This window comes from Rhinolophus sinicus, chromosome 2 (genome assembly GCF_057876585.1).
Source record: "Rhinolophus sinicus isolate RSI-liver-muscle chromosome 2, RSI-T2T, whole genome shotgun sequence".
Classification (NCBI taxonomy): Eukaryota; Metazoa; Chordata; class Mammalia; order Chiroptera; family Rhinolophidae; genus Rhinolophus; species Rhinolophus sinicus.
In genome coordinates this window covers 12,518,825-12,584,022 of record NC_142502.1, presented here as the reverse complement: position 1 = coordinate 12,584,022, position 65,198 = coordinate 12,518,825, and the positions used below count along the sequence as shown (strand labels likewise).

Genomic DNA, 65,198 nt, shown 5'->3' with positions numbered 1-65,198 from the left:
TTTTCTGAAATGATTTTTGTTGTTTTTATTGTTATAGTTTGATGTTCTTCCCTCCTTCCTCCTTTATTATATATTTTTTAAGCCAAAGTTCACCTGTTCAATAGATCTCACCTTGATATACCTTCCTCATGCATACCTCCTCTAGCTATCATAATACGTTGTAGGATTTCCTAAGTCATCTTACCTTGTAATCACTTATTCAAAGCATGTAGTTTACATTGGTTTTGAGAGCTGAGGCAGTGTTTGGCCTTTAAAATCTGTATTCCTAATGAAATAAGAAATGGAATGAAGATTACATTTCCTCTAAGGTTAGAAGCAACTGGTAACAGTTTTACATTGAATTTGTCCACTAAATACATGTGATTTTCATTTTATTTATTCACTCATTCTTTACAAAAAGATATTTTGAAATGTAAACCGTAAATGAAACACAGTGAGATGGTATTAAAAATTCAAGGGTATTCTGATCTATTTGGCCTCTATTTGAATGCCTCAAAGATGGAGCACATGGAAAAATTTTGAAATGAGAGGGCGGGGAAAGTATTTCACAGTTACTGTCCAAGAGACAATTTCAGTAAATGCACTTCACTGCATAACTAACTTCAGGATTTCTACTCAGAAACAGTAATAGATGTTAAAAAACCTTTTGTTTAATATAGAGCAGACTTTGAAAAGCTTTTCCCATAAAGGCCCAGATAGTATGTATTTGCAGCTTTGAGGATCATTCAGTCTCTGTCATAGTGATTCTACTCTGCCATGCAGCACGAAGCAACCATAGGCAATATTTTAACGATTGTGCATGGCTGAGCTTAAACAGAACTTTATTTATGGACATTAAAACTTAAATTTAATATCATTTTTATATGCCACTATATATACATATATATATGTGTGCCACTATATATACTCTGAAATAATGGTTTTTACAATATAACTGGTTATGTTATATTATATTGTAAAAAGCATTCTAATATTATAAAAACTATTGTTATCTTTCATATATAATATAATATAATATAATATAATATAATATAATATATATGTATATATATTATGACCAGTTATATTGTAAAAACCATTCTTATCTTTCAGAATATATGAGACAGATGATAGATTGGATTTGGTTCATGGGTTATAGTTTGCCAGCTGTTGATGCAGTTTAGGTATAACCACAAATTTGATGATATACTTCTCTTCAAAGTCTGCAAACACCTTGTCCTATGAGTTCAATAAATACAACTCCAAAGACTTTATAAATTGAAACCAATGACTGGGAGTCTTTTATGTAAGACCATTCCATATTTTTTCTCCTTTTTTTGTTTCAGCCTTAGAAACACAGAAGATGCAACAATAGTATTAAATAATACCAAACGAAAGAAGAATAAAAACCTTTTCATTTTTCCCATACAAATCATTCATTTCATTCTGCTCAGCAAACATTAACAGGGACTTATAATGTACTAGGTGCTGGAGATATAATAATGCATAAGACTTAGTTCCAGTAGGAGACACAGTTAGATCAATTGATCATTTCATTTCAGTGTAGAAAATACTATGAAAGAAAAATACAGAAAGAGAGCTAGAAACGCAAGTCTAGACGGGTGAGAAAAGACATTCTAAAAGAGTGATGAATCATTTACTTTTTAGAAAACATTTCTTTTTCCTTTGTGAAAATATACTTTTACAAGGATTTCACTAGCTTGGACCAATGTTTAATGAGATTAAAATAGTCGCCAATATACTAATCAAACATTAGCCAGGGGATAATGTATGCCCATTATTTCTTTGAGGAACTAAAAAGCAGCTCATTTATTGTTTAGTGAGACTAACTCTAAAAAAAACAAACTATGGACATGGCAGAGAATTTTTTTTAAAAGATAAAATTGGTAAAACTTGGAAAAATCATCCTATAAGAAAACTCAGATTTGAAGATTGGAAAGAAGTATTGGACATTACACCAAAAGAATTTTTTTAAAAATGTAGAAAGATTTGATGTCCAAAGCAAATACAGTTGAAAGGAGCACCATCCCAGTCTCATGCACCCACTTACCTAACACAGATCCTGAGCCCCTGGGATGTGTCAGGCACCAATAACATTTATAACAGAATTAGAAAATATAATCCTAAAATTTATATGGAACAATAAAAGACCCCAAATAGCTATGGCAATCTTGAGAACTAGAACAAAGTGGGAGGTACCATGCTACCCTACATCACATCATACTACAAAGGTATAGTAACCCAAAAAGCATGGTATTGACATAAAACCAGACACATAGATGAACGGAAGAGAATGGAGAGCTTAGGAATAAATCCATGCCTATATGGTCATTCAATATATACTAACGAAAGCAAGAACTGATGTGGGGTAAAGACATTCTATTTAATAAATGGTACTGGGAAAATTGGACAGACACAATGAAAAAAAAGAAACTGGACCACCTTCTTACACCATATACAAAAATAAGTTCAAAATGGAGTGAACCCTTAAATGGAAGACCTGAAACAATAAAAGTACTAGGAGAAAATATAGGGAGTAAATTTGTAGATATTACCCTTAGTGATATTCTAACTTACATATCCCCTTGACAAGGGAAGCAAAAGAAGAAATATACATGTGGGATTACATCAAACTAAAAAAGTTTTTTCATAGCAAAGGAAACCATCAAAAAAATGAAAAAGACACCAAAAAAACATGGTACAGAATGGGAAAGGATATTTGCCAATGGTACATCTGATAAGAGGTTAATATCAAATATCTATAGAGAAATCATACAACCCAACAATACAAAAACAAACAACCCAATTAAAAAATAGGGTGTGGACGTGAAGATAGATTTCTCTGAAGAGGACATACAGATGGCCTACAGACTTATGAAAAAACGCTCTACCTCACTAATCATTAGAGAAATGCAAATAAAAACCACAGTGGGATACCACCTCACCCTGGTCAGAATGGTATCATCAATAATTCAACAAACAACCAGTGCTGGCAAGGATGTGGAGAAAAGGGATCCCGCGTGCACTGCTGGTGGGATTGCAGATTGGTGCAGCCACTATGGAATAAGTGTATCATTATTGCTGATTAAAGATTAAAACATTTCACATGAAACTTCGTACCTTTTTTAATTTAAAAAAGAGAAAGTCTCCTCTTTATCTGTTACATCTTAAGTCACTCACCATAAATATATAAATCAGATATAAGGACAATTGAACAAGAACCTCTAGTCCTATTCATCCCGTGGGAGCACAGCTGTGACGTATTTCAGAGAGCTTTGTGATTGCTCAGCCCAAGCACAACCCTATAAAATGAAGGGCCTTGAAATGCTGGTCAGGGTAGAGTGCAAAGCAGCTGCTGGCAATAATACCAACCCTTAGCCAGGACGAGGTTCTGGTTCAGCTCTGAGGGCAGAGAACTGGTGGAGCCAAAGACAATCTTCCCAGGTCAGAGAGTAAGTACAGAAATGTCTCACCCCCCACATGTAAAGGGCTTCTCTGAATTATTTCTGTTGGCAGATGCTTTCCCTGCTTGCTCTTTTACTCAATACTAACTTTTTTTTAAATTACGTTTTCATGTAGGATTTTATTTTTAGTTTTTGTGTGAATATAAATTTTTGACTGAAGGGACCCTTGGGTATACATATTTTTGAAGTTTTCAACTCATTTTTTAAGTTTTCTTCTTTCTATGTCAATTTTTGATTATGTGAACCTAAGGAACATTTATTTTTCACTTCAAGTTGAAATGTCATGATTTTTATAGACACAGAAAGAAACAGCCTTGAACATTTAATTGTCTACCTAGAAACTATTTGGAAATATAATGTACATGTGGATTAGGTTTAAAAACACATTCTATTTTAAATATAGTTGTCATGCAGTGTCATACGGGGCCTCAGCTTCCGCTCCCCACATAAGAAGTTAGGATATGGAGAGGCCAAAAAGGAACACCCTCAGAGCCATAGGTAGGGGAGTCATTCCAGTATATTCTCGCTGGCGGCTGGGTTGGAGACAGAGGAAGCAGGAGCCACACTATCCGCAACCTGCCATCCACTTCTGTCTGCCAACCAACCTCACTTGCTAGCTGCAATCCTCCATGCTAAATGCAATCGCTCTTGCTAGCTCGGCCACCATCTTTTTGCTAGCCCCCATTTGCTGCTAGTGCAGCCATGGCAGTTATATTAGTGGCCAATGGCTCACTAGTTACAGCTGACGGCCAACTAGCCACAGCTGATGGCCATCCAATCACAGTTGATGGCCATTTACTACCCGAGTGAGAACCTTTCCACGTGAGGACACGAGCCTGGAAACTGCACTCCTGGCTCTGTCCCCACAATAGTTTTCTATCTGTGGCAAAAATTATTTCAATGGTAATATGTGGTTCAATGATTTTTTTTTTGGTATTAATATTCACTATTAATTGAGCTAAATTGTTCAAGCCCACATGTAAGGAAATGAGTTTCCAGTAAGATCTACAAAACATTGAAAAAGAAATATATATAAAATACAATTTTTATGCTAATAGACATACCTCAGTTTTATATTAATCAGATGCAAAATTTACAGTAGAACAACAATCCGTTTTTTTGAAACTATTTGAAAAGATACTAAACTTGAATGCCACAACTATGTAATAAGGATAAGTCCCCTGCGGGTACTTCTAGCACCATATGAATATGGCATTTAGGATGTACTTGTGCCAACTATGTGCCTGGTGAGACATCACCAGCAGGTGAAAGGGATCCTAATTTTTATTCAAGCCTTTGTCACCGAGAGAAATCTTCTTGATTTTAAAAGGAATCATAATGCGTTTAACTCTTTCTAGCAGATGAAAATTATTTTCTAAACTCTGCAATAAAGTTTAGAAATTTCTGCTAGACACTCAGGATTCCTGTATATCTATCACCCCAAACTTGAAAACACTTATTTATAAATATATATGTACCTGTAATTTCATTGCTGCATTATTAATGGTGGCAAAGATATAGAGACAACCTAAGTGTCTTGTGAGAGTTGATTGGATAAAGAAGCTGTGGTACATAGGTAAAATGGAATACTACTCTGTCATTAAAAATCATTAAATATTGCCATTTTCAAAAACATGGACAGATCTTTCGAGTATCATGCTCAGTGAAAAGAGTCAGAGAGGAAAGGACCAGAACCATAAGATTTCACTCATATGTGGGACATAAAACAGAAAGCAACAAATGGACAATAATAAAAGGAAAGTCATAGACGTAGGCAACAGTATGGTGGTTACCAGAGGCTAAAGGACATGGGGGAGGAAGAAGAGGGGTAAAGGGGTGAAATATATAGTGACAGACTGAGACTAGACTTTGGGTGGTGAGCACAGAATATGTAAATGATGTGTTAGAGAATTGGACACCTGAAACTCGCATAATGTTATTATCAAATGTTACCTCAATAATTTTAAAAAAAGAATGACCTGTCTGGAGACATTGTGGTTGAAAAATCTGATGTGACTCTCTCCCTTTCGTGGTGCAGAGATGGAAACCCAAAGGAAGCCCCAGCTCCTTGTGCACCTGACTCTTTTCAGCGTGCTCTTCTCACAAATGCTGGCTTGGCCTCTTTTCGAAGCACCTTTTCTGAAGTAAGTTCTCTTTCAATTCAGACAGTTGACAATTCCATGTTTATCCACCTGAGAATTTCCTTTCTGTTAGTTTGAACAACTCAATTTTTGCAAATTTGTATTATTTATTTAAATATTTGGTTGATATGTTTTGCAATATTTTCCCCACCATGTCAAGATGATTGTTCTTTTGTACATCTCTTACTAAAATCATATTAATACGTAAGATTAGAAACCCGAGGACCCCACAAAATTCATTGAACCTGAGTAACTATACAAACATAGAAAGATTCTTTGGACTTGATCAATACAAAGAAATATATCACATCAAAGAGAATTTTGAAGTAACTTTTTGACAATTAGAGGAAGAAAAGGAGTTAATACTCAGCTCTTGAGAAATATTTGAACCAAATGATGGTAAATATCAACAAATATACAAATTACTTCCAGTTTTCATGTTGAATATTAAAAATGCTTCAAAGTTTCTATTTTGCATAAAATCTTTCTTGTTGTGGAATATAACTTTGCAAAGCGAAGACATTACGAAGGAAGTGTACTTTGCTTAATGCTCAGGTAGGGCTGACCTGATTATCTCTTATGCTTAGGACACACATCTTGTGAAAGTTGTATGGTATGTATATTATGGGAGTAACCAAAATTTTACTATTAATACTCTCATAAACCATACAAGCCATTGTCAATTATGCTATCCATATTTTTTAAATGGGCGATACTTCCCAAGATTTTGAGTGTTTTATTTCTAATGCTTGTAAAATCGAAAGTGCCCCCTCTGAGAAAGAAATGTATTCTACTTCTATTGTCTTTTTCCTAACATACTGGGTGACAGAAAACCATTTGAAGGAGCAAATGTACTTGACCAAGCTATACTAACATTAGACACTGACACCTCGCCCAGCGCATTTGCTGAAAATGACAGGTGAGTTTATTTTTATTGAGCTTCATTTTAGAAAATGTATCTCTATGAATCTTTCATTTCTGGGTCTCCATGAAGCTATTCCTGCTGCATAACACTGCAGGTTTCCACGTGTCATGGCTTCCTCCAGCCTGACTCACTGCAGCTCTTGCAGCTGTCCATGATGTTCATGTGCAGAGGTAGCAACAGGCCAGGATGAGCCAATCACTCACTTACATTCTGTTGCACAAAATTGAACATCAGAAATTATTCTAATTCTAGTAAAACTTCAGTATTTAGCATTCCATGATAGAGGAAGTTCTAAGGCAAGAGTTCCACATCTATGTAATGAAAAGATACCTAATAATAACAGCTACTCATTCACAGAACCACTTGTGAAAAGCAGCATTAAATTAGACACAGAGTAGCTGTATACTGAAGACAAAAACTGAACGCTGCCTCATTAGGACAGAAAAGTTGGTTAATAGGCCCTAAGATCCTCTCCAGTTTAAGATTTTATTTGCTAATATTTCTGGAGAAGAAAGAGCAAACGGCATAAGAGTGTTTATCTTAAAATCAGGATAGTTTTTTCTTATATGTCCTTTCTCATGGTACATGAATAAAGCATTAGGAATCAATCAATCAATCAAAGATAAGAATTAATTTGAACATATTCCTTCCACTGATATTTCTCAGAGAAGATTTAGTTTGAAAGATTACATCAGTGAGCATTCATTATGAGGCATAATTCTAAAAGAGCCAGTTTCATTAATTTTTCAACATTTTGGGCTGCCAAAATAGAAAATATCTTTATATATATCACAAGAAAATATCTTTTCTTAGGTTATTAAGAAATCCTTCCGGACTTTAGCTTACACTAGAAACTTTCATAATAAGCTGATTAGTTTCTTTCTTATTCATTGAGTCAAAATAATATTTTAGAAAACATTTTTAAAAATAATGGTGGTTCTTTCTTCTTTGTTTTAGGAATGCCAGACATGCTGAAGAAATTTTAACCAGTGACTATAAAAGACTCTTGGGTCCACTTCCCGCCAAAAGACATGTTGAGTCCTTTATTGGAAAACGAGATAGGTAAAGGGAATATATTATTTTTTTAAACAAGTGATATTTATTTAATCTGCAAATTATATTGTGAATGTTTACAATTTATTTCCTTTGTTCTAAATTCATAACTCTTGATAATATACAATTCAAAATTAATTTATATTCTCTAATAAAATATACCAGGCCCATGCATTAGAAAATCAGGCTTTCTTGTAATATCACACTCACTGGTTCAGAGACACCTATTTTAGTAAAAAGCAATCATTTGTGAATGTGCAATCCAACTAAAGCAGATGCACTAAAAATAAGACATAGTTTAAACTGAAGCAAATTTTAGCATTATCCATAGTACCTGTTTTTTATCTTCTTGCTCAAACCAAACATGGGAAGATTCTTTCTTTAACTGGACAATCGCTGAATATTTACTAGGTACTGTTTAGGAAGAATAGCTTTTTAAACAGCACTTATTTTTAAGAAATTTCTTCCTAAAGGCAGAGCACAACTTCAAATATTCACCCATTTATGTTATTTTGTAAAGTATTTGCTCATTTACTACAGAAAGTGTTTTAACACACTCCCAGAAAATGCCAAAATGTGTTGGATTATTCCTATTCCTCTATTTTAGGTTTAGGTGTATTTTTCTTTCAGCATGTTCATGGAAGATAGATGGGTGTTGGAATTCGTTTTTATCTGACTCCAAAATATTTGGAACTTTGTTCTATTTACCATTTCTTGTTAAAATTCACTGATTTCTGTTTCCTCACATTTCATAGCAATAACATCTCAGAGGACAACGGCACAAAGAAACGTCATTCGGATGGAATTTTCACTGACCTATACTCCCGCCACAGAAAAATAATAGCAATGAGAAATTATTTGAAGAAAGTTCTTGGTGATAGGTAAAGAAAGAGAAAACTTGGTAAAATTAGAAAGTATAAATGACTTTCAAAAATAGGAGCTCTACATAATGGAGTCTTATCTGTCTCTCGGCCTCACTATCTATCTACACTCTGTAAAGCGGTGATTTTCCACCTTGGCTGCCATTAGGCTCCCTGGAGAAATGTTAAAATACTGATGTCTGGCCTTCCCCAAAACTCATGGCCAGAAGATTAGTGCCTCTAGGTGTATGGCCGTAGACATTGGTATTTTCTGGGTCCCCTCAGCAGATTCTATTGTGCCTCTAGAGTTAAAAATGATGAGTTAGAGGTATGTAGTCTGAATTTGGAAACAGGTTTTTATCAAAGTGCTGACATTTAAAACATGGAGCAAATCAATTAGCAATTAGGTATCACATGGAACTCCCTTTATGTGCATAGTCAAACCTGATTTTACTAAATTCATCCTTGAGTTCTTTTGACTGTTCAGATCCTGTAAAACCTGTGTCTCTCTGTGGTGATAGATATTGGAGAACAATAACAGGAAGTGGGGTGATCTCTCTTTTTATTCCAATTATTTTTGTTTAGATGGTGAGTACTAAGCACAATCCTGGTTGGGTGAGTTCAGACAAGATGAGTCACGTTTCCCCCCGATTATATTGGGTAAGAACAGTTATAGCTGCTTTAAGGTTGAAGAACAATTCATAGATGATAACTAACCTAGAACATAATTATTTAGCCCTCAGAACACTTTGCAGAACACAGATAATAGAGTAGGTTACACACTATCTCTTCTTTAGATGCTTTCTCATCGAAGAGCCTTAACATGCATAATGTCTCTTTCTGATTGGCAGGTATAAGGAAAAACCTTCAGAGAGATGATGAAAAGTTCTTTGGAGCAAAGCTGATGACAACTCCCCAGTGGTGGGTATACCTGTGTTCTTATTTTATTCTTACAGCAATCATTCAGTTATTTAAGTAGGTAAGAGTTACTTAAGGAGATACATCTTAGAGTTCTCACAATGAGAACTCACCTAAGAAAGATACTTCTACCTGAACAACTCCAAGCCAGTAGACAGCTTAAACCAATTCATGCAGATTGGTGATCACCTAACAGAGAAAGCTAAGAAGAATTAAACAGTTTAGTATCTCCTCGTTTGCTCAGTCATATTCCCATCATTCTGTCAACATGTAACACAGTGGAGACTGACACACACTAATGAGAAACACTGGCTTTCTTTGGAGAATCCAGCCATGCTGCTTTTGTTAATTGAAGATTTAGTCCCACAATCGACGGCTAGCACCTCGCTGAAGTACAGGAAACACAAACAAATTACAGCGTGACTCGTTATTGTGAAAATACCAAGGCACTCTGGGTCTAATTTTATTCCTAAATACAGCAAACTTCCTGCTGCAAAAGTCCAATTTAGGTTATTTTACCGATAAAGTGAATGTAGGTACTATGACTCCAATGACAGTCACTGTAAAATGTGTTTTGAGTTGTGAAAACAGAAATAGGTTTTTTCGTTTGTTAACTGATTAAGTTGTTATCACAGTTGTTATATGTGTACATGGATACAAAACATATTTGTAACCTGAGTTACTTTAAGGTTGACATTAGCCCATAAAACATGTTTATGAGACTTCACAAGTTTTTAGTCATCACTGTATTAGAGGCTGTATTAAATTTCTTTAAAGGCTATGCAGTAAATATTTTTGGTTGTGGCTTATGGTTTCCATTGCAACTACTCAGCTCTGCTGTAATATTGTGACAGTTGACACAGACAGTATGTAAAATGAAAGGGAATGGGTGTGTTACAATAAAACTTTATTTGTAAAACCTGAAGGTAGGGTAGACTCCAACCTCTGACTAGGTCAGATAGATTAAACTGGATGAGCTTTGACTGAAGAAAATTCATGGTCTTTCTTCAGTTCCTGGAGCAAATATCTTAGGTTTTCATTAGATTCCTCAAGAGTGGACAGGGTGTCTGGGAAGACACCTGCGCCATTGGTTGTTTCTGCCCACTGATTACCACTTCTCCTCTAGCAGAGATACAGGGTTGGGGGCTCTGCACCTGCCCATTCTTTCTTATAAAAGGATATTTCAGAGAAATGAGTGCCTTTGCTCAAAAAGCTACATAGTCTCACGTAGCTTCTTGAAAAAATGTGTATAAGAGGGAGTCTTCTCCAGTAAATTAAGAAATAAAATACACACTAGAACATTAAGGAAGATAAATCACTCGGGTTTATTAGTTGTTTGGTCATTGATGAGATTCCACCCTCTGTTTCTTTTTTGAATGGGTAGCACTGAATAAATTATTTTGACAGAAAAACTTGTGGCTCCACCATTTGTGAAAATTACAAATGGGTGACTGTTAATCACTCACGAGAGAGCCCTTTCTCATTGTAGTTCCATTTGTGACAAACAATGCTTTGGAAGATGCCCTCTTGATAATACAGAACACAATCTCCTCTCATTGGCTGTTGACAGGGGAAAGAGAAACTGATGTGTATCAAGGGAGTGGAAAAGTGAATGAAACTAATACGCTAAAAAATTATATTTTTATACTTACATACCAATTCTTTCTTTTTCAGAATTTTTGAAGAGAAATGACTAGGTGAAGTAATTATACTTTGATTTTTGCATAAATAATTCAATAATCATCTTCAATATCAAAACCAAATAAAATACTGTGCTGGTCATGTTGTGAGATATTTTATTCCAACATAACAACTGTTGCTTACATTGCAAATATTATTTAAGAGTTCTTAAATTTGTCTTTAACTCATGAAAATTCTCAAATACTCGAGGCTGTGTATCTTTTCTTACAAAATATGTTAATGTTACGCAAACATCAATTTAATTCCAATTATACGAGGCCTAATGGAAGGGTAGGTAGTAAGAGAGCAAAACTGACGTATTTATTTATAGAGTATACCATGTTTCCCCGAAAATAAGACCTAACCAGAAATAAGCCTTAGCATGATTTTTTAGGATGACATCCCTTGAACATAAGCCCTAATGCATCTTTTGGAGCAAAAATTAATAGCAGACCTGGTCTTATTTTTGGGGAAACAAACATGCTCTGCTCAGAAGAGTGGAGCACATAATCATTGTCTCCAAATTTGAATATTAAGCAGATGGAATGCTTTGTTAAGTAAACCTCAAATTGTCTAAGAGAATATGAACAAAATAAAAATTCTTTCTTCAAAAAAGATTTTCAAAAAATGTTATGCATTCCCACATCAGCAGGCAAACTTTACTTTGAATGGGATTAACAGTCTCTTGAATTTGGATCTCTAACTGCCAAAGGCTCTCTTCTGATGTAGTGTTGCAATGAAAGAGAATGGCCTCTGCTTCTGACTGGACTTTTCTTTTATACTTGTGTTAAGTATGTGTAGGATGTAAACTGAGTAGAGCATTTGTTTCTCAGTAATATTTTTTCACATAATCACTCAAAAATGTTTGCTCATATCAGCCTCCATCAATGAAAGTACATTTGGAGACACAACTATTTTCCGAAAATGATTCCATGAAATTATATATAGAAAATAAAGACCGTTGATTGTCATTGCAAGTAATTTCTATTGTTTTGATTAATTTAAAGGAAATGGCATTACCTTGTTTTAGCACTAATGTTGTATGCACTAGATAGGTCTTTTTGATATGTAAGGTAGGACTATCTGAATGTTTTATTATGTGTGAGTCCTAAAATAACAGTGACTTAAATAAGAGAGAACTTCCTAACGCACATATTTTTATGTGAAGATGTTTTCTTTTTAAAATTCAAGCTATAAATTTAAATTCTTACTAAATAGGCTTATAGAAATGAAAGAGCAAGTGGGAATCAGACAGATCCCAACCATTAATGAAGAATCAATATCATCACAGGCAAAGCTTCGCTCATTTTCCTTTCCTACAATTAGAAAGGATGGCTACATAAGGAGAGTGCAGAACTACAAGTAATTGCTAAGTGGTTGCCACAAGTTGAGGTGAAGTAGACTAATTATATCATTTTTAATACCTAATTTCAACATTATTAAATATTTAAGTGAACTTTGTATACAAAACACTGCAGGGAGAACAAAAAACTTCGAGATGCTATTTACACAAAAGAAATTTATAAAGATGCAATGGGGGCTTAGTAGTAAGTAGTGGCATTTGACTGTCAATGTAAGCAATTTTATTTTATTAATGTAAATGGTGTTCAACTTCTTTCCCATACTTTCAAGAACTGTATATTGAATGCCTCTGATGTGCCATGTAGATATCTGAGAGTTGGGTTGTGGGCAGAGGGAACAGCAAGTCCCGGCTAGGAAGGGTCCCGTCGTATATATACAGCAAGGAGGGCAGTGCGGCCGGAGCCGTGTGCACTGGAAAGGGCTGAGCAGGAGATGAGGTGAGAGAGGTCACCAAGGGCCAGACCTCGTGGGGCCTCACAGGCTATGGAAGGACTTGAGGACTGAGATGAGGAGATGGTACGGAGTTTGGGACAAGGATGTGACATTATCTGAATTCCATTTTATCAGGGTCATTCAGGCTGCTACATTGGGAATAGGTGAAGGGCTGGAGGGGTGCTAGGGATGGAAACACAGAGACAAACGAGGAGGCTACTGCCACGAATCAGGTGAAACACGACGGTGGCTACCAGGGCACAGACAGCGCAGGTGGGGAGCAGTGGAGTCTGAATACGTCTTGAGAGTGAGTCACATTATTTGCTTAAAGATTGAGGATATGAAAGAGCAAAGTCCAGAATGTTTCCAGGTAAATCACCTGAGCAACTTGAAGGATGGACACGATGGGAGGAAGGAGCTTCCAGCACAGGATGAGGATCTCAGATTTGGACATTTCAAAGCTGATGCTGAATAGAGTTGGAGACACACCTGAGGAGTCCTGAGGAGATGCTGTGCTGAAGACAAGCAGTTAGGAGGCTTCAGTATATACATGAGATTTAAAGGCACAAGTCATTAGATCTCCAAGGGACCTAATGTAGCTGACAAAGCATCTCAACACAAGATCCCTGGGTAGGTTCATTCACTCTGCTGCCACAACAAAGGACCACAGAATGGGGGCTTAAACATCAGAAGTTATTTTCTCTCAGTTCAGAAGCAGATGTCCAATATCAGTGTGCTGCCCTTCTGACGACTGTGAAGGACTATCTGACCCATGCCCTTCCCTGGCTTCTGGTACTTTGCTGGCAATTCTTGACCTGCGGAAGCATCACCACGCTCTGCCTTAAACTTCACATGTTGTTGTCTCTGTTTGTGTGTGTGTGTGCTTGTGTGTACATGTGTTTGTCTCCAATTTCCCGTTTTCAGGAGGACACTTGGCATAATGGATCAGGGCCCATGCTAATGACCATTTCAATTCTGTTTCCCCTATAAAAAAAAACACCTATCTCTAAATAAGGCCACATTCTGAGGTACTCGGTTTTAGCAGTTCACCAATTGAATTTGGGGGGACACAGTTCAGCCCATGACTCTGAGGTTCTCCATCGTTAATAGGCTGGGATATTAAGCAAAAATGGGGTAAAATAAATGAAGGAAAGAGCAAGTGAAAGGATAAAAATAAGAAAGTGTGCAGTTTTGTAATACAAGTAAAAAAAAGTCTTCCAAGGAAGAAGTCTTCGTTCACAAATTTATATGCTGCTGCTGTGAAAAATAAAAATCACATACTGGTTTTGTAAACAAGTATTTATAAGGAAACTACTATGTGCTCATCACTCTTCTATATTCTGGTGATACAACACTGAACAAAACACATGCAAAATTCTGTCTGCATAGAGCTTACATTGCATTGAAGGAAACGGATGAGAAGAAAATAGTTACGGAAAATACATATTCTGTTGGAAAATAATAAGTTTTGAGGACAAAAATTTTGCACAGAAAGAAGATATTAAGTGTTAAAAAACAAAAGGTTTCAAATTTAAGATGGAGGTCCAAGAGTAGGCCTCACCATAAGGTGTACTTGAAAACAAAAGCCCAGAAAGAATGACCTTCCAGTATCCATGGGAAGATCATTCTAAACAGAAGGAATTCCACATGCAAAAGCCCTGAGCTTGGGACTTACCTAATATTATAAGGAACAGAGAGGAGGTCAATTTGACTGAATGGAGAATTATTAAAGTACATTGTAAGAGAGAACATCAGAGAAGTTTTAAGGAACGGGACTGCATGTTAAATCACAGGTCAGAGCAAAGCTTTGCTTCTCTTTGCGAATGAGATGGGAAGCCATCATTACAATGGCTCCCTCCCAGCACAGCCTAAAAAGAAAACGACCACCAATAACTGTCTACAGACAGTGACCTCAGACATTCTAGTTTCTCTTTTCTGTTTTCTTTTCCTTCTTTCCTGCTTTCCTTCCTTTTTTCCATCCTTCCTTTTTTTTCTTCTTTCTTTTATAAATTTTCCAAACAGACCAAAGTTAATGGTTGCAGGTACTATTAGAAATATTGAATATGAGTGAACAATCAAGGATCTCCAGGTATTTGAGGAAAACTTGAAGAAAGGGCCAACTTTTAAAAAAAAAGAATATGGCTGAAAAAGAAATGGCAAATAATAAAAACAAAGTCTTAAAGATAATCTGAAAATATTGCATAAGTAAAACACGGACTTGATGCAGGAACAGTAAAGAAAATGCTCTTGGACTGTAAAATTGCCTAAGTGAAAATAAAATTTAACAGAAATGTTGTATTAAAATCAAACAAATTACCTACAGTATTAGAGATAATTTAAAAGTAAAAAATGAGTCACGGCTAATCAAAACAAGAAGACTTCTATCTGATAAACAGAAGTTTGAGAGTAAGAGAAAGGAGAACCTCAATGGGAGAACATAATCAAAGAAATATCAGAAAAGTCATTTTTACTTTTCCTACATTATACTTCTTGTGAGATCTGGCTACATGCCTACTTCAGTCCTCAATAAATGCATATTCTACAGTATCTGAACTGTTCTAGAATATCTAATTATTAATAATTTGTTGAATTTGTCAGTTTGAGACCATATTCTTTTGTGAAAGGCACAAAACGCTCCTTGATAATCAGTTACTAACATGGCAAATTAACTCTTAAAATGTTTCCTGATAGCCTAACCAATTTTATATTTACAGCTTTTGGGGGTGATAAATTCCAATACTTAGTTTTGTAACATCTTTGTAAGAATTAATTTAAATCTATCCAATCTAATATGCAGTTACATATTTTCTTCTGTGTTTATGTAAGTAACAACTATATATTAACATATATTGTCTTAATATTAAATGAACACACACCACACTGTTTCTGGTTTTCAGATACAGAAACTCTATTCTACAGGCTATCTCAAAGATAAGAGACTAACAATTCTATAATAATATCTGTGAATTCCTGAGCCCTTGTAGCCACACATTTTAGTAGATATAGATTTTAGAAAACTACACTCCAATTATTTATTTGCCTATTCTTGTTTCGGGCTCCATCTCTAATGGTATCTTGTCTGGTTAACTGAGAGCAGGTGCACTTGTTTGAAAGGACAGAGAGGGGAAAAGACACATGAAAAGAATCTGTCTTTTCATAATCCTCTTTTGACAGCTTTCTCTCCTCCATTATTAGAGAGAAAACATTTCCTTGTTGCTTCTCTTTTGCCTCATGTAATGTAAGTCTCCAGCCAGATGAGTCTCCTTTCATACTTTAACTTTTCTCATTTTGCCCCACACAATGTGCTTTTTTTTTCTCTCTCTCTTTCTTCGACACTCGCTCTGGTTTCATAATTTTGCTTCTTTCTCTCTGGCTCTTCTGTTGCCTATAGACTTGTGGCTTCACACACCAGGGCATATCGCTCTGCTTCTTGTCTTACCCACATGTTAATCTCATTTGTTCCAGTGACAGAAAATTCATATACGCGTTTATTTCCCAAGATTTCTTTTTATCTCTTTGATTTTCTTTCCATTAGGCCTTCGACACACAGGTCAAACTTTTTAAGCTATATTTCTTAATTGACATTTTAATTACATTTATGGTAACAAAACCTAGACTCTTTGAGCTATAAGTTCCCATTGCATATATTATAACTTAACTTCTAAGGAAATACATGTGCCATTACTCGCAGTTTACAAGGTCTGACAATTAAGGTCGCGAACTCATCCTAGAAAAGTGCTACACACCTCATTGCTGAATATCACTATGTTCACCTTCAAAGTACTCCCCTTGGGAAGCTGTGCCCGACACCAGCACCTAGTCTGGACTTTAAAGCAATTTTGGAGCTCTTTTTCTGGAATGGGCTCAGATCTGATGTCGAACTACCCTTGATGTCCTGAATGTCTTCAAGATGGTTTCCGCTCAATATTTCCTTTATCTTCGGGTAAAGAAACAAGTCATTGAAGTCAGATCAGGTGAGTAAGGAGGGAGTTCCAATACAGTTACTTGTGTACTGTCTATAAAACCTTTCACAGACAGTGTCACATGAGCTGGTGCGTTGTCGTGATGAAAGAGATCCTTTGGGACCATTTTTGCACACAGCTTTCTCATGCCAAGATTTTCAGTTAAGATTTTCCTAACTGTTTCTCCATGGATGTTTCCTTAGTCTGCTATGTTTATCACAATCACCCGATGTATTTGAAGCACAATTCCAAGAACTTTTGCAATGTTTTCATCAGTTCTGCCTGTTACTGGGCATCCTAACCTGTCTTCATCAGTGACGTATGCTCTCCCCTTAGAAAACCATTTAATCCATTTGTACACTGTCGTTTTCTTCATGGAGTTATTCCCATAATCTTGGACTTACATGTTCCTGATTTCACTTCCACTCTTGCCAAGTTTAACAATAAATTTAACGTGTGTTCTTTGCTCTAATTCAACCTCAGATGTTCTCACAATGGCACACAAAGCACATAACAATAATGAACATCACTCAGCAAGACACCACCACCCATAAATACAAACAGCTGTGAGACATTGATATGCCAACGTTATGAAACCTGACCAAGTGGTTTGTACAGTGCTGCCAATGCAAGGGCACGCTGACTACTACAAAAATTTAAGTGTCAGACGTCGTATACTCCAAAGACATTTTCTTCTTTCCTTAATATACAGATAAAGAAACTTCAGTCATATTCTTGTAAAGTTGAGTAGAGATGAATGAGATAGAGGTTTGGAGCAGCAGGCACGTGTCAAAAACGAGAATTTATCAAAGAAAGGTAAGTCTGAAATTGTGTGCATGTTGTGAAGCGTAATGGAATAGAACTGAGAAGATTCCCATTTCCACTTTATGTAGCTAATTAGAGGAGTGTTAACTTGAAAATATACCTTCAGAGTTAAAGCAAAATGGTCAATTATAATTGATAGCATAAGCTGGTTCCATGCAGGGGCAATTATAGTCATGTTATTTTAAAACATTAAGATGAAACACTATAATTTAAAAAAAATGAAAAATAAACATTTTATTTCTTAAATTGTTTGTGTTTTACCAAATTGTGGGATGTGACTGCCAAGTTGTTTCTAACTAGAAAAATGTTTGGAAACTGAATAACAATATGACAAATTTGTGTTGATATAATTTTTTGTGGATCATATTAATTCAGAGAATTGTAGGTGTAAATGTAAATCCCACTCTTTGAGAAGGTTCACACTTTCTGTGGGGTGTGTGTGTGTGTGTTGTGTATCTGTGGTGTTTCAGAAATAGTGGTTATATTTTGAAAATTAACCCCTTTCAGATATATAGTTTGCAAAATTTTCTCTTCTTCTGAGTACACATTTTAGCTAAAAGGTTAAAATTTAAAGTTAAGGATAAAAATGTAGAAACTTTGTTCTTAATTCCAGTGAAGGCTTTGGGTTTTTTGGTGTAATCCTAGTTAATGTGCTTTTGCAAGCAAAGGTCAGTTCCAGAAAATATAATGATAGATAACAAAGCTATGCTTGAGTGATTGAAAGGTAGTATCCCTGTGTTCTGCAGGCTTCAGGAGACTGGCTGAATGTAAAGATAACAGGAAGGAAGAACCTCAGGCTCCAAGAAGTCTACACTCACAGGAGATGCCTTCTTAGATGCCAAGGCAACTCAGAAGTGACTCAGGAATCCTGGGGACCTGCCCTCCACCTCAAATCACTCACTTCCCCTATCAGATTGAGAATCAATAGCTCTCCCTTTGCACGTGAATTTGCCCTTTGAACCCCTTAAACCCCATATCTTTCCTGTTTTGGGAAGACTGGATTTGAGTTTTCCTCCTGTCTCCTCATTTTGCTGCCTCTGGAACTCAACTCTTTTCTTTGTTGCATACCCCTTGCTTCAGTGATGGTTTTGTTGTTTGCTGGGAATATAAACTTGGATTTGGTTACAATTCTATAGGTTGCTTTTCCATCTGTTAATCTGAAAAAGCTTTTTAGTTTGATGGAGTCCCACTTCTCTATTAATGCTTTTGATGCCTGTGATTTTTGTGTTATATTCGGAAAAATCATTGCCATCTCATGTCAAGAATGTCTTCCCCTATATAATCTTCCTGGGATTTTACACTTCGAAGACTTATTTAAGTCTATAATCCATTTTGAGCAGATTTTTTGTATGGTGTAAATAGGTATTCCAATATCATTTCTAAACTTTGCATGTGGATATTCAATTTTCCCAACACCATTAGTTGAAGAGATGATCTGTTGCCATCGTTACCTTTTTCAATCATCACTTAACTGCATACTTATTATTTGTGGGATCTCTATTTTTTTCTATTGGTCTATTGATCTATCTTTATGCTAGTACCATTCTGTTTTAATTATTGTAACTTTGTAATTTATTTTGAAATCAGGGCGTGTAATGACTCCAGCTTTGTTGTTTTATAAGATCACTTTGGCTTTATTGGTCTTTCGTGGTTCTACATGAATTTTAAGATTTTTTTCTATTTTTGCAAAATGTGAAACTTCTACCACTCATTATCAAAATTTCTCAAATAGCCCAATTTATAAAAACGGGCAAAAGACAGTTTTATCTACAAATTCTTAAGAGTGTGTCTTTAAGACGTAGATATTTATCTATAACTATAACCACAATACTATTAACACACCTAAAGACAACAATTTTGTAATATCAAATTTGTCTAGATGGTATTTAAACATAGCTATTGATATCATCAATGTATTATTTAATTTGTCTTGTTTACACCCTGATACAAAGGCGGTACATTGCATGTAGTTCATATATGTTTAAGTGCCTGTTAATCTATGCTTTCCACTCCCCATTTCTTCTTGCCAGTTAATAGTTGCAATTCACCACAAGCAGGGTAGCAATCCCATGGCATTGTTTAAATATGTTCTTTTACTTCATGAATTTCCTATGAACTGGGAAGTTAGATCTCGAGGCCTCACCACATTCTTTTCAGCATGAACATTTCCTAGGAGGTTGTGTGTCCTTCCTACTGCGTCACATCAGATGGTACATACTGTCTGGTTGTTTCCATCTCTCTGTGATGTTAGGATTCATCTGTGAGGTTATGTATGATCCACCTGATACATCCACTCTAAGGTTCCCTATCAGCCTTTCATGTGACGATTTTAACAACCATTGATAAATGTTTCCTAGAGGTATATTTCATCAGGGAAAATATTACGTATAATTTCTTTCTTGCAGCATTTCTTTGAAGTATTTCAGAAAGAAGAAATTTCTCTTTATCAACTATTAGGTTATCCTCACATGCCTTTTACACAGAAAGGCAGAATAAATATTTGATTCCCAAGTTATTCCTAATAAATGAGTACCATTTATATATATAAGAGTGTTTCAGTATACCAACAAATAGACAAAAGTTTTAGTTTTATTGTATTTCTTTATTTTAGGATGAGAAAATATTATTTTGGGTTGATTTCTTTAGTCTTCATTGTGTTGTGTGTAGTTACAGTGTTCGTAATCCTTTTGTGGAAGGTATGATTAACCATCTAGAAGTTATTTCTAATGCAAAAATGCTATCATTCAGGATGGTGACAGCAAAGAGCTGGTAAACTAGAGAGGAAGAAGAAAGAACATGAAAAACTTATCTTTTGTAAAAAGGTTTGAAATGAGATGGAAACATGGAGAAAAGAGAATGGAGTAGAGTAGCAAGGGGTAATACTTTTGTTGGTACGCAATCTGGAATTGTTTGAAATATCACATAGATCTCCCAAGAGTTCTTTTTGTCTCTTAGATTTTCTTTCTATTAGGCCTTAGATACACAGGTCACACTTGTTAAGCTATATATCTTAATTAACATTTAATTATCTTTCTGGTTATAAAACCTAGAATCTTTGAGCTAGAAGTTGCTATTGCATGTAAGGTTATAAGTTACTGCAAGAGAAATATCTATGTCATTCTTCTTTTTTTTTTTTAATCCAAAGACAATTTCTCCTTTCTCCTTAAGTAATAGTTTGCTTAAGATTAAAACAATTGGGGTTTGTGATATTCAGTTTAATTAATGAGCTTGAGAAGATATATGGTTTGGATGTTACACCTTATCATCTCTAGAAGAGAATTGAAAGTAGAATAAAGAAAAATATTAATACACAATTGTAGCATTAGAAAAAAAAGGTGATTGAACTAATCATTATAAAATAAAAATAAAAATGTCTTATAGTTTTCAGCATATAGGTCTTTCACATCCTTGGTTAAGTTTATTCCTAGGTATTTTATTCTTTTTGTTGCAATTGCAAAAGGAATTGTTTTTTGTATTTCTTTTTCTGAGATTTCATTGTTGGTATATAGGAAGGCAAAGGACTTTTGCGCGTTGATTTTGTAGCCAGCAACTTTACTGTATTCGTTGATTGTTTCTAATAGCTTTTTGGTGGAGTCTTTAGGGTTTTCTATATATAGCATCATGTCATCTGCAAAGAGTGATAATTTAACTTCTTCATTCCCAATTTGGATGCCTTTTATTTCTTTCTCTTGCCTGATTGCTCTGGCAAGGACTTCCAACACGATGTTGAAAAGCAGAGGTGATAGGGGACATCCCTGTCGTGTTCCTGAACGTAGAGCAAAGGGCTTCAGTTTTTCTCCATTAATTATGAGATTAGCAGAGGGCTTGTCATATATGGCCTTTATTATGTTAAGGTGCTTTCCTTCTATACCTATTTTATTAAGTGTTTTAATCATAAATGGATGTTGTCAAATGCTTTTTCTGCATCAATTGATATAATCATATGATTTTTGTCCTTTATTTTGTTTATATGATGTATCACATTGATGGATTTGCGTATGTTGAACCATCCTTGTGCCCCGGGGATGAACCCCACTTGGTCGTGATGAATAATCTTTTTAATGCATTGTTGTATTCGATTTGCTAGAATTTTATTTAGGATTTTTGCATCGGTATTCATCAGAGATATTGGTCTGTAGTTTTCTTTTTTTGTGCTGTCCTTACCACGTTTGGTATCAGGGTAATGTTGGCCTCATAAAATGAGTTGGGGAGTACTGTTTCTTCTTCAATTTTTTGGAAGAGTTTGTGCAGAATTGGTATTAGATCCTCTTTGAAGGTTTGGTAGAATTCACTAGTGAAGCCATCTGGTCCCGGACTTTTGCTTTTGGGAAGGTTTTGGATGACTGATTCAATTTTGTTACTGGTGATCGGTCTGCTTAGATTTTCCAGTTCTTCATGGTTCAGCCTTGGAAGGCTATATTTTTCTAAGAACTTATCCATTTCTTCTAGGTTGTTGAATTTGGTGGCATATACTCCTTCATAGTATTCTTGGATGATCCTTTGTATTTTTGTGGTGTCTGTGATAACTTCCCCTTTTACGTTTCTGATTTTGTTAATCAGTGTCTTCTCTCATTTTATCTTAGTAAGTCTAGCCAAGGGTTTGTCAATTTTGTTAATCTTCTCAAAGAACCAGCTCTTTGTCACATTAATTTTTTCTATTGTCTTTTTGTTCTCTGTTTCATTTATTTCTGCTCTAATTTTTGTTATTTCCTTTCTTCTGCTGACCTTGGGTTTTACTTGTTCTTCTTTTTCTAGTTCTTTAAGGTGTAACATGAGGTTATTTATTTGGGAGTTTTCTTGTTTCTTGAGATAGGCCTGTAATGAGACAAATTTCCCTCTTAAAACTGCTTTCGCTGCATCCCAAAAATTTTGGTAGGATGTATTTTCATTGTCATTTGTTTCTATGTATCTTTTGATCTCTCCTCTAATTTCTTCTTTGACCCAGTTATTCTTTAAATGTATTTTGTTTAATCTCCATGTATTTGTGTTTTTTCCCGCTTTCTTTTTACAGTTGATATCCAATTTCAAAGCCTTGTGATCAGAGAATATGCATAGTATGATTTCAATCTTTTTAAATTTGTTGAGACTGATTTTATGTCCCAATATATGGTCTATCCTTGAGAATGTTCCATGTACACTAGAAAAGAATGTATAGTCTGATGTTTTAGGATGAAGTGCTCTATAAATGTCAAGTATGTCCATTTCATCTAATGTGTCATTTAGGGCTACTATTTCGTTATTTATTTTCTGTTTGGATGATCTATCCATAGCTGTCAATGATGTATTTAAGTCCCCAAGTATAATTGTGTTTTGGTTAATTTCTCCCTTAAGTTCTGTTAGTAGTTGCTTGGTGTATTTCGGTGTTCCCTGATTGGGGGCATAAATATTGATGACATGGAAACAACCAAAATGTCCTTCGATAGATGAATGGATGAAGAAGTTGTGGTATATATACACAATGGAATACTATTCGGCGGTAAGAAAAGATGATATAGGAACATTTGTGACAACATGGATAGATCTTGAGAGTGTAATGCTGAGCAAAATAAGTCAGACAGAAAAAGCAGAGAACCATGTGATTTCACTGATATGTGGTATATAAACCAAAAGCAACAAAAGAACAAGACAAACAAATGAGAAACAGAAACTCATAGACACAGACAATGGTTTGGTGGTTGCCAGAGGGTAAGGGGGGTGGGGGGTGGGAGGTGGGAGATGAGGGTAAGGGGGATCGAATGTATGGTGATGGAAGGAGAACTGACTCTGGGTGATGAACACACAATGGGATTTATAGATGATGTAATACAGAATTGTACACCTGAAATCTATGTAATTTTACTAATAATTGTCACCCCAATAAATTTAATAAAAAAAAAGAAAAATAAATGAACATAGTAAAATCAATGCTCAAAATTACGAAGAAGAAGGTTTAAATAAAGAGGCAACCAACTGAATGGGAGGAGATTTTTGCAAACAGTACCTGTGATAAGGGGCTAATATCCAAAATATACAAGGAACTCATTCAACTCAAAAAAAAACAAAGAAACAACCCAATTGAATAATGGGCAGGGGACCTGAAGAGACATATCTCCAAAGAGGACATACAAATGGCAAATACACATATGAAAAAATGCTCAACGTCACTAATCATCAGAGAAATGCAAATAAAAACCACAATGAGGTATCACCTCACCCCAGTTAGAATGGTAATCATCAACAAGACAAATACGTTTATTGCAGTGCTATTCACAACAGCCGAGATATATAAACAACTGAAATACCCATTGATACAGGATTGGTAAAGAAATCATGGTATACTTATACAATGGAGTATTACTCGGCCATAAAGAAGAATGAAGTATTACCATTTGCAATGACTTGGATGGACCTAGAGAATATTATGCTAAATGAAATAAGTCTGACAGAGAAAGAGAAATAGTATATGTTCTCACTTTATGTGGAATCTAAAGAACAGAATGAACAAACACACAAACCAGAAATAGACTCATAGATATAGGGGGAAAAACCTGAGGGTTGCTAAGTCGGGGGTGAGGGGGTGGGGATGGCTGGAGAACATAAAGGGATCTAAAGTACAAATTAGTAATCACAGTACAGGCATGGGGATACGAAAGACAGTTTGGGGAATATAATCAACAATGTTGTAAAAATTTGTAGGGGGTCCGATGGGCATTTGTCTTATTAGGGAGACCACTTCATGGAGTGTGTAGATGTCTGAGCACTGCATTGCATACCTGAAGCTGAAGCTTAATAACAAGGAGTATCATCTATAATTAAATACACACACACACACACACACACACACACACACACACACACGGTGCCAAAAAATGTATAGACATATGAAGAAAGGACAAAAAAACCTGTACTAAAATTGTAATATTCACATTATATACCAATAACAAAAGATGAATACAAGTTATGTGTATACCTTTTTTTGGCACCCCCAGTATATTGTCATGGGATGTAGAGTACAGCATAGGGAATACAGTCAATGGAATTGTAACGGCTATATCAGAGGGGTAGTAGATTGGGGGAGGGGGGGTTATAAATGTGTGAGTGCTGTAAAAGTCTACCTATGACATTGTTTTTCACACATGAAACTAATAAAAAAAGAAAGAAAAATAAAACATGCAAAAGTGAAAAAAAAAACAAAGTCTACCAGTAGAAATTAGGTATTTATTAAAACTCAGTACTCTATACTGAGCTTTGATAAATACCTAATTTCTATAAATGCTTTCCAACTAGTTTTTTGCGACCACGTGTCAGCTGACTGAGCTGGAAACGTTCAAAGTTGCTGTAGTTGTGGGTGTGGGCGTGTGTTCTGCAGTGGGGGAGAAACTAAATCACTGCGCAGTACAAGGACTTACAACAATGATGGGTATAAACTCTAAATAGGAATACGCTTCGAATCCCCTTGAGGTAGAAGTCTGGCAATTTCCTTTTAGTCAGGGAGATTGTGCGTGTGACTGTGTATCGGGAAAGGTGATATTCTAACTCGTGCTCCTCCTGCTTTTGACATCCGCGTGCATGTTGCACGAGCTCCGAGACTCTTTGAAACTCATACTGGGTTAGTTTCCACATAGAGGAATTAAGGACAGAAGGATGGAAAAATCCTTCTAGAGGATTTTAAAATTAGGATAGGTCTCAAGAACGATGACATGAATCAGGATCTAAACGAACGGCATATAAATAAAAAAGGCATAAGGATAATTCATGTTTCATAATAAAGAAGAATTCTATACTTGTAAGCATCATGGACATAAGTGTTTGTTGCTTTCTAAATCTATTCCTTTACATAACATTCTTATTTCCTGAAAGAAGCCCAGTGTTGTGGCTATAACATTATTCATTCTCCTGTATCATTATTGCTGATTAAAGATTAAAACATTTCACATGAAACTTAGTACCTTTTGTTATTTAAAGAAGAGAAACTCTCCTTTTTATCTGTTACATCGTAAGTCACTCACTATAAATATATAAATCAGATATACGGACAATTGAACAAGAACCTCTAGTCCTATTCATCCTGTGGGAGCACAGCTGTGACGTATTTCAGAGAGCTTTGTGATTGCTCAGCCCTAAGCACAACCCTATAAAATGAAGGGCCTTGAAATGCTGGTCAGGGTAGAGTGCAAAGCAACTGCTGGCAATAATACCAACCCTTAGCCAGGACGAGGTTCTGGTTCAGCTGTGAGGGCAGAGAACTGGTGGAGCCAAAGACAAGCTTTCAGGTTGGCTGGTAAGTACAGAAATGTCTCACGCCCAACATGTGAAGGGGTTTCCTGAATTATTTGTGTTGGCAGATACTAACCCTGCTTGCTCTTTTAGTCAATGCTGACTTTTTTTTTTTAAGTAATACACTCAAGTATATATATTTTTTCTTTTTGCTTGAATATAAATTTTTGACTAAAGAGATCCTTGCGTACATTTACTTTAGAAGTTTACACTCGTTTTTTAAGTGCTGTTCTTTCTAAGTCTTTGTTGTTTATATAAATCTAGAGAACGTTTATTTTTCACTTGAGTTGAAATGCCATGATTTTTATAGACTGAGCATGAATTTTTAAGTTTATACCTATAAATTATTTGGAAATATAATATGTATGTGGGTTAGATGTATAAAGTATATTCTATTTTAAATATATTTTACTTTTGGTGACAAAAATTATTTCAATGGTAATATGTGGGTCAGTGATTTCTTGGTATTGATTTTCACTACTAATTTAGTAAAATTGTTCAAACCCATATGTAAGGAAATAGGTTCCCAGTCATAGCTACAATTAAAAGCAGAAAAGAAATGTATATAAAATACAATTTTTATGCTAATAGACAAACCCCAGTTTTATATTATCAGATGCAAAACTTAAAGGAGAAGTACAATCTGTTTTTCGAAACTGTTAGAAAACGTACTAAACTTGAATGCGATGACTCTGCAATCAGGATATGTTCCATTGTATTCCTCCTAGTTCCATATGAATGTGGCATTCAGTATGTACTTGAGCCAACTATGTGCCTGGTGAGAGATTGGCAGCTGTTGAAAAAAATCCTAATCTTTATTCAAGCACTTGTCACCAAGAGAAATCCAATTGATTTAAAAAGGAATCATACTGCCTTTAACTGTTCCTGTAAGATGAAATAAATCTTGCAAATTATTTCTTAAACTTGCAAGAAGCTTTAGAAACTTCTGCTAGACACTCAGGATTCCTGTGTATCTACCCCGAAAAATTGACAACACTTATTTGTACAGATATATGTACCCATAAGTTCATTGCAGCATTACTAATGGTGGCCAACACATAGAAACGATCTGTCTTTCAAGAGTTGATTGGATAAAGAAGTAGCGGTACATATAAACAGTGGAAAACTACTCTGCCATAAAAAATGATGAAATAGTGCCATTTTGGACAACATGGTTGGATCTTGTGAGTATCATGCTCAGTGAAAAGAGTCAGAGAGGAAAGGACAAGAACCATAAGATTTTACTCATATGTGGGACATAAAACAGAAGCAACAAATGGACGAGAATAAAAGGAAAGTCATAGACGTAGGCAGCAGTATGGTGGTTACCAGAGGATAAAGGACGTGGGGGAGGAAGAAGAGGGGTAAAGGGGTGAAATATATGGTGACAGACTGAGACTAGACTTTGGGTGGTGAGCACAGAATATATAAATGATGTGTTAGAGAATTTGACACCTGAAACTCACATAATGTTATCAAATGTTACCTCAATAAATTAAAAAAAAAAAGAATTACCTGTCTGGAGACATTGTGGTTGAAAAATCTGATGTGACTCTCTCCCTTCTGCGGTGCAGAGATGGAAACCCGAAGGAAGCCCCAGCTCCTTGTGCGCCTGACTCTTTTCAGCGTGCTCTTCTCACAAATGCTGGCCTGGCCTCTTTTCGAAGCACCTTTTCTGAAGTAAGTTCTCTTTCAATTCAGTTGAACATTCCATATTTATCTAAAAGAAAATTTCCTTTCTGTTATATTGAACAACTCACTTTTTAAAATATTTGTGTTATTTATTTATATATTTGGTTGATATGTTATGTAAATTTTCCCCATCATGTCAAGATGATTCTTAATACATACGATTAGAAACCTGAAGGCTCACGAAATTCATTGAACCTGCATAACTATTTAAAGATGGATTCTTTGGAGTTGATCAATACAAAGAAATGTATAACACCAAGTTGAATTTTGAGGTAAATTTCAGAAATTTAGAGAAATACAAGCAGTTAATATCCAGCTCTCAAGAAATGTTTGAGCCAAATGATACTAAACATCAAGAAATATGCAAATTGCTTGCAGTTTTCACATGGAATAGTAAAAATGTTTCAAAGTTTCTATATTGTATAAAATCTTTCTTCTTACAGGATTTAACTTTGCAAAGCAAAGACATCACGGAGGACGTGTATTTGCTGAATGCTCAGATAGGGTTGAACTGAGTAGCTCTTATGCGTAGGACACACAGCTTGTAAAAGTTGTATGACATCTATATTAAGGAATAAACCAAAATTTTACTATTAATACTCTCATAAACCATAGAAGCCATTGTCAATTATTCTAGCCACAATTTTTAATGGGTGGTACTTCACAAGATTTTCAGTGTCTGTTTCAAATGATTGCAAAATCAGATGTCTTCTGAGAAAGGGATGTGTTCTACTTCTATTGTCTTTTAATTAACATGTTGGGTTACAGCACACCATTTGAAGGAGCAATTGATCGTGATGAAGCTTTACTAACACTAAGAAAAACTCACATCTTGCCAAATACTTTTGCTGGAAATGAAAGGTGAGTTCATTTTATTGAGTTTCATTTTAGAAAATACATCTCTGAAGTAAAAATTTTTATTTTTGTGTCTCCATGGAGCTATTCCTACAGCGTAACACTGCAGGTTTCCACGTGTCATAGCTTCCTCCAGCCTGACTTACTTCAGCTCTTGCAGCTGTCCATGATGTTCATGTTCAGAGGTTGCAACAAGCCAGGATGACCCATCACTCACTTACTTTCTGTTGCACAAATTGTCAACATCAAAAATTGTACTAATTCTAGTAAAACTTCAATATTTAGGATTCCATGCTAGGGGAAGTTCTAAGGCAAGAGTTTATCTCTATGTAAAGAAAAGATGCCTAATAATAAACGCTACTCACTCAGAGAACCACTTGTAAAAAGCAGCATTTAACAGGAGACACAGAAGGTCTATACTGAAGACAAAAAATTAAAGCTTCCTCATTATGGCTGAAAAGAAGGTTGCTAGATCCTAAGATCCTCTCCAATTTAAGAGATTTTATTTCCAAATAGTTTTTGAGAAGAAAACACAAGAGTCATTAGAGTGTGCTAAAATCAGGATAGTTTTTTCTTATATGTCCTTATTTATGGTACATGAATAAAGGGTTAGGAATCAATCAATCAATCAATCATTCAAAGAATCAAAAATAGGAAATAATTTAATTATTTTCTATTTTTTTTTACTTTTTTATTAGTTTCAGGTGTACAATACAATGTAATAGTTAAACATTTATCATTTATATCCCTCACACAGTGATAACCCCCCACCACCCATCTACTACCCCTCTGAGATCGCACACAGCCGTTACGTTTCCACTGCCTCTATTCCTAGTGCTGTACTTCACTTCTTCTAAATATATATATGTATATAAAATTGTACTTGACATTCATTATTCTTCAGCTTAGCTTCAGGAGTAAAGCGCATGATCAGGCAAGAACTAATATAAATATATTCTATTTCTCCCACCAATATATACCAGAGAAGGTTTAGTTTGAAAGATTCTATCAATGAGCTTTTACAATGAGGTATAACTCTAAAAAAGCTTATTACTTTAATTCTTCAACATTTTGGGACAGAAATATGGAAAATGTTTTGATATAAAGCACAAAAAATCTATTTTTTTAGGATTTTAAGAAATCCTTCTGGACTTAAGTTTCCACAAGAAACTTTCATAATAAGCTGGTGGTTAGTTTCTTTCTTATTCATTGAGCCAAAACAATATGTAGAAAAACCTTTTTAAAATAATGTTTATACTTTCTTCCTTGTTTTAGGAATGCCAGACACACTGAAGAAATTTTAACCAGTGACTATAAAAGACTCTTGGGACAACTTCCTGCCAAAAGAAACGCTGAATCCTTTATTGGAAAAGGAGATAGGTAAAGAGAATTTATTGCTTTTTCCAAACATGTTATGATTATTTAATCTCAAATTATATTTGCACTGATCACACTTTATTTCCTTTGTTCTAAATTGATAACTCTTGATAATATTCAATTTAGGTAAAAATTAATGCATATTCTTCAATGAAATATACAAGGCCCATGCATTATAAAATCAGGCTTTCTTGTAATATACTCACTGGTTCAGACAAACTTATTTTTGTAAGGAGCAATCATTTGTGAATGTGCAATCAAATTGAAGTAGACACAGTAATAATAAGACATAGTATAAACTGAAGCAAATTTTAGGGTTAACCATAGTACTTGTTTTTTAAATTCTTGCTCAAACCAAGCTTTGGAAGAATCTCTTTAACTGGACAATAGCTGAATATTTACTAGATACAATTTAGGAGAAAAGCTTTTTTAAAAGCACTTATTTTTAAAGATATTTCCTCCTAATGGCAGAAAACAACTTCAAATATTCACTCATTTCTAATATTGTATTAAGTATGTGATCATTTACTACAGAATGTGGTTTTACACATTCCCAGAGAATGCCAAAATGTGTTGGATTATTCCTAGTTCCTCTATTTTTAGGTTGAGGTATATTTTTCTTTTAGAATTGTTGTGAAAGAAAATGAGTTTGGTGTTAGAATTCCTTTTTATCTGACACCAAAATATTTGGAACTTTGTTATATTTACCATTTCTTGTTCAAACTCACTGATTTCTGTTTTCTCACATTTCACAGCGATAACATCTCAGAGGACAAAGTTACAACCAAACGTCACGCAGATGATACGTTCACTGACCGAATTGAACTTATTGAAAAGCAAAAGGCTCTGAGGCCACTCTTGGAGAACATTCGTCGTGCTAGGTAAAAAAAGAGACAACTTGGTAAAACGAGAAATTATAAATGACTTTCAAAATAGAAGCTACATAATGGACACTTATCTATCTCTCTGCCTCACTATCTATCTACACTCTGTGAGCGGTAATTTTCAACCTTGGCTTCCTTTAGACTCCCTGGAGAATTGTTAAAATACTGATGTCTGGCCAGGAAATTAGTGCCTCTAGTGGTATGGTTCTAGGCGTTGGTATTTTCTAGGGCTCCCCAGCTGATTCTACTGTGACTTTAGAGTTAAAAATTATGAGTGTAGAGGTATCTAGTCTGAATTTGGAAACAGGTTTTGTCAAAAGTGCTGACATTTAAACATAGATATTGGAGAACAATAACAGGAAGTGGGGTGATCTCTCTTTTTATTCCAATTATTTTTGTTTAGATGATGAGTAATAAGCACAATCCTGGGTGGGTGAGTTCAGACAAGATGACTGTGTCCCCCTCCCCCCCAATTATAGTTGTGTAAGAACAGTTATAGCTACTTTAAAGTTGAAGAACAATTGATAGATAAAAGCTAACCTCAAAGATCAATATTTAGCCCCCAGAGCACTTTACAGAGCCCAGATAATAACATAGGTCACACATTATATCTTCTTTAGATGCTTTATCATCTAAGAGCCTTAACATGCACAATGTCGCTTTCTGGTTGGCAGGAATGAGCCAGACTCTTCAGAATTGTACCGAAGGATGTATGGAAAAAAGATGTGGAAACCTCCTCAGTGGTGGGTATATGTGTGTGTTCGTATTTTATTCTTACAGCAATCATTCAGTTATGTAAGTAGGTAAGAGTCACTTAGGAAGAAATACTAGAGTTCTCACAATGAGACCTCATGTGAGAAGGATACTTCTGCCTGAAGAGAACCCCAAGCCAGTAGACAGCTTAAAAGGATTCATGCAGGCTGGTGATCACCTAAGAGAGAAAGCTAAGAAGGAGGAAACAGTTTGGTTTCGTTGAGTTTGCATGGATGTATTCCTATCCTTCTGTCAAGTTATAACTCAGAAGACACTGACTCACATTAATGAGAAACCCCGGCTTTCTTTGGGGAATCTGGCCATGCTGTTTTTATTATTGAAGATTTAGTCCCACAATTGACTGCTAGCACCTCACTGAAGTACAGGAAATATGACCAAATTACAGTATGACTCATTATTGTGAAAACACAAAGGTACTCTGGGTCTAATAGTATTCCTGAAATACGGTAAACTTCCTGCAGAAAAGTCCAATTTAGGTTGTTTTACTATAAAGTGAATGAAGGTACTATGACTCCAATAGCAGTTATTGTAAAATGTGTTTTGAGAAGAGAAAACACAAATATTTTTTTTTTCCATTTCTTAATTGATAAACTTGTTATCAGAGTGGTTTTAAGAGGTACAGGAATACAAGACATATTTCTAACCTGACCTGCTTTAAGGTTGACATTAGCCCATAAAAAAGGTTTACGAGACTTTGCAAGTGCTTAGTCATCACTGTATCAGAGGTTGGCAACACTTTTCTTTAAAGGCTATGCAGTAAATATTTTTGGCTTTGTGGCCTATACAGTTTCCGTTACAACTACAGAGCTCTGCTGTAACAGCGTGAGAGCTGCCAAAGATAGTACGTAAAATGAAAGGCAATGGGTGGGCTATATAAAAATTTTATTTGTAAAACATGAAGGTAGGCTAGACTCCAACTAGGTCTGACTTGGTCAAAGAGATTAATCTGCATGAGCTGAGACTGAAGACAATTAATTAATGGTCTTTCTTCAGTTCCTGGAGCAAATATCTCAGGTTTTCATGAGAGTGCTCAAGAGTGGACAGGGTGTCTGGAAAGACACCTGCACCATTGGTTGCTTCTGTCCACTGATTACTCAATCACTTCTAACAGAGACACAGGGTGAAGGACTCTGCACCTGTCCTCTCATTATTATAAAAGTATATTACAGAGAATTATGTACCTTTGCTCAAAATAAAAAAAGTTAATCTCACATAGCTTCTTGAAAAATTGTTTATAAGCAGAAATCTTCTCCATTAGATTAAGAAACACAATACACACTAAAATATAAAGGAAGATACATCACTCAGGTTTTTTAAAGTTATTTCATCATTTATGAGATTGCATCCTCCATTGTTTCTGTTTCTTTCTGAATGGGTAGCATTGGAGAAATTATTTTGACAGAAAAACTTGTGGGTCAACCATTTGTGAAAAGTACAAATGGGTAACTATTAATGACCAACCTTAGAGTCCCTTCACATTGCAGTTCCGTTTGTGACAAACAGTCTTTTAGAAGACACCTTTTCGATATTACAGAACACAGTCTCCTGTCACAGGCTATTGACAAGGGGCAAAAAGAAACTGGTGTGTATCAAGTGAGTGGAGAATGAATGAAACTAATGCGCTATAAAAAAATATTTTTATACTTACATACCAATTCTTTCTTTTTCAGAATTTTTGAAGAAAAATGATTAGGTGAAGTAATGATACTTTCATTTCTACCTAAGTAATTCAAGAAATGCCTTCAAATCATAACAAATAAAGTGCTGTATGTTTCATGTTGTGCCTCATTTTATTCCAAGGTGATAACTGTTGCTTACATTGCAAATATTGTTTAAGAGTTCTTAAAATTGCCTTTAACTCATGAAAATCCTGGGATTCCAGAGGCTGTGTATCTTTTCTAACAAAGATGTACTTAATGACAAGTGAACACCAAGTTAATTCCAATTATACGAGGCTTTATGGAAGGGTAGTCATAGAGCAACATTGATGTGTTTATTTATAAAGCGTACTTAACTATTCAGGAGTGGAGCACATAATCAGTGTCTCCAAATTTGAATATTAAGCACATGGAACGCTGTGTTAAATGAACCTCAAATTGTCTAAGAGAATATAAAAAAAATAAAAATTCTTTCTCCAAAAAAGATTTTAAAAAATGTATGCATTCCCATATCAGCAGGCAAACTATTTTGAATGGGATTAACAGTCTCTCATATTTGGATCTCTAACTGCTAAAGGCTCTCTTCTGATGTAGTGTTGCAATGAAAGAGAATGGCCTCTGCTTCTGACACTGGACATTTCATTCATGATATGTTAAGAATGTGTAGAATGTAAACTCCTTGGAGCATTTGTTTTTCAGTAATATTTTGTGTTTTGCCATAATCAGCCAAAGAATGCTTTCAAATTACCATCAACGAAGGTCTATTTGGAGACACAACTGTTTTCCTAAAATGATTCCATGAAATTATATGTAGAAAATAAAGACCTTTGATTGTCATTGCACACACTTTCTATTGTATTCATTAATTTAAGGCTATGAAGGTACCTTGTTTTAGCACTAATGGTGTAGGCACTAGATAGGTTTTGTAATATGTAAAGTAGGACTATTTGAATGTGTTATTATGTGCTCATTCTAAAAAAGAGAGACGTACATAAGAGAGAAATTGCTCTTTCAAACTGGGCAAAAGATAAAACGTCAAGGGATAGTGTGATGGTTCAGTTCCATGAAGTCCTCAGAAATCAAAACCCCTTGCAGGTCACCTTTCATCTCCTAGGGCACGGCCCTTCCCCTCATGATCTAAAGTTGCAGCTGGAGTTCCAGCCATCATATCTGCATTTTTGGAGCAGGTGGAAGAAGAGGCAGGGAAAAAAAAGATAAGAAGAAGAAAGAAAGGAAGGAGTACATGGCTGATGTACCGTTTTGGCTGATTGTCTCGTCCTGCGCGATGAGAGTTGTGGGGAGTGAGGAGGGCAGCGCAGGGTTAAGAAAAGGCAGTAGCCATGAATAAAGTTTAAGCTGGGCTAAGGTATGTGCAGCCTCAAGGACTGAGCACAGGCCAGCACTAGCTTTTATTAGTCAGGTGGGGAAGTAAAGGAGATAAAGCTTGTCAGTCTCAAGATCTGTGAATCCCACACAACATAATAGGAAACTGATTCAAGCCAATCACACTTGCCTGCAGGCAGCTGAACATAAGTCTCAGGATGTGTGTACTTCCCCAAGGGACAAAACCTATATGTATATGAATAGATGGAGAGCACATCATTGAATCTCTTCCCTTGCAGGTTTTGGGAAGGAATGCAGCCACAGAGGCTGAGGTTTTCCTTAGCCTGGGGAAGGTGGAGGTCTGTGCCTTCAATGATCCCCTGGGGTTCTCCTGTTGGTTGCCACTTGACTGCGCCTGGCTTGAGTTGTCCCCCGCCATGGGGAATTTTACTCGTCATTGGCTGACCAGCCATCTTTCTGTGGCCAAACGGGGAGACATAAGGTACAAGCACAAAAGGGATGCAAAGACCCTGAAAGGATCCGTCTCACAGACTCTCCTTTCTTTGGGGGCAGGTACAAGGAGACAGATGGATAGGCTGCTGCGTGGCAACACCTGATATCTTATGGTAACATCCGCTTGAGGAGAACAGTTTTATGGTGACAGCCATTTGTAAAGGAGGCCAGGGAATCTTTTGTTTAGTGTTTGTTTTATGTGCCCTGACAAAAATGGTGGTTCTATTAATATAAAACCAACAAAACATATTTTTATGTGGGGGTGTTTTCTTTTCAGAGCTCAAGCTATGCATCTTGAATTCTTACAAAGAAAGCTTAAAGAAATGATAGATTAGTGGGAATCAGAAAGATCCCAACCATTAATGAAGAATCAATATCATCACAAGGCAAAGCATTGCTTCTTTCCTTTTCTACAATTAGAAAAGATGTCTACTTAAGGAGAGTAGAACTACAAGTAATTGCAAAGTGGTGTACACATGTTGAGGTGAAGTAGACTAATAGTTTTTTAAATACCCGATTTACAAAATATTAAACATTTAAGTGAGCTTGCTATACAAAGTGTTGCAGTGAAAATAGAAAACCTCCAGATGTAATTTACACAAAGGAAATTTATAAAGATCCAATGAGGGCATAGCAGTAGTGCAATTTGATTGTCCATCAAACAACTTTATCTGATTGTATTAATGTAAATGCTTTTCAACTTCTTTCCTATACTTTCAAGACCTGTGCATTGAATGCCTCTGATGTGCCATGTAGATATCTGAAAGTTGGGTTCTGGGCAGAGGGAACAGCAAGTTCCGGCAAGGAATGGTCCTGGTGTATCTAGACAGCAAGGAGGGCAGTGCGGCCGGAGCCGTGTGCACTGGAAAGGGCTGAGCAGGAGATGAGGTGAGAGACGTCATCAAGGACCAGACCTCGTGGGGCCTCACAGGCTATGGAAGGACTCGAGGACTGAGATGAGGAGATGGTACGGAGTTTGGGACAGGCTGTGACATTATCTGAATTCTATTTCATAGGGTCATTCAGGCTGCGACATTGGGAATAGGGTGAAGGGCTGGAGGGGTGCTAGGGATGGAAACATGGAGAGAAACATGGAGGCTACTACCACGAATCATAAAAGGAAATATTGAAAGGAAGACATGTTGATGGCATTCAGGACATCAAGGGTAATAAGATGAAAGCTCTGAAGGCCATTCCAGACAAGAGAGTTCCAAAATTTCTTTGAAGGGTGGACTAGGCTCTGGCAATGGTGCATAGCTTCCCAAGGGGAGTACTTGGAAGGTGACCATAGTGATATTCAGCAATGAGATATGTGGCAGTTTTACTGGGATGAGTTTGCAAACTTAATTGTCCTACCTCAAATGTCAAAGATCTCATTCTGAGGGAGAAAATCTGCTTTTACGTCCTCTGGAACTGGAATGCTAGTCTTTATCACATTAATATACTGTCTATCTGCACACAGTACTTAACCTGTGCTCTGTGTAGTAGCCAGAGTGATCTTTTACAAACAGATACCAGTTCACCTCATGTCCCTGCTTACTGGCTTACCCTTTCCTTTGGATGAGGCCTGTATCAGTTTCTCATTTGGGCCACACCTCCAGGTTTTCTGAAATGATTTTTGTTGTTGTTATTGTTATAGTTTGATGTTCTTCCCTCCTTCCTCCTTTATTATATATTTTTTAAGCCAAAGTTCACCTGTTCAATAGATCTCACCTTGATATACCTTCCTCATGCATACCTCCTCTAGCTATCATAATACGTTGTAGGATTTCCTAAGTCATCTTACCTTGTAATCACTTATTCAAAGCATGTAGTTTACATTGGTTTTGAGAGCTGAGGCAGTGTTTGGCCTTTAAAATCTGTATTCCTAATGAAATAAGAAATGGAATGAAGATTACATTTCCTCCAAGGTTAGAAGCAACTGGTAATAGTTTTACATTGAATTTGTCCACTAAATACATGTGATTTTCATTTTATTTATTCACTCATTCTTTACAAAAAGATATTTTGAAATGTAAACCGTAAATGAAACGCAGTGAGATGGTATTAAAAATTCAAGTATAGTCTGATCAATCTGGCCTCTCTTTGAATGCCTCAAAGATGGAGCACATGGAAAAATTTTGAAATGAGAGGGCGGGGAAAGTATTTCAGAGTTACTGTCCAAGAGACAATTTCAGTAAATGCACTACACTGAATAACTAACTTCAGGATTTCTACTGAAAAAAAAGTCATAGATGTTAAAAAACCTTTTGTTTAATATAGAGCAGACTTTGAAAAGCTTTTCCCATAAAGGCCCAGATAGTATGTATTTGCAGCTTTGAGGATCATTCAGTCTCTGTCATAGTGATTCTACTCTGCCATGCAGCACGAAGCAACCATAGGCAATATTTTAACGATTGTGCATGGCTGAGCTTAAACAGAACTTTATTTATGGACATTAAAACTTAAATTTAATATCATTTTTATATGCCACTATATATACATATATATATGTGTGCCACTATATATACTCTGAAATAATGGTTTTTACAATATAACTGGTTATGTTATATTATATTGTAAAAAGCATTCTAATATTATAAAAACTATTGTTATCTTTCATATATAATATTATATAATATAATATAATATAAAATAATACAATATAATATATATGTATATATATTATGACCAGTTATATTGTAAAAACCATTCTTATCTTTCAGAATAGATGAGACAGATGATAGATTGGATTTGGTTCATGGGTTATAGTTTGCCAGCTGTTGATGCAGTTTAGGTATAACCACAAATTTGATGATATACTTCTCTTCAAAGTCTGCAAACACCTTGTCCTATGAGTTCAATAAATACAACTCCAAAGACTTTATAAATTGAAACCAATGACTGGGAGTTTTTTATGTAAGACCATTCCATATTTTTTCTCCTTCTTTTGTTTCAGCCTTAGAAACACAGAAGATGCAACAATAGTATTAAATAATACCAAACGAAAGAAAAATAAAAACCTTTTCATTTTTCCCATACAAATCATTCATTTCATTCTGCTCAGCAAACATTAACAGGGACTTATAATGTACTAGGTGCTGGAGATATAATAATGCATAAGAGTTAGTTCCAGTAGGAGACACAGTTAGATCAATTGATCATTTGATTTCAGTGTAGAAAATACTATGAAAGAAAAATACAGAAAGAGAGCTAGAAACACAAGTTTAGACGGGTGAGAAAAGACATTCTAAAAGAGTGATGAATCATTTACTTTTTAGAAAACATTTCTTTTTCCTTTGTGAAAATATACTTTTACAAGGATTTCACTAGCTTGGACCAATGTTTAATGAGGTTAAAATAGTCACCAATATACTAATCAAACATTAGCCAGGGGATAATGTATGCCCATTATTTCTTTGAGGAACTAAAAAGCAGCTCATTTATTGTTTAGTGAGACTAACTCTAAAAAAAACAAACTATGGACATGGCAGAGAATTTTTTTAAAAAGATAAAATTGGTAAAACTTGGAAAAATCATCCTATAAGAAAACTCAGATTTGAAGATTGGAAAGAAGTATTGGACATTACACCAAAAGAATTTTTTAAAAAATGTAGAAAGATTTGATGTCCAAAGCAAATACAGTTGAAAGGAGCACCATCCCAGTCTCCCAGTTACATAACACAGATCCTGAGCCCCTGGGATGTGTCAGGCACCAATAACATTTATAACAGAATTAGAAAATATAATCCTAAAATTTATATGGAACAATAAAAGACCCCAAATAGCTATGGCAATCTTGAGAACTAGAACAAAGTGGGAGGTACCATGCTACCCTACATCACATCATACTACAAAGGTATAGTAACCCAAAAAGCATGGTATTGACATAAAACCAGACACATAGATGAACGGAAGAGAATGGAGAGCTTAGGAATAAATCCATGCCTATATGGTCATTCAATATATACTAACGAAAGCAAGAACTGATGTGGGGTAAAGACATTCTATTTAATAAATGGTACTGGGAAAATTGGACAGACACAATGAAAAAAAAGAAGCTGGACCACCTTCTTACACCATATACAAAAGTAAGTTCAAAATGGAGTGAACCCTTAAATGGAAGACCTGAAACAATAAAAGTACTAGGAGAAAATATAGGGAGTAAATTTGTAGATATTACCCTTAGTGATATTCTAACTTACATATCCCCTTGACAAGGGAAGCAAAAGAAGAAATATACATGTGGGATTACATCAAACTAAAAAAGTTTTTTCATAGCAAAGGAAACCATCAAAAAAAAAAAAAAAAAAAAGAAAAAGACACCAAAAAAACATGGTACAGAATGGGAAAGGATATTTGCCAATGGTACATCTGATAAGAGGTTAATATCAAATATCTATAGAGAAATCATACAACTCAACAATACAAAAACAAACAACCCAATTAAAAAATAGGGTGTGGATGCGAAGATAGATTTCTCTGAAGAGGACATACAGATGGCCTACAGACTTATGAAAAAATGCTCTACCTCACTAATCATTAGAGAAATGCAAATAAAAACCACAGTGGGATACCACCTCACCCTGGTCAGAATGGTCTCATCAATAATTCAACAAACAACCAGTGCTGGCAAGGATGTGGAGAAAAGGGATCCCGCGTGCACTGCTGGTAAGGATGTGGAGAAAAGGGATCCCGCGTGCACTGCTGGTGGGATTGCAGATTGGTGCAGCCACTATGGAATAAGGATGGAGGTATCTCAAAAATTTAAAAATAGAACTACCTTATGACCCAGTAATTCAACTCCTGGGTATCTATCCAAAGAAATCCAAAACTAATTTGAAAATGTATATGCACCCCTATGTTTCGTGCAGAGCTATTCACAACAGCCAAGATATGTAAACAACTGAAATACCCATCGATAGATGGTTGGTAAAGAATTTGTGGCATATTTATACAACAGAGTATTACTTGGCCATAAAGAAGATTGAAACATCACCATTTGCAATGACTTGGAGGGACCTAGAGAATATCATATTAAGTGAAATAAGTCAGACAGAAAAAGACAGAAACAAATGGCATTAGGATATTTCATGTTTTATAACAAAAGAGAATTACATATTTCCTAGCATCACAGTCATAAGTGTTTTTTGCTTTCTAATCTATTCCTTTACATAACGTTCTTATTTTCTGAATGAAGCCCAGTGTCCTGGCTATAACACTATTCATTCTCCTGTATCATTATTGCTGATTAAAGATTAAAACATTTCACATGAAACTTAGTACCTTTTTTAATTTAAAGAAAAGAAACTCTCTGCTTTATCTGTTACATCTTAAGTCACTCACCATAAATATATAAATCAGATATAAGGACAATTGAACAAGAACCTCTAGTCCTATTCATCCCGTGGGAGCACAGCTGTGACGTATTTCAGAGAGCTTTGTGATTGCTCAGCCCTAAGCACAACCCTATAAAATGAGGGGCCTTGAAATGCTGGTCAGGGTAGAGTGCAAAGCAACTGCTGGCAATAATACAAACCCTTAGCCAGGACGAGGTTCTGGTTCAGTTCTGAGGGCAGAGAACTGGTGGAGCCAAAGACAATCTTCCCAGGTCAGAGAGTAAGTACAGAAATGTCTCACCCCCCCACACGTAAAGGGCTTCTCTGAATTATTTGTGTTGGCAGATGCTTTCCCTGTTTGCTCTTTTACTCAATATTAACTTTTTTTTAAAGTATGTTTTCATGTAGGATTTTATTTTCGTTTTTTGTGTGAATATAAATTTTTGACTGAAGGGACCCTTGGGTATACATATTTTTGAAGTTTTCAACTCATTTTTTAAGTTTTCTTCTTTCTATGTCAATTTTTGATTATGTGAACCTAATGAACATTTATGTTTCACTTTAAGTTGAAATGCCATGATTTTTATAGACACAGAAAGAAACAGCCTTGAACATTTAATTGTCTACCTAGAAACTATTTGGAAATATAATGTACATGTGGATTAGGTTTAAAAACACATTCTATTTTAAATATAGTTGTCATGCAGTGTCATACGGGGCCTCAGCTCCTGCTCCCCACATAAGAAGTTAGGATATGGAGAGGCCAAAAAGGAACACCCACGGAGCCATAGATAGGGGAGTCATTCCACTATATTCTCGTTGGCGGCTGGGTTGGAGACAGAGGAAGCAGGAGCCACACTATCCGCAACCTGCCATCCACTTCTGTCTGCCAACCAACCTCACTTGCTAGCTGCAATCCTCCGTGCTAAATGCAATCGCTCTTGCTAGCTCGACCACCATCTTTTTGCTAGCCCCCATTTGCTGCTAGTGCAGCCATGGCAGTTATATTAGTGGCCAATGGCTCACTAGTTACAGCTGACGGCCAACTAGCCACAGCTGATGGCCATCCAATCATAGTTGATGGCCATTTACTACCCGAGTGAGAACCTTTCCACATGAGGACAAGAGCCTGGAAACTGCACTCCTGGCTCTGTCCCCACAATAGTTTTCTATCTGTGGCAAAAATTATTTCAATGGTAATATGTGGTTCAATGATTTTTTTTTTTGGTATTAATATTCACTATTAATTGAGCTAAATTGTTCAAGCCCATATGTAAGGAAATGAGTTTCCAGTAAGATCTACAAAACATTGAAAAAGAAATATATATAAAATACAATTTTTATGCTAATAGACATACCTCAGTTTTATATTAATCAGATGCAAAATTTACAGTAGAATAACAATCCGTTTTTTTGAAACTATTTGAAAAGATACTAAACTTGAATGCCACAACTATGTAATAAGGATAAGTCCCCTGCGGGTACTTCTAGCACCATATGAATATGGCATTTAGGATGTACTTGTGCCAACTATGTGCCTGGTGAGACATCACCAGCAGGTGAAAGGGATCCTAATTTTTATTCAAGCCTTTGTCACCGAGAGAAATCTTCTTGATTTTAAAAGGAATCATAATGCGTTTAACTCTTTCTAGCAGATGAAAATTATTTTCTAAACTCTGCAATAAGGTTTAGAAATTTCTGCTAGACACTCAGGATTCCTGTATATCTATCACCCCAAAATTGAAAACACTTATTTATAAATATATATGTACCTGTAATTTCATTGCTGCATTATTAATGGTGGCAAACATACAGAGACAACCTAAGTGTCCTGTGAGAGTTGATTGGATAAAGAAGCTGTGGTACATAGGTAAAATGGAATACTACTCTGTCATTAAAAATCATTAAATATTGCCCTTTTTAAAAACATGGACAGATCTTTAGAGTATCATGCTCAGTGAAAAGAGTCAGAGAGGAAAGGACCAGAACCATAAGATTTCACTCATATGTGGGACATAAAACAGAAAGCAACAAATGGACAATAATAAAAGGAAAGTCATAGATGTAGGCAACAGTATGGTGGTTACCAGAGGCTAAAGGACATGGGGGAGGAAGAAGAGGGGTAAAGGGGTGAAATATATGGTGACAGACTGAGACTAGACTTTGGGTGGTGAGCACAGAATATATAAATGATGTGTTAGAGAACTGGACACCTGAAATTCACATAATGTTATTATCAAATGTTACCTCAATAATTTTTTTTTTTAAAAAATTACCTGTCTGGAGACATTGTGGTTGAAAAATCTGATGTGACTCTCTCCCTTTTGCGATGCAGAGATGGAAACCCGAAGGAAGCCCCAGCTCCTTGTGCGCCTGACACTATTCAGCGTGCTCTTCTCACAAATGCTGGCTTGGCCTCTTTTCGAAGCACCTTTTCTGAAGTAAGTTCTCTTTCAATTCAGACAGTTGACAATTCCATGTTTATCTACCTGAAAATTTCTTTCTGTTAGTTTGAACAACTCAATTTTTGCAAATTTGTATTATTTATTTAAATATTTGGTTGATATGTTTTGCAATATTTTCCCCACCATGTCAAGATGATTGTTCTTTTGTACATCTCTTACTAAAATCATATTAATACGTAAGATTAGAAACCCGAAGACCCCACAAAATTCATTGAACCTGAGTAACTATACAAACATAGAAAGATTCTTTGGACTTGATCAATACAAAGAAATATATCACATCAAAGAGAATTTTGAAGTAACTTTTTGACAATTAGAGGAAGAAAAGGAGTTAATACTCAGCTCTTGAGAAATATTTGAACCAAATGATGGTAAATATCAACAAATATACAAATTACTTCCAGTTTTCATATTGAATATTAAAAATGCTTCAAAGTTTCTATTTTGTTAAAATCTTTCTTCTTGTGGAATTTAACTTTGCAAAGCAAAGACATTACGAAGGAAGTGTACTTTGCTTAATGCTCAGGTAGGGCTGACCTGATTATCTCTTATGCTTACGACACACATCTTGTGAAAGTCGTATGGTATGTATATTATGGGAGTAACCAAAATTTTACTATTAATACTCTCATAAACCATACAAGCCATTGTCAATTATGCTATCCATATTTTTTAAATGGGTGATACTTCCCAAGATTCTAAGTGTTTTATTTCTAATGCTTGTAAAATCGAAAGTGCCGCCTTCTGAGAAAGAAATGTATTCTACTTCTATTGTCTTTTTCCTAACATATTGGGTGACAGAATACCATTTGAAGGAGCAAATGTACTTGACCAAGCTATACTAACATTAGACACTGACACCTCGCCCAGCGCATTTGCTGAAAATGACAGGTGAGTTTATTTTTATTGAGCTTCATTTTAGAAAATGTATCTCTATGAATCTTTCATTTCTGGGTCTCCATGAAGCTATTCCTGCAGCATAACACTGCAGGTTTCCACGTGTCATGGCTTCCTCCAGCGTGACTCACTGCAGCTCTTGCAGCTGTCCATGATGTTCATGTGCAGAGGTAGCAACAGGCCAGGATGAGCCAATCACTCACTTACTTTCTGTTGCACAAATTGTCAACATCAACATTGTACCGATTCTAGTAAAACCTCAGTATTTAGGATTCCATGATAGAGGAAGTTCTAAGGCAAGAGTTCTACATCTATGTGAAGGAAAGATGCCTAATAATAACAGCTACTCATTCACAGAACCACTTGTCAAAAGCAGCATTACATTAGACACAGAATAGCACTATACTGAAGACAAAAACTGAAAGCTGTCTCATTAGGACAGATAAGTTGGTTAATAGGCCCTAAGATCCTCTCCAGTTTAAGATTTTATTTGCTAATATTTCTGGAGAAGAAAGAGCAAAAGGCATAAGAGTGTTTATCTTAAAATCAGGATAGTTTTTTCTTATATGTCCTTTCTCATGGTACATGAATAAAGCATTAGGAATCAATCAATCAATCAAAGATAAGAATTAATTTAAACATATTCCTCCCACTGATGTTTCTCAGAGAAGATTTAGTTTGAAAGATTACATCAGTGAGCATTTATTATGAAGCATAATTCTAAAAGAGCCAGTTTCATTAATTTTTCAACATTTTGGGCTGCCAAACTAGAAAATATCTTTATATATATCACAAGAAAATATCTTTTCTTAGGTTATTAAGAAATCCTTCCGGACTTTAGCTCACACTAGAAACTTTCATAATAAGCTGATTAGTTTCTTTCTTATTCATTGAGTCAAAATAATATTTTAGAAAACATTTTTAAAAATAATGGTGGTTCTTTCTTCTTTGTTTTAGGAATGCCAGACATGCTGAAGAAATTTTAACCAGTGACTATAAAAGACTCTTGGGTCAACTTCCCGCCAAAAGACATGTTGAGTCCTTTATTGGAAAACGAGATAGGTAAAGGGAATATATTATTTTTTTCAACAAGTGATATTTATTTAATCTGCAAACTATATTGTGAATGTTTACAATTTATTTCCTTTGTTCTAAATTCATAACTCTTGATAATATACAATTCAAAATTAATTTATATTCTCTAATAAAATATACCAGGCCCATGCATTAGAAAATCAGGCTTTCTTGTAATATCACACTCACTGGTTCAGAGACACCTATTTTAGTAAAGAGCAATCATTTGTGAATGTGCAATCCAACTAAAGCAGACGCACTAAAAATAAGACATAGTATAAACTGAAGCAAATTTTAGCATTATCCATAGTACCTGTTTTTTATCTTCTTGCTCAAACCAAACATGGGAAGATTCTTTCTTTAACTGGACAATCGCTGAATATTTACTAGGTACTGCTTAGGAAGAATAGCTTTTTAAAAAGCACTTATTTTTAAGAAATTTCTTCCTAAAGGCAGAGCACAACTTCAAATATTCACCCATTTATGTTATTTTGTAAAGTATTTGCTCATTTACTACAGAAAGTGTTTTAACACATTCCCAGAAAATGCCAAAATGTGTTGGATTATTCCTATTCCTCTATTTTAGGTTTAGGTGTATTTTTCTTTCAGCATGTTCATGGAAGATAGATGGGTGTTGGAATTCGTTTTTATCTGACTCCAAAATATTTGGAACTTTGTTCTATTTACCATTTCTTGTTAAAATTCACTGATTTCTGTTTCCTCACATTTCATAGCAATAACATCTCAGAGGACAACGGCACAACGAAACGTCATTCGGATGGAATTTTCACTGACCTATACTCCCGCCACAGAAAAATAATAGCAATGAGAAATTATTTGAAGAAAGTTCTTGGTGATAGGTAAAGAAAGAGAAAACTTGGTAAAATTAGAAATTATAAATGACTTTCAAAAATAGGAGCTCTACATAATGGAGTCTTATCTGTCTCTCGGCCTCACTATCTATCTACACTCTGTAAAGCGGTGATTTTCCACCTTGGCTGCCATTAGGCTCCCTGGAGAAATGTTAAAATACTGATGTCTGGCCTTCCCCAAAACTCATGGCCAGAAGATTAGTGCCTCTAGGTGTATGGCCGTAGACATTGGTATTTTCTGGGTCCCCCCAGCAGATTCTATTGTGCCTCTAGAGTTAAAAATGATGAGTTAGAGGTATGTAGTCTGAATTTGGAAACAGGTTTTTATCAAAGTGCTGACATTTAAAACATGGAGCAAATCAATTAGCAATTAGGTATCACATGGAACTCCCTTTATGTGCATAGTCAAACCTGATTTTACTAAATTCAGCCTTGAGTTCTTTTGACTGTTCAGATCCTGTAAAACCTGTGTCTCTCTGTGGTGATAGATATTGGAGAACAATAACAGGAAGTGGGGTGATCTCTCTTTTTATTCCAATTATTTTTGTTTAGATGGTGAGTACTAAGCACAATCCTGGTTGGGTGAGTTCAGACAAGATGAGTCACTTTCCCCCCCCGATTATATTGGGTAAGAACAGTTATAGCTGCTTTAAGGTTGAAGAACAATTCATAGATGATAACTAACCTAGAACATAATTATTTAGCCCTCAGAACACTTTGCAGAACACAGATAATAGAGTAGGTTACACACTATCTCTTCTTTAGATGCTTTCTCATCGAAGAGCCTTAACATGCATAATGTCTCTTTCTGATTGGCAGGTATAAGGAAAAACCTTCAGAGAGATGATGAAAAGTTCTTTGGAGCAAAGCTGATGACAACTCCCCAGTGGTGGGTATACCTGTGTTCTTATTTTATTCTTACAGCAATCATTCAGTTATTTAAGTAGGTAAGAGTTACTTAATGAGATACATCTTAAGAGTTCTCACAATGAGAACTCACCTAAGAAAGATACTTCTACCTGAACAACTCCAAGCCAGTAGACAGCTTAAACCAATTCATGCAGGGTGGTGATCACCTAACAGAGAAAGCTAAGAAGAATTAAACAGTTTAGTATCTCCTAGTTTGCTCAGTCATATTCCCATCATTCTGTCAACATGTAACACAGTGGAGACTGACACACACTAATGAGAAACACTGGCTTTCTTTGGAGAATCCAGCCATGCTGCTTTTGTTAATTGAAGATTTAGTCCCACAATCGACGGCTAGCACCTCGCTGAAGTACAGGAAACACAAACAAATTACAGCGTGACTCGTTATTGTGAAAATACCAAGGCACTCTGGGTCTAATTTTATTCCTAAATACAGCAAACTTCCTGCTGCAAAAGTCCAATTTAGGTTATTTTACCGATAAAGTGAATGTAGGTACTATGACTCCAATGACAGTCACTGTAAAATGTGTTTTGAGTTGTGAAAACACAAATAGGTTTTTTCGTTTGTTAACTGATTAAGTTGTTATCACAGTTGTTATATGTGTACATGGATACAAAACATATTTGTAACCTGAGTTACTTTAAGGTTGACATTAGCCCATAAAACATGTTTATGAGACTTCACAAGTTTTTAGTCATCACTGTATTAGAGGCTGTATTAAATTTCTTTAAAGGCTATGCAGTAAATATTTTTGGTTGTGGCTTATGGTTTCCATTGCAACTACTCAGCTCTGGTGTAATATTGTGACAGTTGACACAGACAGTATGTAAAATGAAAGGGAATGGGTGTGTTACAATAAAACTTTATTTGTAAAACCTGAAGGTAGGGTAGACTCCAACCTCTGACTAGGTCAGATAGATTAAACTGGACGAGCTTTGACTGAAGAAAATTCATGGTCTTTCTTCAGTTCCTGGAGCAAATATCTTAGGTTTTCATTAGATTCCTCAAGAGTGGACAGGGTGTCTGGGAAGACACCTGCGCCATTGGTTGTTTCTGCCCACTGATTACCACTTCTCCTCTAGCAGAGATACAGGGTTGGGGGCTCTGCACCTGCCCATTCTTTCTTATAAAAGGATATTTCAGAGAAATGAGTGCCTTTGCTCAAAAAGCTACATAGTCTCACGTAGCTTCTTGAAAAAATGTGTATAAGAGGGAGTCTTCTCCAGTAAATTAAGAAATAAAATACACACTAGAACATTAAGGAAGATAAATCACTCGGGTTTATTAGTTGTTTGGTCATTGATGAGATTCCACCCTCTGTTTCTTTTTTGAATGGGTAGCACTGAATAAATTATTTTGACAGAAAAACTTGTGGCTCCACCATTTGTGAAAATTACAAATGGGTGACTGTTAATCACTCACGAGAGAGCCCTTTCTCATTGTAGTTCCATTTGTGACAAACAATGCTTTGGAAGATGCCCTCTTGATAATACAGAACACAATCTCCTCTCATTGGCTGTTGACAGGGGAAAGAGAAACTGATGTGTATCAAGGGAGTGGAAAAGTGAATGAAACTAATACGCTAAAAAATTATATTTTTATACTTACATACCAATTCTTTCTTTTTCAGAATTTTTGAAGAGAAATGACTAGGTGAAGTAATTATACTTTGATTTTTGCATAAATAATTCAATAATCATCTTCAATATCAAAACCAAATAAAATACTGTGCTGGTCATGTTGTGAGATATTTTATTCCAACATAACAACTGTTGCTTACATTGCAAATATTATTTAAGAGTTCTTAAATTTGTCTTTAACTCATGAAAATTCTCAAATACTCGAGGCTGTGTATCTTTTCTTACAAAATATGTTAATGTTACGTAAACATCAATTTAATTCCAATTATACGAGGCCTAATGGAAGGGTAGGTAGTAAGAGAGCAAAACTGACGTATTTATTTATAGAGTATACCATGTTTCCCCGAAAATAAGACCTACCCAGAAATAAGCCTTAGCATGATTTTTTAGGATGACATCCCTTGAACATAAGCCCTAATGCATCTTTTGGAGCAAAAATTAATAGCAGACCTGGTCTTATTTTTGGGGAAACAAACATGCTCTGCTCAGAAGAGTGGAGCACATAATCATTGTCTCCAAATTTGAATATTAAGCAGATGGAATGCTGTGTTACGTAAACCTCAAATTGTCTAAGAGAATATGAACAAAATAAAAATTCTTCCTTCAAAAAAGATTTTCAAAAAATGTTATGCATTCCCACATCAGCAGGCAAACTTTACTTTGAATGGGATTAACAGTCTCTTGAATTTGGATCTCTAACTGCCAAAGGCTCTCTTCTGATGTAGTGTTGCAATGAAAGAGAATGGCCTCTGCTTCTGACTGGACTTCTCTTTTATACTTGTGTTAAGTATGTGTAGGATGTAAACTGAGTAGAGCATTTGTTTTTCAGTAATATTTTTTCACATAATCACTCAAAAATGTTTGCTCATATCAGCCTCCATCAATGAAAGTACATTTGGAGACACAACTATTTTCCGAAAATGATTCCATGAAATTATATATAGAAAATAAAGACCGTTGATTGTCATTGCAAGTAATTTCTATTGTTTTGATTAATTTAAAGGAAATGGCATTACCTTGTTTTAGCACTAAAGTTGTATGCACTAGATAGGTCTTTTTGATATGTAAGGTAGGACTATCTGAATGTTTTATTATGTGTGAGTCCTAAAATAACAGTGACTTAAATAAGAGAGAACTTCCTAACGCACATATTTTTATGTGAAGATGTTTTCTTTTTAAAATTCAAGCTATAAATTTAAATTCTTACTAAATAGGCTTATAGAAATGAAAGAGCAAGTGGGAATCAGACAGATCCCAACCATTAATGAAGAATCAATATCATCACAGGCAAAGCTTCGCTCATTTTCCTTTCCTACAATTAGAAAGGATGGCTACATAAGGAGAGTGCAGAACTACAAGTAATTGCTAAGTGGTTGCCACAAGTTGAGGTGAAGTAGACTAATTATATCATTTTTAATACCTAATTTCAACATTATTACATATTTAAGTGAACTTTGTATACAAAACACTGCAGGGAGAACAAAAAACTTCGAGATGCTATTTACACAAAAGAAATTTATAAAGATGCAATGGGGGCTTAGTAGTAGTGGCATTTGACTGTCAATGTAAGCAATTTTATTTTATTAATGTAAATGGTATTCAACTTGTTTCCTATACTTTCAAGAACTGTACATTGAATGCCTCTGATGTGCCATGTAGATATCTGAGAGTAGGGTTCTGGGCAGAGGGAACAGCAAGTTCCAGTGAGAAAGGGTCCTGGCGTATCTATACAGCAAGGAGGGCAGTGCGGCCAGAGCCGTGTGCACTGGAAAGGGCTGAGCAGGAGATGAGGTGAGAGAGGTCACCAAGGACCAGACCTTGTGGGGCCTCAGAGGCTATGGAAGAGTCGAGGACTGAGATGAGGAGATGGTACGGAGTTTGGGACAAGAATGTGACATTCTCTAAACTCTTTTTTATACGGTCATTCAGGCTGCTACACTGGGAATAGGGTGAAGGGCTGGAGGGGTGCTAGGGATGGAAACACGGAGACAAACGAGGAGGCTACTGCCACGAATCAGGTGAAACACGACGGTGGCTACCAGGGCACAGACAGCGCAGGTGGGGAGCAGTGGAGTCTGAATACGTCTTGAGAGTGAGTCACATTGTTTGCTTATAGATTGAGGATATGAAAGAGCAAAGTCCAGAATGTTTCCAGGTAAATCACCTGAGCAACTTGAAGGATGGACACGATGGGAGGAAGGAGCTTCCAGCACAGGATGAGGAGCTCAGATTTGGACATTTCAAAGCTGATGCTGAATAGAGTTGGAGACACACCTGAGGAGTCCTGAGGAGATGCTGTGCTGAAGACACAGTTGAGAGACTTCAGTATATAGATGAGATTTAAAGGTACAATCATGAAATTACCTTAGGACCAAATGTAGCTGACAAAGCATCTCAACACGTGATCCCTGGGTATGTTCATTCACTCGGCTGCCACAACAAAGGACCACAGAATGGGGTCTCAAATATCAGAAGTTATTTTCTCTCAGTTCGGAAGCAGATGTCCAAAATCAGTGTTCTACCCTTCTGACGACTAAGAAGGACTATCTGACCCATGCCCTTCCCTGGCTTCTGGTATTTTGCTGGCAATTCTTGACCTGTGGAAGCATCACCACGCTCTGCCTTAAACTTCACATGTTGTTGTCTCTGTTTGTGTATGTGTGTGTGCTTGTGTGAACATGTGTTTGTCTCCAATTTCCCCTTTTCAGGAGGACACTTGGCATAATGGATCAGGGCCAATGCTAATGACCATTTCAATTCAGTTTCCCCTGTAAAAAAACACCTGTCTCCAAATAAGGCCACATTCTGAGGTACTCGGTTTTAGGAGTTCACCAATTGAATTTGGGGGGACACAGTTCAGCCAATCACACTGAGGTTCTCCATCATTAATAGGCTGGGATGTTAAGGAAAACTGGGGTAAAAAGGAATGAAAGAAAGAGCTAGTGAAAGGATAAAAATAAGAAAGTGTGCAGTTTTGTAATACAAGTAAAAAAAGTCTTCCAAGGAAGAAGTCTTCGTTCACAAATTTATAAGCTGGGGCTGTGAAAAATAAAAATCCCATACTGGTTTTTTAAACAAGTATTTATAAGGAAACTACTATGTGCTCAGCACTGTTCTATATTCTGGTGATACAACACTGAACAAAACACATGCAAAATTCTGTCTGCATAGAGCTTACATTGCATTGAAGGAAACAGATGAGAAGAAAATAGTTACAGAAAATACATATTCTGTTGGAAAATAATGAGTTCTGAGGACAAAAATTATTGCACAGAAAGAAGATATTAAGTGTTAAAAAACAAAAGGTTTCAAATTTAAGATGGAGGTCCAAGAGTAGGCCTCACCATAGGGTGTACTTGAAAACAAAAGCCCAGAAAGAATGACCTTCGAGTATCCATGGGAAGATCATTCTAGACAGAAGGAATTCCACATGCAAAAACCCTGAGCTTGGGGCTTACCTAATATTATAAGGAACAGAGAGGAGATCAATTTGACTGAATGGAGAATTATTTAAGTACATTGTAAGAGAGAACGTCAGAGAAGTTTTAAGGAACGGGATTGCATGTTAAATCACAGGTCATAGCAAAACTTCACTATTCTTTGCGAATGAGATGGGAAGCCATCGTTACAATGGCTCCCTTCCAGCACAGCCTAAAAAGAAAACGACCACCAATAACTGTCTACAGACAGTGACCTCAGACATTCTAGTTTCTTTTTTCTCTGTTTTCTTTTCCTTCCTTCCTCCTTTCCTTCCTTTTTTCCATCCTTCCTTTTTTCTCTTCATTCTTTTATAAATTTTCCAAACAGACCAGAGTTAATGGTTGCAGGTACTATTAGAAATATTGAATATGAGTGAACAATCAAGGATCTCCAGGTATTTGAGGAAAACTTGAAGAAAGAGCCAAGTTTTTAAAAAAATGAATATGGCTGAATAAGAAATGGCAAAGAACAAAAACAAAGTCTTAAAGATAATCTGAAAATATTGCATAAGTAAAACACGGACTTGATGCAGGAACAGTAAAGAAAATGCTCTTGGACTGTAAAATTGCCTAAGTGAAAATGAAATTTAACAGAAGTGTTGTATGTAAAATCAAGCAAATTACCTACAGTATTAGAGATAATTTAAAAATAAAAAATGAGTCATGGCTCATCAAAACAAGAAGACTTCTATCTGATAAACAGAAGTTTGAGAGTAAGAGAAAGGAGAACCTCAATGGGAGAACATAATCAAAGAAATATCAGAAAAGTCATTTTTACTTTTCCTACATTATACTTCTTGTGAGATCTGGCTACATGCCTATTTCAGTCCTCAATAAATGCATATTCTACAGTATCTGAACTGTTCTAGAATATCTAATTATTAATAATTTGTTGAATTTGTCAGTTTGAGACCATATTCTTTTGTGAAAGGCACAAAACGCTCCTTGATAATCAGTTACTAACACGGCAAACTAACTCTTAAAATATTTCCTGATAGCCTAACCAATTTTATATTTACAGCTTTTGGGGGTGATAAATTCCAATACTTAGTTTTGTAACATCTTTGTGAGAATTAAATTAAATCTATGCAATCTAATAAGCAGAGTTACATATTCTTCTGTGTATAAGTAAATAACAACTATGTATTACATATATTGTCTTAATATTAAACACACACACACCACACTGTTTCTGGTTTTCAGATACAGAAACTCTATTCTACAAGCTATCTCAAAGATAAGAGACAGACAATTCTATAATAATATCTGTGAATTCCTGAGACTCTTGGAGCCGCACATTTTAGTAGATCTATATTTTAGAAAACTACACTCCAATTATTTATTTGCCTATTCTTGTTTCGGGCTCCATCTCAAATGGTATCTTCTCTGATTAACTGAGAGCAGGTGCACTTGTTTGAAAGGACAGAGAGGAAAAGACACATGAAAAGAATCTGTCTTTTCATAATCCTCTGCTGACAGCTTTCTCTCCTCCATTACTAGAGAGAAAACATTTCCTTGTTGCTTCTCTTTTGCCTTTTGTAACATAAGTCTCCAGCCAGATGAATCTCCTTTCGTACTTTAATTTTTCTCATTTTGCCCCACACAATGTGCTTTTTTTTTTCTTTCTTTCTCTTTCTTGGAAACTCGCTCTGGTTTCATAATTTTGCTTCTTTCTCTCTGGCTCTTCTGTTGCCTATAGACTTGTGGCTTCACACACCAGGGCATATCGCTCTGCTTCTTGTCTTACCCACATGTTAATCTCATTTGTTCCAGTGACAGAAAATTCATATACGCGTTTATTTCCCAAGATTTCTTTTTATCTCTTTGATTTTCTTTCCATTAGGCCTTAGACACCCAGGTCACACTTGTTAAGCTATATTTCTTAATTGACATTTTAATTACATTTATGGTAACAAAGCCTAGACAATTTGAGCTAGAAGTTCCCATTGCATATATTATAACTTAACTTCTAAATAAATACATGTGCCATTACTCGCAGTTTACAAGGTCTGACAATTAAGGTCGCGAACTCATCCTAGAAAAGTGCTACACACCTCATTGCTGAATATCACTATGTTCACCTTCAAAGTACTCCCCTTGGGAAGCTGTGCCCCAATACCAGCACCTAGTCCAGACTTTAAAGCAATTTTGGAGCTCTTTTTCTGGAATGGGCTCAGATCTGATGTCGAACTACCCTTGATGTCCTGAATGTCATCAAAGTGGTTTCCGCTCAATATTTCCTTTATCTTCGGGTAAAGAAACAAGTCATTGGAAGTCAGATCAGGTGAGTAGGGAGGGAGTTCCAATACAGTTACTTGTGTACTGTCTATAAAATCTCTCACAGACAGTGTCACATGAGCTGGTGCGTTGTCGTGATGAAAGAGATCCTTTGGGACCATTTTTGCACACAGCTTTCTCATGCCAAGATTTTCAGTTAAGATTTTCCTAACTGTTTCTCCATGGATGTTTCCTTGGTCTGCTATGTTTATCACAATCACCCGATGGTTTCAAAGCACAATTCCAAGAACTTTTGCAATGTTTTCGTCAGTTCTGCCTGTTACTGGGCACCCTGACCTGTCTTCATCAGTGACGTATGCTCTCCCCTTAGAAAACCGTTTAATCCATTTGTGCACTGTCGTTTTCTTCATGGAGTTATTCCCATAAACTTGGACTTACATGTTCCTGATTTCACTTCCACTCTTGCCAAGTTTAACAATAAATTTAACGTTTGTTCTTTGCTCTAATTCAAGCTCAGAAGTTCTCACAATGGCACACAAAGCACATAACAAAAATGAACATCACTCAGCAAGACACCACCACCCATAAATACAAACAGCTGTGAGACATTGATATGCCAACATTATGAAACCTGACCAAGTGGTTTGTACAGTGCTGCCAATGCAAGGGCACGCTGACAAGTACAAGAATTTAAGTGTCAGACCTCGTATACTCCACAGACATTTTCTTCTTACCTAAATATACAGATAAAGAATCTTCAGTCATATTCTAGTAAAGTTGAGTAGAGATGAGTGAGATACAGGTTTTGAGCAGCAGGCATGTGTCAAAAACGAGAATTTATCAAAGAAGGGTAAGTCTGAAATTGTGTGCATGTTGTGAAGAGTAATGGAATAGAACTGAGAAGATTCCCATTTCCACTTTATGTAGCTAATTAGAGGAGTGTTAACTTGAAAATATACCTTCAGAGTTAAACAAAATGGTCAATTATAATTGATAGCATAAGCTGGTTCCATGCAGGGGCAATTATAGTAATGTTATTTTAAAACATTAAGATGAAACACTATAATTTAAAAAAATGAAAAATAAACATTTTATTTCTTAAATTGTTTGTGTTTTACCAAATTGTGGGATGTGACTGCCAAGTTGTTTCTAACTAGAAAAATATTTGGAAACTGAATAACAATATGACAAATTTGTGTTGATATAACCATATATGGACCATATTAACTCAGAGAATTTTAGGTATAAATGTAAATCCCACTTTTTGAGAAGGTTCACACTTACTGTGGGGTGTGTGTCTGTGTGTGTGTGTGTGTGTTTGTGTGTGTGTGTGTGTGTGTGTGATGTTTCAGAAACAGTGGTTATATTTTGGAAATTAATCCCTTTTCAGATATGTAGTTCACAAAATTTTCTCTCCTTCTGAGAACGTAGTTTAGCTAAAAGGTTAAAATTTAAAGTTAAGCATAAAAATGTAGAAACTTTGTTCTTAATTCCAGTGAAGGCTTTGGGTTTTTGGTATAATCCTAGTTAATGTGCTTTTGCAAGCAAAGGTCAGTTCCAGAAAACATAATGATAGATAACAAAGCTGTGCTTGAGTGATTGAAAGGTAGTATCCCTGTGTTCTGCAGGAATCAGGAGACTGGCCGAATGTAAAGATAACAGGAAGGAAGAACCTCAGGCTCCAAGAAGTCTACACTCACAAGAGATGACTTCTTAGATGCCAAGGCAACTCAGAAGTGACTCAGGAATCCTGGGGACCTGCCCTCCACCTCAAATCATTCACTTCCCTTATCAGATTTAGAATCAATAGCTCTCCCTTTGCACGTGAATTTCCCTGTTGAACCCCTTAAACCCTCCTGCTTTCCTCTTTGAGGAAACAGATTTGAGTTTTCCTCCTGTCTCCTCATTTTGCTGCCTCTGGAACTCAACTCTTTTCTTTGTTGCATACCCCTTGCTTCAGTGATGGTTTTGTTGTTCACTGTGCATATAAACTTGGATTTGGTTACAATTCTGTAGGCTGCTTTTCCATCCGTTGCTCTTAAAAAACCTTTTTATTTGATGGAGTCCCACTTCTCTATTATTGCTTTTGATGTTGTGATTTTTGTGTTATATTCAGAAATTCATTGCTGACTCATATGTCAAGCATGTCTTTCCCTATGTAACCTTCCAGGGATTTTACAGTTTCAGGTCTTATATTTAAGTCTTTCATCCATTTTGAGCTGATATTTGTGTATGGTGTAAAGTAGGGGTCAATGTCATTTTTGTGTTTTGCATGTGGATATTCAGTTCTCCCAACACCATTAGTTCAAGAGACGATCTGTCCCCTATTGTTACCTTTCTCAACCATCAGTTAACTGCATACTTATGGGCTTATTCCGGGGATCTCTATTCTTTTCCATTGGTCTATATCTATCTTTATGCTAGTACCATACTGTTTTAATTACTGTAACTTTATAATTTATTCTGAAGTCTGGGAGTGTGATGCCTCCAGCTTTCTTCTTTTACAAGTTCACCTTGGCTATTATTGGTCTTTTGTTGTTCTACATGAATTTTAAGATTTTTTTTTTTCAATTTTGGTAAAATATCAAACTTCTACAACTCATTATCAAAAATTCTCAAATAACCCTATTTATAAAAATGGGCAAAAGACTTTCATATGTAAATTCTTAAGAGTGTGTCTTTAAGACGTAGCAATTTATCAATAAATATAACCACAATACTATTATCACACCTAAAGAGAAAATTTTGTACTATTAAATTTTGTCTAGATAGTATTCAAGCATCTCTGTTTATGTCATCGGTGTATTGTTTAATTTATTTTGTTCACATCATGATACAAAGTTTATGCATTATGTGTAGTTGATATAGCTTTCAGTCCCTGCTAATCTATGATTTTCCTTCCCCATTTATTCTTTCCAGGTATTATTTGCAATTCCCCACAAGCTGGGTAGCAATCCCATGGCATTGTTTAAATATGTTCTTTTACTTCATGAATTTCCCATGAACTGGGAAGTTAGATCTCGAGGCGTCACCACATTCTTTTTGGCAAGAATATTTCCTAGGAGGTTGCGTGTCCTTCCTACTGCATCACATCAGGCGTTACATACTGTCTGGTTGTTTCCATCTCTCTGTGATGTTAGGATTCCTCTGTGAGGTTATGTGTGATCCACCTGATACATCCACTCTAAGGTTCCCTATCAGCCTTTCATGTGACGATTTTAACAACCATTGATGAATGTTTCCTAGAGGTATATTTCATCAGGGAAATTATTACATATAATCTCTTTCTTTTTGCATTTCTTTGAAGTATTTCAGAAGGAAGAAATTTCTCTTTATCAACTATTATGTTATCTTCACATGCCTTTTACACAGAAAGGCAGAATAAATATTTGATTCCTAAATTATTCCTAATAAATCACTACCATTTATGTATCTTTAAGAGCTTTTCATTATATCAAGAAATAGACAAAAGTTTTAGTTTTATTGTATTTCCTTTTTTAGAGTGAAAGAAAATTATTTTGAGTTGATTTCTTTAGTTGTCATTGGGTTGTGTGTAGTTACTGCGTGTAATCCTTTTGCAGGAGATATGATTGAGTACCTAGAAGTCATTTCTAATGCAGAAATACTATCATTCAAGGTGGTGACACTGAAGAGCAGGTAAGAGCAGGTAAACTAGAGAGGAAGTAGAAAGAACGTGAAAAACTTGTCTTTTATAAGGAGGTTTGACAGGAGATGGAAACATGGAGAAAAAAGAATGGAGTAGAGTAACAGGGTGTAAAATTTTTGTTGGTATGCTATCTGGTATTGTTTTGAAATATCATATAGATTCCCCCTAGATTTCTTTTTGTCTGTTAGATTTTCTTTCTATTAGGCCTTAGACACGCAGGTCACACTTGATAAGCTATATTTCTTAACTGACATTTTACTTTTCTTCGTGTTAAAAAACCTAGAATCTTTGAGCTAGAAGTTGCCATTGCATGTAAGGTTATAAGTTACTGCAAGGGAAATGTCTATGCCATTATTGTTATTTGTCATTCCAAAGTCATTTTATCCTTTCTCCTTAAGCAATAGTTTGCTTAAGATTAAAATAATTGGGGTTTCTGAGCTGGAATTTAATTAATGAGCTACGGGAAGACATATCGTTTTGATGTTATACCTTATCATCTCTAGACGAGAATTGAAAGCAGAATAAAAAATATTAAATCATAATTGTAGCATTAGGAAAAAATAAAGGGTGATTGAATTAATCATTGCAAAAGACAAACAAATGAACACATTAAAATCAATGATTCAAAATTACTAAGAAGAAGGTTTAAAAGAAGCATTGAAAAGTGTATAAAGTAAGTTTAATTATTTACACTAACTTGAGAGCTATTTTAAAACTATGGAAACATGGAAACATATATGTAATACGGTGTTTAGTAAGAGTACAATTTGGCAAGTTGTATGTCCCTTATATATACATGTGGATAAACCAGCAAAGGAAAAACCAAAAGCTGAAATAGGCATAGCATATGTAACATCATGGGTAATTGCTTTACTTATTCAGAGCACTTCAAAACAAGTTTTAAAAATGTTTTTAAAACTGAAAAACAATACTCTTCATTATTGCTAAATTATATTAAAGCATGATTTAAAACTCTTAAATATGTTAAAATTCAGTTTTAAGACTCAGTATGCACCCTGACAATTCTGGCAGAATAATTTGGCTGCACAGATAAACATTGGCTTCTTTAACAATATTGAAAGGATATAAAGAATTATTAACCCACTCTCTTATCATATCACTTAGAAGATAGAAAAGTATTTGGTGAGTTGATAAAACCCACGTATTAACTAAAGATATTTTTTCGCTAGTGTAAATAGATCGCTTAACGGTTGCAGAGATTTTCAACTAAATCTAAGAGATCTAACTAAATATACACTATGTGCAAGTTATAGAAGTAAAAACAATGATCTGTGTGTGACATTTACAGATGCTAAAAATGATACATAGAAATACAATTTCCCCATTTGGGCATGTAGGCTTGATGCTAAGATACGAATAGTGCTTTCAGAATTTTCTTCTGAACTCTAAGCAAACCTCCATGGTTAGTCTGCATTCTCCAAAATCAGATATATCACTGAATTTCAGACAAGCCGAATTGCAAATCATTGGTCCTCACAGTATCAGTGATCATGGAAAAATTTAACACTCAGGAAAATGAAAGTACAGATATAGCAGAAGTCTACAAATTATGATGATGTTTACTCTTTCATTTTATGCATGACCTTAATTTAAAAAAAAAAATCAATCTTGCATCCCCCTCTATTTTTCTCATCTTTCTTGCATTCCAACCAGACTGTCCTACTCCCTGTAACCCAAACAAATCAACTAGTGTAGCATCTACACTTTTTTTGCACTGTCTTTCCCTTCTTGCATCTCCCATTCCTGCACCCATCAACACTGCAGTAATCCTACGAAGCTCGCACAACCCCCGACCCTCATGGAGGGACCCCAGTGATCCCTCTTCTCTCAGCTGCTACATTGTTTAATGCAGCAAACTCTAAACTGCTCTACACTGTTTGCCATCTTTTGATGTTCCTCAGCTTTTTGCTACTGTCTTCTGAGTGTAGGAATCATAACTCTGCCTTCTCTGTATCCCCAAGCACAAAGAACTTTGCTATACAAGCTGATATTCTACTAACATTGAAGGGATGATTTGGGAGAATGTTTTAACTTACAGTTCAAGCATAATGAGAAACAAACAAAAAGGCATCTTTGGAACATTTGAACACAGTACATTCATCAATAAAGATTTTGAAGTTTACAAAACTTACAGTCCTATGTGAAAGATTATTTAAATCCAGAAGTAAAAGATCACGTGAGGTTCACTCAGAGAAGTGCCTTCCTTGCTAATCATTTTTAGTTTAAAAATTATTCTTAAATATGCATTGTACCTCCAGTCAAAACTATGGAGCATATGTAAGTTTTTTTTTCCCTGTTGAAAAACCCTTTATTGACTTTCATTTCAAAAAATTACCTCAGCATACGGTGTAGTCCTCTTTCTTCACTCTTCCTGTGGAGCTGTTTGTTATTGTGCATGTGTTTCCTTGGCTTTTATTTCCACTCGGATGTCTCCTTTCTGATTTCAGTGGTATTAATCGAAAGCATAGCACTGGGTGGGCTGTGCATTCTCTTAGACAAATAAAACGGATGCTGGATGTGCACCATTGTGTGTCTGAGACTGCATACATCCTGAAATAAGGTGAGGGGCATGGATTTGTAAAGAGGCTTCGCATTTCCTGATTTCAAGACCCACTTCTAATCATTAAGGCAATTGGAATTCTCTTTCTGGTCCTTTCAAAGGCTATTATAAACTATTACTATCTCCCTGCTTTTCAGACTTACAGCGCTTCAAGGTTTCACCTTTATCTTTGAAAGGAGGCAAACATCTCTATTATCACAATGGGACTCCACACAGCATGATGGGGTGGCCAGGTTTCCTTCTGGAAGTACTGCTTTCTCACTTGATCTGCCCGAGATGTGGGATGCGATGTTTGTAATCTGAACTTCCAGGAGCTCGCAAGTACAATTAAATAATTCTGATAAAGTGAGTCATGGAGATCTGAGCTATGACTATTAGTCCATCTTTTCATTATATAGAGAAACAAATATTAATGGAAGAAGTTAAACTTTTAACCATAGAAACATGCAGCTGTGGAAACTATCTTCAGGCACATCACAGCTTCATTTTCCCTCTGTCTTCGCTTGGTCATTTCTCTCCCACTAACCTGGAAATCACAGAGAGCCTTGGGGTTCTGTTCTGATCCCGCTTCTCGTCTCTCTCTGCACTTTCTCCTTAAGAAATATTAATAGAACCTAGTCCTGAGGTTTCCGTTACCTTATGCAGGTAGATGAATGTGATGTATCTCCCACTCAAACCTTTTTCTTAACTCCCAATCCACACGTCCCACCATCTACTCTCCATTTATACCACGTGACTTACAACTCCTTCAACTCAACATGCTCAAGACTTGATTTATCATCCTCATTCTCTCACGTAATTCACCAAGAATCAATCAGTTTCTTCTCCAGCATTTCCTATTCTGCTGGAGGCCACCAGCACGCAGACGGTTCAAGCTAGAAATCTGAGAAACCTCCTGGGTTCTCTTCTGTCTCCTCTATTTCCAGTCATTACGTAACCCATCCAGTGCCACCACCTTACAAAAGCCTCCATGACATTTTCACCTGCACCACCGGCTAACCGGTTGCTCTGAGAGGGGTTACTGGGAAAACTACCCAGTGGCCTAGGCCCCCTTAGGCAACTCCCATCCACACAGACGCACTGCCTCCAAACACTGTTGCCTTCAAATTTTCTGTCAGTGTTTCATAAAACTGTTCAGTAAAGTATTTAAATCTACAGTCTGATCACTGAGTGTCAGTCACCCTCAGGTCAATCTGGCCACTGTGACCACTGACTGCCCCTCACCCGCAGGTCCATGAGCTGCCCCGCCCCTTCATGCCTTGCCACCTGGAAAAGAGTAAGAGATCCACTCAGCTGGTTGTGGGAAAAGGAGCAGAGAATGGCTAACTCTCCAGCACACACAGGCCTAGGCAGAGCCTGTGCACCTGGTAAGGAAAGTTCTGTACGAGACAAAGGACCCAACTCTCTGGGGTGAGAGGGTGCAGGAGCACGCCCACCACTCAGCCCAGTGACTATCCCCTTAGCCCACACTGAAATCGGCCTGAACTGAGTCCCCTTTCTGACTGAAGCGTCTCCCCTTTTACTCCTACTGTGCACTGGGAGGCAGCATCAAGTTTGCTTGTATTTTCCTCGTATTCTGTGAATCGTAGTGTACAAGGTCTGACAATTAAGTTCGTGAACTCACCACCATGTGCTCAAATTGGCAGCACTGTACAAACAGCTCAGTAAGGTTTATAACCTTGGTATATTAGTGTCTCATAGGTGTGTCCGTGTCGACCTGTGGCATTCACTATTGTTGCACCGATGTTGCTTACCTTGTTGATATCAGAGAGGTTATTCATTATGAGATTGTACCAACTAGACAAACAGTTAACCAAGTTTCTACTTGGAAGTGCTGATAAGAAGCTTGAAAAGGTTATACAAAAACAACCTGAACTTTTCAACAACAATTCATGGCTCTTGCATCGCAACAATGCACCAGCTCACAGGACACTGTCTGTGCGGGAGTTTTTAGCCAGTAAACAAAAATCTCCATTGGAACACACTCCCTACTCACCTGATCTGGCCCCCAGTGACTTCTTTCTTTAAACAAAGATAAAGGGAATATTGAGTGGAAGACATTTTGATGACATTCAGGACATCAAGGGTAATACGACTACAGCTCTAATGGCCATTTCAGAAAAAAAGTTCCAAAATTACTTTGAAGGGTGGACTAGGTGTTGGTGTCGGTCCATAGCTTCCCAAGGGGAGTACTTTGAAGCTGACTGTAGTGAAATTCAGCAGTGAGGTATGTAGCAATTTTCTAGGATGAGTTCGCAAATGGAATTGTCCTACCTAATATGTCAAAGTCCTCATCCTGAGTGAGAAAATCTGCTTTCGTGTCCTCTGGACCTGGAATGCTAGTCTTTATCACTAATATACACTCCTCTGCATGCAGATCCTGACCCGTACTCCGTATAGTAGCCAGAGTGGTCTTTTAAAACCAGATACCAGCTCGCCTCATGTCCCTGCTTACTGGCTTTCTCTTTCCTTAGGATGAGGCCCTGTATCAATTTCCCATTTATGCCACACCTCCAGGTTCTCTGAAACAATTTTTGTTATTGTTATAATTGGATGTTCTCCCCCCTTTTTGCTTTATTGTATTTTTTAAGCCAAAGTTCACCTATTCAATAATACTCAATTTCATATACCTTCCTCATAAATACCTCCTCTAGCTATCATAATACGTTGTACTACTTCCTAGGTCATCCCACCTTATAAACATTTATTCATAACCTGTAGTTTTCATTGTTTTTTAATTGCTGAGACAGTATTTGGCCTTCCAAATCTGTATTGATAATGAAATAAAAAATGAAATGAAAGAATTACTTTTCCTCTAAGTTTAGATACAACAGGTAAAATTGGTAAAACTTGGGAAAAAAGCATCCTATATAAAAACTAAGTGAAATTTGAAGATGGGAAAGAAGTATTGGACATTGGACCAAAAGAAGGTTTTAAAAAAATGTAGAAAGATTTGAGGTCCAAAGCAAATACAGTTCAAATGAGCACCATCCCAACCTCATGCACCCACTTACCTGACACAGATCCTGAGCCCCTGGGATGTGTCAGGCACTGTACATGCACATGTTGTCACTGAGGACATGTCCCATGTAATATGCTCTAATCACAGTGTGTTCCATGTTATGTTGGGGAAATGCAGAGTCAAATGGGAGCCCCAGACTGGCCACTTAGCCTGGTTTTAAGAGGAGAAAGTTTTGGGATCTTTCTGGAATAGTGTCCTGTCAGCTGAGACTTGAAATAAAAGAGGATATTGGAGTGGGTTCTCCTGAGAGGAGGAAATGGTGTGAGTGAGAAACCACAGGTAACAGAGAATACTGTACTTCTGAGGAACAGAAGTTTAGCATGTTTAGCAAGGCTTGAGAATGGAATATGGTGGGATTGGGTGGGGTCTGTGAGGAGCCATTGCTGAGTGCAGCATGGACTAGGCCACCAAAAACCCAGTACAGGAGAAGGGAACTGAAGACCCGGCCTCCTTCAGTGACTCCTCAGTTGGTTATCTGAAGACTCTCAAATCTCACATTTGACTTTTTTTTTTTATCCTTAAATGATAAGAACTGCTATGTTCTTATAACCCATAAATGTCAGAGATTATTGATATCGGTGCCTAGAAACACAGATAAATCCAAACTGTATAATTCTGTTTCCCTTTTAAAGAAAAATGTTAAGAACAGCTCTTCTTATGGATGCAGAGAAGGACTGTGTACCATTTCTATCTAACACTTTAGTTCAGAACTATTATGATAAAAGTACTGGCAGGGATTGGATTTCTCTCTCTCTCTCTCTCTCTCTCTCTCTCTCTCTCTCTCTCTCTCTCTCTCTCTCTCTCTCTCTCGGCCTGCTGTTTCTTTGTGGCAATCTAGAGGCCCTGGAGTGGTAAAGAAACCAGTGTAGGCATAGAAAGCAATTCTCATGTGACTCCATGCAGTTTCATTTGGTTATTTTTTGGCTTAAGCACTACGTCCATACAATGGAAATCACTGGACATCACCGTCTGTTAATACCATCAATACACATACTCAAGTGTCTGTGGGAACCCCACAAGATCACAGCAGCCAGGTGTTCACACCCTCATCCTCTCTGCTTCTTGTCATTTACAACACACTCTCCATTCTGTGCATCGTGGATTCGCTAGCTTTACAATCCAGCAAAATGTCAGTGAATTTGGAGAGAGGAAAGAAGGGTCCCAAACTTAGCCCTGTGCCTCATTCAAAGTCACTTGTCTTGTAGGACAATGATTTGGTATAATGTCTCCAAATGAAGAAGTAGGACTAAGTTATCTTACATTATTTCCTATTAAACATGATGGTTTGTGAGAGTCACATATGACATCAGTCTCTCACTCTAGGAAGAGACTAGGAAGTAAAATGAGTACAGATACAGGATATTAGAAAGATGATTAAGAATAAAACAGAGCTTATCAAATAGCCACAGCTCCTGCTTCCTAGACAGTGATGTTTTCTTTTCTGAGAATGTGGCACCAGGAGACCAGGAGAGGTGGAGGCCAAGGTTGCCCAGCTCTCCTTCCCCTGGTCTGTTCTGCTACCTTTCTAAAGGCCCCTGTCAGGATTTGATATTTGGCTTGTGGCAGCACATTGGCCTTTCTTCCTGCCATGTGTTAGCATTGGATCTGGAGGTCAGCACTAGGGAACGTAAAGCAAAGTGAAGAAGAGCAGAGAAAATATCCAAAGAGGCACTTGGTTAAAGATAGGAAAGCTCTTTCTATTCTTTACTCCCTGGAGGGCACTTAGGGGCTTCCCAAGGAAGGTATGGGGGATATGTTGTCCTTCAGGTTTATCTACTTCCTCCTTTACCAGGGCTAAGACTGTTTGTTTATTGTTGGCTGTTGGAAATCAGATGAGAAATATGACAAGGTAGCCTTTACTGTTTAGTCCCCAAGAATAATAGGGTAAGGCTCTGCCATCATCCCTTCAGCCCTACCATAAACGCCCACTAACTTAGGGGCAGACGGTTGCCTCCCCATCTAAAAACTTCTCTTCCCCATTTCAGTGGTTCTTTCCTGGTCCAGGGAGAATGGATTCAGTGGGGCAGCAGACATGAGAACTCACTCAGTAAACATTCTTG

General features: G+C 36.3%; 3 protein-coding genes across 3 annotated transcripts; all 3 read left to right on the top strand.

Moving 5' to 3' along the window:
* The first annotated feature begins 5,504 nt into the window (after positions 1–5,504).
* LOC109439837 (VIP peptides-like) lies at positions 5,505–13,310 on the top strand. Its single transcript, XM_074333965.2, has 6 exons — positions 5,505–5,608; positions 6,435–6,524; positions 7,488–7,592; positions 8,339–8,464; positions 12,260–12,332; positions 13,167–13,310. Exons 1-6 carry the CDS (start codon positions 5,505–5,507, stop codon positions 13,308–13,310), a joined length of 642 nt encoding a protein of 213 aa, XP_074190066.2.
* A 12,442-nt stretch (positions 13,311–25,752) lies between these two features.
* LOC141571916 (VIP peptides-like) lies at positions 25,753–33,945 on the top strand. The gene is made up of 7 exons (XM_088794059.1): positions 25,753–25,882; positions 27,453–27,558; positions 28,339–28,431; positions 29,701–29,805; positions 30,558–30,683; positions 31,361–31,429; positions 33,131–33,945. Coding segments are annotated over exons 2-7 (498 nt in total). The 5' UTR covers positions 25,753–25,882; positions 27,453–27,454; the 3' UTR covers positions 33,132–33,945.
* An 8,664-nt stretch (positions 33,946–42,609) lies between these two features.
* Positions 42,610–46,469, top strand: LOC141571803 (VIP peptides-like). Its single transcript, XM_088794055.1, has 5 exons — positions 42,610–42,713; positions 43,539–43,628; positions 44,592–44,696; positions 45,443–45,568; positions 46,400–46,469. Exons 1-5 carry the CDS (start codon positions 42,610–42,612, stop codon positions 46,425–46,427), a joined length of 453 nt encoding a protein of 150 aa, XP_088650181.1. The 3' UTR covers positions 46,428–46,469.
* Positions 46,470–65,198: the final 18,729 nt, after the last annotated feature.

What these genes read in the sequence shown, in the direction of transcription:
- LOC141571803 (XM_088794055.1), top strand. Translation starts at nt 42,610, where the DNA reads ATGGAAACCCGAAGGAAGCCCCAGCTCCTTGTGCGCCTGACACTATTC. An exon ending in TTCGAAGCACCTTTTCTGAA is followed by an intron (nt 42,714 to 43,538) that starts GTAAGTTCTCTT and finishes ATTGGGTGACAG; the next exon opens with AATACCATTTGAAGGAGCAA. An exon ending in TTTATTGGAAAACGAGATAG is followed by an intron (nt 44,697 to 45,442) that starts GTAAAGGGAATA and finishes CACATTTCATAG; the next exon opens with CAATAACATCTCAGAGGACA.
- LOC109439837 (XM_074333965.2), top strand. Translation starts at nt 5,505, where the DNA reads ATGGAAACCCAAAGGAAGCCCCAGCTCCTTGTGCACCTGACTCTTTTC. An exon ending in GCATTTGCTGAAAATGACAG is followed by an intron (nt 6,525 to 7,487) that starts GTGAGTTTATTT and finishes TCTTTGTTTTAG; the next exon opens with GAATGCCAGACATGCTGAAG. An exon ending in AAGAATCAATATCATCACAG is followed by an intron (nt 12,333 to 13,166) that starts GCAAAGCTTCGC and finishes ATTTGCTTAAAG; the next exon opens with ATTGAGGATATGAAAGAGCA.
- LOC141571916 (XM_088794059.1), top strand. Translation starts at nt 27,455, where the DNA reads ATGGAAACCCGAAGGAAGCCCCAGCTCCTTGTGCGCCTGACTCTTTTC. An exon ending in TTCGAAGCACCTTTTCTGAA is followed by an intron (nt 27,559 to 28,338) that starts GTAAGTTCTCTT and finishes GTTGGGTTACAG; the next exon opens with CACACCATTTGAAGGAGCAA. An exon ending in ACTTTTGCTGGAAATGAAAG is followed by an intron (nt 28,432 to 29,700) that starts GTGAGTTCATTT and finishes TCCTTGTTTTAG; the next exon opens with GAATGCCAGACACACTGAAG.